The sequence below is a fragment of the Athene noctua genome, chromosome 19 (assembly GCF_965140245.1).
Source record: "Athene noctua chromosome 19, bAthNoc1.hap1.1, whole genome shotgun sequence".
NCBI classification, from domain to species: domain Eukaryota; kingdom Metazoa; phylum Chordata; class Aves; order Strigiformes; family Strigidae; genus Athene; species Athene noctua.
The window spans coordinates 6,045,981-6,099,502 of NC_134055.1; the positions used below are offsets into that span (position 1 = coordinate 6,045,981).

The window sequence follows — 53,522 nt, forward strand, 5'->3', positions numbered from 1 at the left end:
ATCACCCGAGCAGGCAGCACAGGCATGACACAGCCCACCCCGTGTGGCTCTGCGAGGTGGCGACGTGGGCAGGCACTGCCCGAGCCCGCTAGCCCCCCCAGAGAGCCTGGGGCTGGGCTGCGGGGGCAACCAGCCACATCTTCCTGCGCCCCTGCTGCGGCAGAACCGGCTACAATCCAGAGGGCAAAAAAAACCCCAGGCCTTGAGAACCACTCGCTGGTGTGCCCCGACTCCAGGGCTGCTCCAGCACCACAGCGTCCTCCGTCCCTCGCAGCGCCGACACCGTGCTGCCCCGCTGCTCCCCAGACCCCAGCGCTGCCCAAGCAGGGCAGCAAATTAAGAAGTTTTATCCAATTTCTCTCTCTTACCAACTACATTGCACCGGGCGCCCAAGGAAAGCCATGCTTAAGAGAAGTCCTGCGAGCGCAGCCCCAGGCATGATGCCACTGGGCTGCCCCAGCAGCAGTCACACAGGACACCTGTAATTATAACAGTAAAGATTTCCACATGCTTCTAGAAAATATCAGAGCCAAAAACATAGCAACAAGTTTTTCTTGTTCACAAAGGCACCTTGTACAGAGGAAGATACAAAAGTCTCCCAATACACGCATGCTGAACCAGTACACATTTTGTTTCCAAAATGAACAGCAGCCCTGGCACTGCCAGGGACAGGAGGTTATTCTAGACCCAGACCAGCTGGAAGGTTGGCTCAGTAGCTTTCACCAGTGATACCAAAACCCACGAACCTTTGGGGTATAACCGCTGCAGGAGCTGTGTGCTCTGCAGAAGTTTCCTGTGGCTGAGCTGAGGGATCCCCATTTTCAGCTATTCAAGCCTCTGAGTGCCTCACATCCACACAGCAGTGTCACCCTCCTGTCCACAAACCCCTCATCGTCACACCCACGTACTCATGCATACAACGAAGCTGCTAAAAAATAAAAGGGGAGATAACAAAGAACCATTTAGCCTGGCCCTGCGTTAATGCTGCGGAGCAGCACAGTGAGCTCACGAGGACTCTTTGGACCCTCTGGAGGGCATGGAAATATAGTGATGTTTCACCAAGATGGCAGGCTGCACGTGGCTCGCTGGAGCCCCATTTATTTCAGAGACTGTTATCAAAATGCCCCAGCCCCTGGGGGCTCGGCCTGTCCCTGTCCAGGGCAGAAACTGTCCAAGAATTCCAGGTAGGCCTTCTTCTGTGGTGCAGCCGCAGGGACGAAGTGCCCACCGGGGTGGGTGAGGACAACAGGCTCCACGAAGTGCTGGGCCAGCTCCCTGCTGAGGGGGGCTGCGATGACGGCGTCAGCATCGCCCACGACGTGCAGCGTGGGCAGGGCGATGGGCTCCCGGTAAAAGTGACGGTGGGCCGGGGCGCGGCTGGCAAAGCCGGCCACCAGGATGGCAAAGGCCACGGGGAAGCGGGGGTCGCCGCGGGCACGCAGGGCGCACACCATGGCGGCCAGTGCCGCGCCCTGGCTGAAGCCCAGCAGCCCGTCAAAGGGCCCGTGCTCCGCCAGAGCCGCCGCCACGGCCGACAGCGACTCCTCCAGCCCCGCCGGCGCCGCCGCCACCTCCCCCGCCTCAAACGTGCCGGTCCCAGAGAACCACCAGCCGCGGGGGGGGTCGTCCTCGTCCTCGTCGTCCTCGCCGCGGCCGGGCACGGGGTGCGGCGCGCTGACGGCCACCAGCTCTGCGCGGCCTCGCAGGGCCTTGCGCAGCGCGCCGGTGCGCTGGCGGAAGCGCCGCTCGCTCTGCCGGTAACCGTGCAGCCCCAGCAGCCGCAGCGGCCGCCCCTCCGACATGGCGCCGGCCGCCACCGGAACTCGGGAGCGCCACTTCCGGCTAAGCCCCCCCTTCCCGCCGAAACGCAGAGCGCTCATTGGCCGGCGCTCCTCCGCGCTGATGCCGGCGCGGCCCCTGGCGGCGGGAGGCCGCGGCGCGGGGAGGGAGACCGGGGGCGGGAGGAGGCGGCGCCGGTGGGGCGGGACGGGACCCCCGGTGCGACCGGACCCTGCAGCGCGGCTTGGCCTGGCCGGGAGCCACTCCCCGCGGGCAGCGGTGTCGTCGAGGTACGGGGTGCGTCCCCATCCATTCCGGTGCCGGCATCGGGAGGCTCCGGCGGTGCTCACCCTCGGGGGTGGGCAGCTGCTGGTGCCCCCCCGCCTGCGCCCCCGCCAGGTCCCGGAGCGTGGCGGCAGCAGGACAGGGTGCAGGCTGCGCTCACGAGGCTGTAGGGTCCGCGGTGCTCAGTCCCTCCTCACCCTCCGCCGGGGTGGGGGGCACGGGCGGCTTCCCCTGCAGCAGAGGGAGGGGGGGGTCAGGATGGGGCCCCAGCCCCTACCTGACCTGTGATGAGCCCGCAGGGATCCCCCTCCCGGTGAGCCACGGGGCCAGGCGGGCGCTCACCCCGGTGAAGGCTGGGAGGGGGGTAACACACACCCGTGTGTGTGCCCCCCCCCTCCCCAGGCCGGGCTGGCACCGGCCCTGTTACTGATCACCGGGAACGAAGCCACAGGGTGGCGCTTTTGGCACGTGGCAGTGGGCTCCGACAGCACCGGCACCCGGTGCTCCCCCATCCCTCGTCCCCTCCACCCTGCACGGCCACCACGAGCAAAGGGACAGAGCGGGGACCCGCTGCCCGGTGACACCCCGCACCCCGGTGATGCCCACCTGAGCTGGCCGGCCGCGGCGTGGGGGCTGTGTGCCGGCGTGGTTCACCGTCCACGGCCCCAGGGACTGGCTGGCGTAGAAGTCCATGGGGTAAGGCTGCTGCCACTCGACCTCCCGGAGAGCCACGGCAGCCTGTGGAGAGGACGAGGAGCTGAGACCCCAAGCGGCACCTGGCACCGGGAATCCCACTGGTTTCATGAGAGATCAGGAACCCCAGCAGCACACCCACTGTGCACAGAGGAGGGGACGTCATCCTGCTGCAGGGACGTCCCCATCCTGGTGGCTTGCAGCTCCGTGGGAGGCTCTGGCGCATCACCCCAAGCCAGGGCTGGTCCCCCCAAAATGGGAGACGGGTGCTCACCTCGTAGGGTGTCAGCAGCGGCTTGCTGAAGGCTTCTCCCCAGTCGATGGAGAGGCGGGGACAGGCTACCTGCACCCACCTGGGAGGGAGACACACAGCAGCAGGTGGGGACGAGCATTTTGTGGAGAATAAGCCGCAGTGAGGCCCCACAGCAGCCCCCCCCCATCACTGAAAGGAAGCGGAATGGGCAGGGAGCGAGGTCCCTACTGTGCTGGAACCTCCCTGCCAAGGACAGCCATGTCCCCTCTGCACCCCATGGGCCCAGGTGACAGCAGGACAGACGTGGCAGGGATGGCTTCCAGCAGGAATCAGAGGCCTGGACGAGGATGGGGCACCCTGGGGACCCCAGCACGGGGGGCTGGAGGTGGGGGGAGCAGCACTCACGCGTCCACGTCAGGGAAGAGCCGCAGCTTGCTGGGGAAGATCTCGGACAGCAGCACCCGCACGAAGGGCCGGCCCAGGGCACGGAGACGTGACTCCAGGTGCTGCAAGGGGAAAAGGCATTAGGGGGGGTTAGGGGAGCCCAGACAGGTGCTCTGGGCAAGCCCACCACGCTCTGCCCACAGCCCCTTCCTGGCCATCAGACCCACCGCGGGTCCCAGCTCTGCCCCACGGTCATGTCCCCTCGGCAGTCGCAGGCCAGGCACAGTGATGGGGACAGTGACCGTGGCTCTGGTTCGAACCCAGCTCTCCCCAGCGTGTGCCTCAGCCTAATGAAGTAATTACCGCTCAATGACAACAATCTGTTCTCGTTAGCGGCTGCCTTCCCTGGGACGATGCCTTGCCATGGGCTGGCTGTGGCCAGAGGCTGCAGGAGGATGAGAGGGGCCCACAAGGGGTCAGGGATGTCCTTGTCCTCCCGAGCCAGCACTAATTGCCCCCTGCCCAGCCAGCCCTGGCCATGCCTGTGTCCTGCCCGCTGCGGAACAGCAGCTGCTGGGACCTCACCGCCCCGCTCTGCCCGCTGGTCCCTGCACTACCCCAAATCTCACCTGTGGCTTCCCCAAAATTTCTGGGTGTGAGTGGGGCCACCGTGCTAAAGGGACCTGCCACGGGGCAGGACACTGGTCCCATGGTGTAAGTGCCAGCACACTGGCCGAGCAGGGACAGCAAACCTGATCTGAAGTTCATCTAATTAAAACAAACCTAGGGAATTAATTGCCAAGCTGCCTGTGCTGGAGGAGGTCTCCAAGGCTGGCCAGCTCTCCCCAGTGAGAGCAGGTTTAATGAGTCCTTGTCCAGCCTCCCTCATCTGCTGCTAATTGCCCTGCCTGCTCAGCTCAGGGGCACAGAGACCCCATCCAGTGGCAACCGACGGGCTACCGGCAGTGCTGGGTCCACCCTCACCCTGGCAGCGAGGCCACTGCGGTCCTTCCCCCTGCCCAGGAGCAGCACCTCGCGTCTGGGAGGGGGCTACAGGAAGGGGGTTGGTACCTGCAAGATGCCGGGGGAGCCCTGGCGACCCAACGTGCCCAAGATGAGCCCCCAGCAGCGGGCGCCGGCGGCGGTGCGGATGGCGTCCTGCCGAGCGCGGCGCATGCGCTCGTGGCTGTAGTGCTCCTGGGAGAAGACCTTGCTGTAGGGATCGTACCTGCAAAACAAGAGCCCAGCTCACACACACCCCTCCACTTGCCCCACTCCATCCCGGCCCCAAATTATGCCCATCCTTCATTAGCACTAATTGCGTCCCACCGCATCTCCCCCCATGGCCGATGCAGGGCCCAGCCGGTTCGTTAGGCTGCGGAGAGGGGACAAGGACAGGGACAAGGCGAGTGTCCCACTGCAGCCCCCCAGCACAGCCTGGGCTCCACACACAGCTTCGCGCTCAGCTCCCTCCCGTCCCGGCTCATCAATTATGAAGAAATATTTGATTTGTTGCTTTGTTTGACGAGGAGAATTTTAATCAAATCCCACTCGGTTTCGGCAGCTTCACCAGCGCCATAAACCTGACGTGCGCCTCCCGTTAGTAACAAACGACCTACTAAGAAATTCAGATTTCGCCAAATGGGCCCAGCCTTTCACTCTTGATATTTCATCTGCTTTCAGCGGCCTCATCATCGCGCTTTATGGCCTCTGCCTGCAGCAGCCGGGCTTTAATGGCTGCACCTCCACGAGCTTTCACAGGTACTTGTCAAAATGTTTATATTCAGCCAGAGTAAATGGCTGGCGTTCATCTCCCCTGCGCACCTCTTCACCCACCCCGCAGCCTCTCTCCTGCCTGTACCCGCTAGCTGCCTGCCTGGCCCTGGGGTGTGGGGTGCTCCTGGGGTGCTGGGGGAGCTGGGGTGCTCCCCACCATGGGGCTGTTTCAGACCAGAGCAGGTGCCCACGGGCTGCCCATACCTGTAGGCAGGTATCCCCGGGTTGGCAATCATGATGGACTCCAGGTGGAAGCGCCCGTCGCCCAAATACCTGCCGAGAGAGGAGGGAGAGCTTCGGCATGTGGGAAACAGTGGCACCCATCCACGTGCCCACCGGTTTCCCAAGCCACACTGTGTGGAGATGCCAGGAATCCAAGCTCCCGTGCTGGGACCCCGGGGCAGTGGGCACGGCCAGGGCTCCCCGGCTCCCTGCAGCACCCCTGGCACGCCAGGGTGGGAGAGGTGGCCATGCTCAGGGTGAGGAGGGATGCCCACGCTGGCATGGGGTGGCTGGGAGCTCGCTCCATCTCAATGGCTGGTTCTAGACGTTGCTGCTTCCATTTCTAATCGGATTTCAAGTCAGCAATTACATTTCAAAGCCTTTCATTCAGCTGCCCTAATGGAGTGAGGGCTTGGAAAATGAATTCAGACGTAAAACTTGACTAGATTTTGCCCTTAATTGGAGAATGACATTTTGGGAGATCAAAGCTAATTTGTCTGCAAAAGTTAGCCCCAGAGACGGGGGAAAGAAGAAAATAATAACGCAGGGAGGACGCAGGTAGGCCGGCTGCGTGCACCTGCGCGGGTGGCTGGGGGGTACCGCACCATGGCAAGGCCCCGCGCTCGCCTACGTGGTGCCAGCCCGGCTGCCCCTGCCTGCTCCCGACATGCCTGGGGAGAGATGGAAAGCAGGACCATTCCCCCAGCACTGGTGTGGCTCAGGGTGAAGCTGGAAAAGCTGGAGCCCCCCCCAACCCCTTGCTGGGAAATTGCGGGCCCGGCTCCCCACACAGCCACCTCAGAAAGGCGCTGGCACTGTTGGCTCCCAGCAGGGTGGGCGAGAGAAGGGGCTCGCTGGGGCCTGAACCCACACCTGGGCTCCCCAGCTCCCCCCAAGGGTGGGGTCCTTGTATTTATTTATTCTGCTGCGCACTGTATTCACAGTACATTAAGCATTTCCATTACCTAAAATAATTAGGTGATAGGAAGCGAAGTGCTCCCTCTAATTTGCTGTCCTTAAATAAAATTAATGTTGCTGTGATGTTGGGCCCCGGCCATTTGTCTTTTCCAATTATCCACCCGCCCTTCCATCTATTATCTATTCTGATATACGACTCAATTATTTCCTCTGTGCTACGAGCACACGCCATTCCAAACAGCGCAGGGAACAGGAGGGGACAGCCCACGGACGTCCCACTGCCGCCCCTCAGAACCACCCCACGGCCAGGCAGGGTGTACAGGCAGGGCAGGCAGGAGGGTCCTGGAGGACCCTGAGTACTTACACGATGGCGTCTGTGTCCTGGGCAAGCCGGGGCGACGTGCAGCCCAGGATCTCCCCTGGGGACAGTGGTTTGCACTGGGGCACACACACCTTGTACTGGGAGCGCAGCTCCTGTGACGCTGCCTGTGGGAGACGTGGGGTCAGCAGGGACAGACTGTGGCACAGAGCGTGGCCAAGGCTGGAGGTCCCCGGCACTGCGGGGCACCTTTGGGGACTGGCAGTCCCAGCTCCATGGGGCATCAGCAACAATGGTTGTGCTGTTTTGCCCCAGCACAGCGGGAGCGGAGGGGCGCCGGACTGCTCGGGGTGGCACCGTCACGGAGGGCAACAGCCCCCCGCACAGCCGAGATGCTCAGCGAGGCTCAGCCAATGTATCAATTAAAAGACAAGGGAAAACACTGAACGCTTCGATAGCCCCGTGTTTAGATAGACATGGCTCAAGAGGCTCATCCATCTCCTCCCGTACTGCCCAGCCGGCCGTTCAGGGGCAGACAGACAGACCCGCCGGAGCTTCCCCTGCCGCTGCCAGCACTGCATCAAAATGCCAAGTGCTCCACCGCCTGCCCTGACATTTACAGAGCAGCTCCCGGGGGAGCCAGGGAGGGGTGCCGCCATGAAACATTGATCAGAGTTATTATAAAGTACTTGATCAACATTATGGCAGCAGCATAATATTGCAGCGACTCATCAGAGGGGAACCATCACCACCAGCACCCCGGGGCAGCTGCTCCAGCCCCGGAGCCAGGGCCAAGGTCGGGGGGGACACAAGCCCCATCCTGCATCCTGCATTGCTGGGGGACCCCATCTCACCTGCACTGTGGAGACGAACTGGATGGTGCTGACAAGGGCCAGGGAGGTGCCCGCTGTGAAGTTGAAGCGAATGGTCTCGAGGAAATGGGACGTGTCGATCTTTATGTCCACAAACACATAGAGCATCTTCAGCCCCTGCGTGGCGTCAATGGGAACTGGTGAGAGGAAAAGAGAGGGTGTCAGTGTGAGGGCCCGGTGAGCCCGCAGCTGCTGCTGCCCACAGTCAGGGGATAAAGCATGTTGGTGGGGCTCCCTGCCTCCCAACCACCTCGGGGTGGGCAGGCCAGGGTGGGCTGTGGCACCCCTCTGCTCGTGCTGGCACCCCAGGCAAGGGGTGCAGATGGGAGCCACAGAGAGCACCCGCTCATTTCTCTCTGGATAATGGCAGCCTGGGGAATCAATGAACACAAATCTAATTACCCCCGGTGCTAAGAAGCCTGTGTCACCACAATTAAGTGAATAATTAAAGTACACAGAGTCCACATCGATCCACAGCTCTGCGTTCACTTCCCATTTTGGTGCTCTTCACCTGATCACAATTAAGTGCAAATTACTCCCTCCCGTAGGGCACAGGGGGCCAGGAGGGAGAGGGCAAGTTCATGCGCCCTGCTGTCGGCCACACTAGTGATGGGAGCACCGTGGGCAGCCCTGAAAGGAGCCCAGCACCCTCTCAGAACCCTGTGGGCACCCCAGGGTGCCGTGACTCATCCTGCCCGGTGCAGGCAAGGTCCATGTGGCCACGAGCAGCGGATGGCGCTGGGCTGGTGACAGGCAGCCTAGCCAGCGCCTGTGGTCCCTGCAGAGAGCAGCTCCAGATGTGATTCCTGTCCCTCGGAGCAGCCTGACTCCTACACTGGATACGGCCCCTTCCTCCCCTTCCCGCTGCTCATTCATGACCAGCAGGCCACAAACCAGAGGTTTTATATTCTCTGTTCCAGTGGTGCCCATAACCCTCCTTCTGTAACAAAGCACCTAGCACAGATATTTATCACTGCGAATGCTCACGCCGACGTGGCTTTCAGGACAGAGTTCTCAACTGGGGAGTCAGTATTTCATCCGGAGCCTGACGCAATTCTTAAACCCATTTATACGGCCCCATAAACATCCAGGAGGGCTGCCAGGTGCCGGGAGCGTGGCAGCGGCAGGGATCTACATGCCTGCTACAGCAATTCTGCGGATCCACCTTAAAACCCAGAGCGTCTTATTGTTATTTTTGGGCTGATTCCATCCTGGGTGGACTTCAAAGTTAGCAGCATCTGGGACAGCAGCGCAGTTTCCATGGCAACTGGATCCAGAGTACGGTCCGCCTGGGGAGCACACAGCCTCCTCCTCCCTTCCCCGCCCAGCCTGCGCTGCACCTGCAAAGCTGCCTTCCCCGGCCCCGTGCCGGCCCTGGGGTGAGTGGAACCCCCAGGCCATCGCTCCTCTCTGCCGTGCTCCCGAATTAATCCCCCAAAGCCCACAGCTGCAGGGTAGAGGGGGCGAGAGCAGTGGCTCCTGGGTGAGCGGGGTCCTGCCAAGCCACGGCCTTACAGTTCTGCTCTTGGGCACAGGGCTGCGATCTGGGCATTGCAGCAGCTCATGGGATGAGCAGGACAAGCACGCCCTGCTGCCCCCAAAATCCTGCCCGTGGGCAGCCACCCAGCCAGCCTGGCTCCATCCAAAGCCAGCAACCGAGGCTGGAGAACAGAAATCCCTTCGGGAAGGGATTAGCCCTTGCCACTAAGTCTCCGAGCTGGCATCAAGCGGCGCAGGGAGCCGCTCAGCACGGCACGGTGGCAGCAGCACAGCTCCGCAGTGCCACGCACGGCTGCCTCGGCAGCGCCCCGGGGCCGAGTGTCACCTACTCAGGCAGCTGTGTCCGTAGTGCACCAAGAAGTCAGCGCCCAGGGCCCGGGCCGTGTAGTCGTCCACGCAGCACGCGCCGTAGGTCACGTCGCCCATCACCACCGCCTCCGCGTCCGTGAACCTGCAGGGAGGCACAACAGTCAGGGTCACGGCTGTCTGCTGTCACCGCAGCTCACGTCCTGTCCCCCAGCTCCGTGGCACGCCGCTACGGGGGGACCCCGCGCTGCCATTGAGCCCCTCGCCACGCGCCGAAGAGGACAAGCACTGGCTACTCTCCGAGATGTCAACATGATTAAGCTGGAGAGCGGTAATCCGCCTCTTCAATTGGGTAAAGCTGTTTGCAATTCAGCGGATTATCCGCTCATCAAACAATACGCTGCCAGCTTCCTAATGCTCCAGTGGGGAAAGGAGCAGAGGGAGATCCAGCGCAGCGTGGTGCCGCCGCTCTCACCAGCTGGCCCTGGAGACTAGAGCCACTGGGATGGGCAGAACAGACACCCTGGTGTCCCCAGCTGTGCCAGCCAGGCTGACCGATCCACCGTCCCCCCACACCCGGGGAACCGTGCGAGCTCATGCACCCCAGTCCATACCCGGCTGCATCACCCACCCGTGTCAGTTTGGCCAAGCTGGGTGTGCTCCAGGAGCACTGGTGCTTAGGGAGCACTTGGTGAGGAAAAGTACTGAGCAAATGCTGGTGCTGTCCCCCATCCCTGCTCTGGAATCCCAGCACTCCACCCTGAGCCCACCCGGCACCCGCCAGCCAGCGGAGGGGCACACACCGGCACCAGGTGGCAAAGTCAGGGCTCTGGCATGATTTAAAGGCACCACCTTTCTGGGTATTTTATTGCACCATTTTGGGGGATTATTAGCTTGGCTGCCTTCCCGGGGAGCTGCCGTGGTAGTTTACGGATGAAAGCAGGTATCGCGATGACAAAGCCCCGCGCCTGGAGGGGTGGCTTAAACCAGATGCTAATTCCTTATTTACGCCTCGCACCAGCGGGGCTGTAGCTCAGTGCCAGTGGGGCCCCCCAGTCACTGGTGTGGGGCTGGGGCAAAGGGGTCAGGGGAGGTGGGCGCCCCAGCACAGCATCACCCCCCCACTGGTGCTGGCTGGGGACCAGGGTCCCGCGCGCTCCCCCCTGAGCGCCAGGCAGGGAGCGTTACGTCGGCGGCAAGAATAGAAATGGTGGGCAGAGCTGGGCAGATGGCAGAAGGTGGAGAAATGGCGGAGCGTGCTGAATATTAACAGCTCCGGCCCATCCGTCAGCGCCCAGGGAGGGGGACAGGGGAGCAGCACTGCCAGAGCATCCCCAGAGAGGGGGCAAAGCCATCCTCACCTCCCGCATTCAGCCCAGGCATCTCCCGCTCCCCGCAGCGTCCCAGGGGCTGGGGATATAGTTGGGGACTGTCAGAAGATGGATCAGATCCTGCCAGCACCCAGATCCTGAGCTCCCTCGCTGCCAGTGTAGCCCGGATGGGAGGATGGCTCCTCTGCTGCCTGCCTGGCCGCACTGTGGGGCTGGGGGCTGCTGGCGAAGGTTCGAGAAGACTCTCTCCCACCCCACTGAGCCCCCAGCCCCCTCCTCTAATGAGAGGTGATGAGATGAACATGAATCAGACTCCACACATCTCAGCAAAAGTGGAAAATTATTCAGCTCCTTAAGATTCAGGACGGGGAGGTCTGACTCAGAGCAGCAGCCAGCGCCGCTTAATTTTTTATAGATTAAAATGTATGCAAATTGGCCCAAACCCCAGAGAAAGTCCCTGGGGGTGAAGAGCAAGAAAGTGAAATAGCAACGGCAGAGGGAGGAGGGCAGAGGCTGGCAGAGGCACCCATGGCCCTTGCCCAGTGTGCAGGGCTGCAGCTGGTAGTATGTGGTCCCCCACTTGCGGGCGGGGGAGAGGGGGCTGAGCCCTGCCCCGGCCATGAGGAATCGTCCTGCTCAGCCACGGCCAAGCAAGGAGCAAAGAGGCCACAGGATGATGCTTGTGAGGAGGGAGCCCAATGGTGCTGCTGTTGGGGCCAGCAAGGCTGGAAGGGTGCTGGCACCCCAGCAGTGCCAGCAGGAGAGGCACAGAGGCACCAGGACAGCGCGCACCGGGGTCACCCGCGCTGGCTGGGCTGGACGGTTGAGCGGAGCAGCAATCATCTCCCGAGACAAATCAAAGCCAAGTACAGGGGCCTCCCCTTGATGTTTTAATCAGTTTGGTGTCGCTGGAGCCTTTCATCAAACTACAGAGGAAGGAAACGTCAATTAGCAGCCACCTGCCTCCGATGAAGGCCAGGGAGCTGCTCACCAACTGGACCGGACCGGGATGCAGGCGAGGGGCAGCCACAGGAGTGTCCTTGAGGGTGTTTCGTGTCCCTGCAACTCATCGCAGCTGCGGACGGGTCCCAGTGGCGTGCCAGCAGGGAAGATGCAGTGACGGGGCTGTCCTCACCCAGCGCTGAGCCGTTCACTACAGCTGGGAGCTCATGAATATTGAACACGTGGGGAGGTTATTCATCTTTTACGTCCCGCAAACCCCAGCTCATTCTGAAAAACCGTCCGGCCTTAGCATTTTTCTCATCTCCCCCTAATTCATTATATCCTCCTTTAAACAGATGGCTCCCAAAATCCCATTTATAAAGTGCCACGCTCAGCACTGGCAGGATGCGCGCCCTGGCAGGCCATGTCCTGGCCCCCATCCCAACTGCTGGGACCCCTGGACACTCCCAGCCCCCTTCTTCCCTGGCAAGTGCGGGGCCAGCAACCTGGGGATGAGTTTGGGGGCTGAAAACGTTGGGACAGACAGGCATGCATAGGGCCAGCATGTTCGCAAGCACGGGGCAGCTGCTCCCTGCCACCCAAGTGCAGGCGCTGCGCTGGAGCAGCCCTGATTTATTCTGGCCCCTCGACAAATAAATGAGAGCATTTGCTTCTGGCAGGAGCACGGGGTCCCCTGACACCACAGCAATGTGTGAATGATACCATGCTGGTCCTCACCCCGTAAAGCAGAGCCGCTCTCGCCAGCGGAGAGGAGTCGGCAGCCCCAGCACATCCATCGCCCCTGGCTCCAGCAGCCCTGGGCAGGGAGGGGACTGCAGGGACTGAGCTGAAAGCGGCCGGGCCTGGCACTGGGAGGCTGCCAGGGGATGGAGCTGGCAGATGTCGGGGTGCCCATGTGTCCCGCTGGGGATGGGGACCTGAAGCGGGCTGCTCCTTGCTTCACAGCCACCTGCCTCGCCTGTGTGTGACTCTTTACAGCACAGTCACACTGTGGTGTGGTGTCACCTTCCTGCCGGGAAATGCCAGGGGATAAGCAAGAGGTTTATGCCTCGCAAATACCCCATGGCCTCTCCCCTGGGGGAAAGGCAGAGCCCCATGATCACCCCACAAACCCTACACCCACTGTCTGCCCTGTGAAACCCAAGCCCAGTCCATCCCAGGGATGGGTGCAAGTGGGTGCCTCTGTTCTGGGGAGTAGGGGCTGAGTGCAGCCCCGGCTGAGAACAATGCGCTTAATTAGCGGAGAAACCCGTTACCAAGCCCCATTACCAGACTCCCAACTTCATTAGCACAGGAAGGCTGCACGTAATTAAAATAATGAGTTTGCAATTTTACTGCAAACGGTGCTGGAAGAGCCCCGCTGCAGCTGGGCAATCACCGCCGGCGGGCAGCGCGGGGCCCCGCAGAGCATCTGCAAGTGAGTCAGGACGGGGAGAGGTTCATGTCCCCACAGTCCCCAGGAGCAACCATCTCCAGCTGGGTCCCTTCTCCTGAGGGGACCTTCCCCTCTGTCCTCACTGGAGGTGCCAGGGCCAACTCTGCCATCCCAAGGGGCACGTCCTGGGGGTACCCCAGCTTTGCTGGCCCTGTAGGTGCAAAAAAACCAAAGCAAGGCAAACCAAAGGCCCAGCACATGGTGGTGACAAAGCCACCACGGCTGTCCTGTGCCCAGGTGGTGCCTGTCCCCTCTTCCTCACAGCCAGGCCATGGCACTGCCCACCAGTGCCAGCTCCCTGGCTCTGTGGGGACAGGAGGAGGTGGCACAGGGCATGTGGTGGTGGTGACCGCACCTGCGCTGGCACATCCCAGCCCTGGGAGGTGACAGCCCTATAGACCCCAAACACTCCCCCTTGCCTGGTCTCCCCCCACGCCATCACCGCCCAGGCTGAGGTTTTAAACATCTCCAGTGAAGTGAGAACTTCATTTTCCCTAATGATGCTGTTGTGCGGTTAATGACGGTGATTAAATTCCCCTGCACAGCGTGCTGCACCGCGCTGCCAGCACCTCCAGGTTGAGCTTAAAGGACAAGGGGAGAAGGGAAGGCAGCGCTGGCCGGCAGAGCTATGGCACTGTGCTGCTGAGGCCGGATCCTGACCTGTGTTAGAGCCCCAGGATGGCTCTTTGGGACCTCCCCGTGATGCTGCTGGCTTCGCCATGGTGCCACATCACTCAGTGCCACATGGCAGACCTGCCTGGCCAGGGGACCTGGTGCCCCAGTCCAGCCCTAGGAGGGGACAGCCTGCATTGCACTGGGGACCTGCTCCTATCAAGGGCTTTTTGTCCTTGCTACCACAGCTGCTGGCCATAGTGGGGCATTTCAAGCCATGCCAGAGCTGCTGGGCTGGGTGCACGATGTTTAACTATTTGCTGCTCAATGAGAGATGATTCCAGACCCTCCCTGTCACTCTGAAATGTCCCCATATGCTGCTGGGTACACCACAGCACGGTCACTGCTGTGCTCTGCGCACCCCTGCGCTGCCTGGTGTGGATGCTCAGGCCGTGGCAGGGCAGCCTGCACAGGCATTAGGACACCCCCAGGCCCCCCCTCGCCATCGCCCGTCCCCGCCACCGTGCCACGGCTGATTAGCAGGAGCCGCTTGCCCCGGCGCGGCGCGGGGAGACGGAGGGATTAGCAGCTGCGAAGCCTGACAGCTGACTTTATTAACAAGGAATCAAAAGCCCAGCTGAGAGCCCAGCTGATCCGTCTGCTCCAGCCCCAGTGCATGGAGAGGACGGGTCCGCTCATGGCTGCAAACCGCCCCCCCAAGCCAGTGGTGCAGGGGGCACTACTGTCACCTCTCCAGCATGACGGCGGGTGGGCTGGGGGGTTGCTCCCCTCCCCGAGCTGCGGTCCGAGCTCCCCCCACGCGCCTCTCCACGCTGCCGCCCCCCAGCACGAGTTACCCTCCGCCGAATTACATCAGCCGTGACAAACGGAGCCAATTTGGAAGGTGCCGCGAGAGCGTCGTGATGCGGTTTTGGCAGCCCCGCCAGCTCAGCAGACCCCGGCCCCGCCGCCCCCCCTCGCTGCCGGCCACTCACTCCAGCGCAGGTTCGATAATGACAAACCTATTAACGCTAATTAACTGGGCCTCACGCCGGTCAATGCTGTAAGTAGGTTCTCGATTTCAAAGGCTCCAGGCTAAGTACCCCACCAGCCTTTCCGGAGGCAGCAGCTGTGACATTTCAGCTACATCTTCATCCCCGCAGCCCCTCAGGGCTTGGCGAGCACCAGTGCAACGCTGGGAAGCCCAGACAGGGCACTGGGGGGGGGTCCCCAACTGGCAGCCCCGTCTCCTCCTTGCCTTCACTGGGGCTCCCTGGGGACGTGCTCACTCCCACACTGCACTGGGGGACACGGTGACACCGCCATCCCCCTGCACGGGGACAGATGGACCCACAGACAGCACCACGTCCTCGCTGAGCTGCCCGTGCTGCGGCGGAGCGAGGCCACGTCCCCGCTCTCAGCCCTTCCCAGCGCTACCAGGCCACAGCACAAATATTTTATTAAAAGGCGGCTCCAGAAGAAGGGATAAATATTCCATCTGAGCGGTGGCAGACACAGCTCCGGTGGAGCCGGAACACATAGGGAGGGGCACCATCACTGCAGGGGCACCAGCCCTGGGCACTGCTCTGTGACCATTACCAGAGCATGCAGGGGACGGGGAGCTCACTGGCAACCCCAAACCTCAACTCCCACCACCAAGGAGGGGGCAGGAGGCTGTGAGGATGGGCTAGGGAGAGGGGCTGCTCACTGAGCAAGGCTCCCTGTGGGCGCAGGTATTCCCAGCACACTCAGCCCTTCCGTCCCCTCTGTCATCAGTGGGAAGGGGACATGCCATCCCGGGGCTGACAATACCCCAAGCCCCCATTCCCAGCCTGGCTGCAGCAGTTACCGCCGGAGCACATGGCTGCAGCGATTCCCGTCACGTCGGAGGCTCGTCCGGCCCCAGCGCTGGGTGAGGAGGGCCAGCAGGAGCAGCGGCCGAGCCACAATTCCACATTAATGCCAGCGATGAATATTAATAACAGGAAGAGGCAGGCACTAACGAGGCCACCTGCCGATTCACACCTCACCTACCTACCGCAACGTAACTGTGTCCCAAGAGCATCCCCCAGGGAGCGGGGACAGGGCTGGGCTCACTCCTGCCCACAGCCACAATCCTCCAGCCGGCAGTGCTGGTACACGGCCGCATTCCCAGACGGAATCATGGAGGTGTCTCTGGGTGCTGCATGGTGGCAGTGAGGGAAGGATATGGCCTCAAAGCCATCCCCCATCCAACCGCCAACCCACGGGTGCTGCCACATCCCTGCTCTTGGCCAGACACCTCTCCCCATGCAGCACCCATCTCCCACCACCCATCTCCCACACCACCACCCCCCCTGCCCTGGCACCCAGCACCCCTCCTGGCAGGGAGGGTGAGTCCAGCGGGGCTGCCAGCACCCCGGCACCCACCAGGATCCACCAGCACCCAGGCATTCACCAGGAAGTGGGGCTTAAGGTTTCATTCAGATAAAAGAGCCCCTTAATCCGCTGCCTTTGAAGTCGGAGACATGAAAGCGGCTGGGTGCCAAAGCCAGAGAGGAGGCAGCTCCACTTAAAGGGACAAACCCACGCAGAGCCGCCCGCACTCACACCCGTCCCCTCTGCCCCTCGCACCCGTCCCCTGCCTGCGCCCACCCTCCCACTGCTCCCTCGCCTAGCCTGCACGTGGGGCTGCCGTGGTCCCGCGGGGGAAACGACGGCGAAGCGGGGACAAAGCCCGCAGGCACGGCTGCCTCCCCACCCGGCACGGCAGCAGCTTCTCAGCTAGCAGCAGCGGGGAGGCGAGCCTGCTCGCCCTGGGAAGGCAGCTTACTAATGAGTGCCGTGACCCCAATGGCAGACGAGGCACGCGGTGCTATTAGCACTAATTCACTGTGCGAAAACAGAGAGGGGCTGGGGAGGGGGCAGACGCAGCAGGGAGAGAGCCAGCGGGCGGGGAGGGAGGGAAGAAGGCACGCTCGGCAGTAAGAAGATTATGGCCAATTCTGCAAGGTGCCTGCATCCGCTGCCGCTGCAAAGCTCAGCTCCTCTCCGGCGCCTCCGACCTCACATCCCAAGCGGCACAGAAAATCAGGAGAGGAGCCACAGGGATGGGGCTGCTGGCAGGAGCTGCTTGCAGTCACCCCGTCTGGGCCATCACCGTGGCCTCAGCCCTCCCCAGCTGGAGAAGGGCTGCCCCCGAGCACTTCGGTGGTGCTCTTGGGGCAGCACAGCTGCAGGGACAGGACGGGGCCATGGGGGAGTAGGGCACGAGCCCTGTGCGGCCACCAGCCCTCCCCTCACTGGCCGCGCTGCGGTGGCGAGCACGCAGGCACCGTGCTGGCGTCAGCCGGTTATTAACGTGGCTGCTCCCCAGCTCCATCACCCCAGCGAGGGCCCCGACACGCTGAGCTTCTCAGCAGCTCCCGCCAGAGTGGCGAGGGGAGGAGAAGCTGAGTGGAGAGGGCCAAGCTGGCACGGTGCTGGTGGTCCCTGTCCCCAGGGCTGTCAGCGGGTCCCTGTGAGCAGCTGCAGGGCAGCGGCGGCGCCTGCAGCCGGCCAGGCTGTGGCCAAGGTGTCCCTGTGAGGGCAGCCACGCTGGGGCACCCCACACCTCCCTTGGCAGTAGCCCCGGGCCTCATCCTGCGCAGGCAGCGCTGCCTGGCAGCCGCTCCATGCCCAACAGCCCCCACCCTCTTGTCAGGCCCTGCAGCCGAGCAGGGAAGCACAGAAAAGCCATCGTCTTACCGCTCAACGATGTCCGCGATGGTGCAGGCAAACATGAGGAGCCCTTCCGGCATCTGCAGGGCCACTGGGAAGAGAAACAGCCCCGGGGTTAGGAGGGGCTGGAGGGGCCAACCCAAAACAGGAACCTGGGCATCAATGGCCGAGGTCAACGTGTCCAGCTCGAGCGGCAGCCGCAGGAAGGACCCTTCCCAAATTGGCCAAAACTCCCGGTGGCTCTGGCAGCCGGCGTGCATGTGGTCCTGCCTCGGGCCATATCCGTTCTCCCTACTCGCACCTGGCCACTGTGCCCACACCTCATCCCTTTTTGAACCCACTGACACTGCTGGTCTCCGCTGCTTCCCGCAGTAATGAGTTCCAGATTTTAATTATGTGCTGCACAGGAAAAGGTACTTTCTTCTGTTTATTTTAAACCTGCTCCTAATAATGTAAACGCGTGCCCCTGGTTCTCCCACTACAAGAAAGAGTGAATAATCATCCCCTATTCAGCCTCTCCACACCATTCACAATTCCGTATCCCTCTATCATATCCCCCTTCGTTCACCTCTTTTCCTGCTAAAGGATCTAAATCTATTTAATCTCTCCTTGTACAGTAGCTGTTCCAAACCTTTGATCGTCCTCGCTGCCCTTCTCTGCACCTCCCCTCTCTGCTTCTCTCCCCGTTTCAGGAGGGTGGCCAGCAACGCCGCAGCATTGTGCCTACCAGGAATTTATTCATCAACGAATGATGTTTCCTGGTGTGCTCCCTCCTCACAGCTTGAAACAATCTCTTTGTCTCTGCAGCCCAGCTGGGGCTCCCAGTGCCTGGGGTCCAGCCAGGAGCCTCCCGTGGATCCCCACAAGCTGCTCCAGGGAGGTGGGGAGGAGCAGGGACCATGTTAGGGGAGACGAATGGAGGAGGCTCCATTAATCCCACTGTCCTTTCACTTCCTGATCCCACCAAGACATCCCAGCTTCAGTGACATTTATCCAAACATCCTCCCCAGACCCCACTCCAACAGAAATCCCCGTGCAGCCAAGTCTAGCCCACTAGCCAGCATGAGGTTGTGTAAAGACCTGGCCCAAACTGCACTAATCTCACCCTGATCCCAAGGCAGGGCCAAAGGAAAGCTGCATGTGATCTGCCAGCCCCTGCCCGACCTGGCAGGGCTGGGCAGGTCAGGGTCCCAGCACCCCCCAGCCCGTTTGGGACTGTCCTCAACCCCAGACTGCCACCAACAAGCAGACCTGCAAACAGCTTTGCCTCTCCCAGCGAGGTGTTGGCAGGAGGCAGCTGGGTCACTCACTGCCAGCACAGCACTATGGGGACAGGGGATGACATCCCAGCCCCCCCAAACCCCACAGCAGGCAGAGTGCAGGCAGGGCTGGCTGCAGCCCGGCAGGAGGCTGCGTTCCCCCAGCAACGAGCCCCTGGCTGGGCTCGGCACGCGTAGATTTTTAAATCCCAGCACGGCTGGCTGGCTGATGGGCTCGGCTCCCAGCTCTGAAACCTAAATCCCAGCCGCATATTTACATTTAATTAGGAGGTGCTAAGCAGCAAAACACAGCAACGAAAGCCAGAGCGGCACGGCTGGGCGGCCTCGCCACGTCCTGATGGGCAGCCCTGCCTCACGCACCGCGGCCAGGTCGCATCGGACAGCCCCACAGCCTCCGGCCCCTCGGCGTCACGGCCAGGGCCAGCTCAGGCAGCACCTCCCAGAACATCCCCCGTGACGCCTGCCAGCTCCTGCCAGCTCGGAGGCAGCAGGCAGAGACATTTCCAGGTGGACAGAACATTCAAATCTGGCTCTGCCCGGAGCCCCTGGTGCCACACAACCCCATGAGTGGCCCCTGACTGCGTGTGAAGTGAGGAGAGGGATGTTGGTGACACCCGGAGATGGAGGGGGAGGCTCCATGTCCTGAAGCCCATCACAGACCGAGAGCCAGTTCAGCCACAGCGGGATGCACGTGCGGAGGGGAGGACAGCCCTGGCACCACCCCACAGCACCACAGCGCCTGCTCCGGGGCCACCACGGCCACTCCCCACCCCACCAGGGCTACAGTAACCTCCCGAGGACCCTTACAAAGGTTCAGATCTGATCTGGTCCAGCTTCCAGCCTCTCCAGTTCCCTGGATCTGGGTGTTGTGGGGCTCCCCCTGCCCAGCCCCGGCAGCGTGGCAGGAAGGCACAGGTCGAGAGGAGAGCAGCAGAGACCTGGCCAGCATCCCAGACACATCTCACAGGCTGACAGGTCCGTGCAGCTCAACCTCTCCTGTCCGATGCGATTATAATCCAGAGATACAGATCTATTAACCCACCTCGAGGGAAAGAGAGCTCGCCAAGACAGAGCCGAAACAGGCCAGGCAGCTCAGCACCATCCCTGCCCCAGCCTCACCAGCCCTGCACCCCGGCTCAAGAGGGTCCCCTCGCCACCGGGGAGCTCAGCAGCACCGACCCACCACACGCTGCAGCCCCAAAACCCCTCATCCCCTGGGCCAGCGCTCACCCTTCTTGGCTTGAGCCTGCCGAATCCGCCAGATGGTCTTGGGGATTTCAAAGTTGTAGTTTCGGGGCAGGGCCTCCGCCGCCTCCCGCAGCTCCGTGTTACCGAGGATCTCCTCGGGGATCTGCTGCGCTGCTCGCCGTGCAGGGCCTCGGGCTACAGGACAAACGGGGCGGCCTAAAGAAGCGACCGAGAGGGCAACGCACCCCGTACCCCACAGATCACCAGCATCCTCGCTGCCCTCACACCACCCCTGAGGACAAGCAGGCAGAAGGGGGTGGGTTTCCACCCTTCACACCGGGGGGAGGTTGCTGGCACTTCTAGGGGGAAAATACTTTTTTTTTGTTGTTTTTTTAACCCCAGAAAGCACCCCTGTAACTACGTGAAATGCTCTAAGTGGCGTTGGCATCCCCCAAGCCGTGGGGACACCAAGCATAAGCCCACCCCGGCTCATCCACAAGCACCCCGAAGGCACCCTCGAGAGTCCCTCCTGTCCCATCAAGGGGATCCCGTTATCCCAGCGGGGAAAAGGCAACAGCAGCGGGTGAGCCAGGCCCGTCCCCGGCAGCCTCATCCTGAAGCCGGCCCCCGCCAGCAACCGCCCCCCTACAGCTCGGCGAAGCCGGAGAGCAGCGGGGGAGTGACAGCAGGGGGATTATTCACTATTTCCAGCCCAACACCGGCACTCATGAGCCACCAAACCCTCCCCGCACGGCCCACGGTCGAACCGTCAAAGGGCCAGCTGGGCCGGGCCGGTGACGGGGGAGGCCGGGCCGGTGGCGGAGCCACCGGCCCGGCCTCCCCCGCCACCGGTCCGGCCTCCCCCGCTGAGGCAACCGAAATAGCGCCCGGTACCGGCACCGGCAACCCAGCGTTGACCCAGCCTCAGCCCACCTGCGGCGGGCACCGGGGCCGCGCTCCCGCCCCTCACGGAGGCCGCCATGGCTCTGGAGCACGTGAAGGCGGGAAGGCAGCACTAAGCGAGCCCCGCGCTAGGCCAGAGCAGTCGCCGGCCGAAAGATCGAGTGTGGGAGCGCGCCGGCGGGCCCCGACGGGACGGGCGGTGCAGCGGGGACCGGTGTATCCCGGCCCGGTCCCGACGGGTCCCTGGGTGCGCAGCGGGGCTTTGCTAAAATCTGCAGTGTCAGAACTGCTGCCCTTCACATCGGGACTGTGGGACCGCCTCATCCTCACACCCCACACCCCCCATCCCGGTCCTGCCGGTCCCAACGTTAACAAAAGGACGGGACGGGGGCGCCGGGGCCGTTGTCATGGTGGCGGATCCGTGTGTCGTGTCCCCCCGCCCCGCCCTGCCGCGGGGCAGAAGTCAAGTCCCTGTAAGGAATGGGGTAGGAAGAACCCGGGAGTAACGGAGACCCCCGGGATCGGCGGGGAACCGGGGAGACAGAGAGGACCCCCCGGGGACAGCAGAGACCCCGGTGGCGCAGTGGGGACAGCAGCGCTCCCGATGGGATAACGGGACCCCCGGTGGGGCAGAGGGGTGTAGGCGAAAGTGAGCGTCGAGGGGCAGGAGGGACCCCCCCGGGGCAGCAGGGCACCGGTGGGATGTCGGGACCGCGGCGGGTAGCGCGGGGACAGCAGGGACCGGGGGGGCAGAGGGGACAGCAGAGCTCCCGGTGGGGCATCCGTGACCCCGGTGGGATAGCAGGGACCCGGTAGAGCGGGACGATAAGGGCCGGAGGGCACCGTAGGGGGGGCAGGGACTCCGGAGGGGCTATAGGGACCGTGCCGGGGCGGAGGGGACAGCTGGGACCCTGACCGTGTGACGGGACCCCGATCGGGTGGCGGGACCACGGCGGGACACCGAGGGGCGGAGGGGGCGATAAAAAGCGGAGGAGACGGTGGGGATGGCAGGTCCCCGGGGAGCGGCAGGGACGATTCTGGGCAGCGGGGACAGCCGTGACAGCGGCAGGCGCGGGGGGGGGGGCGGGCGGCAGAGCCCCGGTGGGATACCAGGGCACCGGGGCGGGTGGGGGGGCCATACGACGGCAGAGGGGACGGCGATGGGGCGGGGGTGACAGCCGGTCTTGGGGGCACGGCGGAGCCCCGGGGGGGGGCGGCGCTGGGCCATGCCCCCCGGTGGGGCGGAGAGGGCCGGGGTGGGGGGCGGCGCGGGGAACGGGAGCAGCGGCACTTTCACGAACTGTCCACGGGAGGCGGGAGAGGCGGCGGCGGCGGCGGCAGCGGCGGAGGAAAGGAGGGGGGAGCCCGGCCGGGCTCGCCCAGCCCTGCCCAGCCCTGCCCGCCCCGTCGCTGCCCCGCCCCGCCCTGCCCAGCCCTGCCCGCCGCTGCAGGCAGCGCGGCACCGGCACCGGGCGCCCCTTTATAGGCTCGGTCCGAGGGGGTGGGGGGCGGCGGCGGCCCCAGCCCCGAGGGGGCGGCTCCCCCCTAAAAGCCGGCGGCGGGACGCGCGGCGGGCAGAGGCGCGGCCGGCGCTCCCCGGTGCTCCGGGGCCGGCGCTCCCCGGTGCCGCTGCGGCTCGGCCCGCCATGCCCCCGCGGGGGCCGCTCGCCCGGGCCCCGGCTCCGCGTTCCCGGTGCAGCAGCAGCCACCGCTGCCGCCGCCGCTACCGCTCGCCGCCGCCGCGCCCGCGGCTCTGAGCGCCGCCGCCGCCGCCGGGAGACCGCGCCCGCCCCGGCTCCAAGATGCTCCGCCAAGGTGAGAGCCGCACCGGGAGGGCACCGGGTACCGCGGGCACTGGGGACAGCGGGGCCGGCCCCGAAGTTTGTCTCCCCGCCGAAGTTGGGGCCGCGCCGCCGGGCGCCCCCCGCCGCCGCCGTGTTACCGGCGCCGCCGCCTCCACCGAGGCTCGGGCACCCCCCGGGGTCTCCGGGGAGCGGCACCGGCGGCGCACGGCTGGAGCGCAGCGCGGCGGGGAGAGGGCGGAGGGGGGGGCACCGGGAGGAGCGGGGAGAGGCACGGCAGGCGCCGGGTCCCGCAGGAGCGGGGACGCGGAGGGTCCCGCGGGTCCCGGGGTACGGCGGGTCCCGGGGGCAGGGGGGCTGCGGCGGGCGTGGCGGGGGGGTGTCGGTGCTCGTTCCCCGGGGCGAGAGAAGGCGAAGCGGGGATTACCGGGGGACGCGGGGGGTTCGGCGGGGAAGTTGGGGCGAGCCGTCCCGTTCCGCCCCCCCCCCCCCCCCCCCCCCCCCCCCGAGGAGAATCGCTCCGCTGTGACATCACGCTATTTCCATAGCAACAGCCTGGGACATCATAGGGGAGCTTTTTGACATCACAGCGAGGAGAGCAGCCGGCCCCCCCGGGGGTCCGGGGCGGGGCGGGGGGGGGCCACGACCCCCGGCCCCGCCTGCGCCCAGGCCAGTCCCACAGCGATGCTGGGGCCAGCGGTGCCATGCGGGGGGACCCCGGCCGGACCCCCCCGCTCCCGTCCCATGCCCCGGGGAGGGGGTGGCCACGCAGCCCCGGGCCCAACCCTCTCCACCACCACCGCATGCCCCTCTCCGGCGAGGCTCCGGTAGCGGGAATAGGTGCCAACGCCGCGTTCGCAGCCCCCCCCGCAGCCCCCCGTGTCGGGGTGCGGACCCCCGGGAAGGGCAGAACCCCCGCTGTCACCCCGGGGATGCTTTTTCCCACCGGGGGGGAATGTCACCTTGTGGCTGCGGGGCCTCGCGCTCGGATGTTCCTCTCTCTTCGGCTCTCGCCTCGGCTTTGTTCGGCGTATTAACCCAGTCGGGCTGCGGTCTTGAGCATAAACCCCGAGCCCTCGGAGCAGCCCCGGTTCTCAGTCCCGGTTCCCAGCCCCGGTGCTGGTGGCTGAAGGAAAAGCATCATCCAGGCTGGGAAACTGGGTGCCCGAGGTGGAGTCAGGCGACGAGGCTGCCGGCAGGGTTGCATCCCACCAGGGGTAGCCTGTTTAAGGTCAAGATGTACAGCTTTCATTTCTGGAGCTAGAAAAACAAAATGCAAATTGAAGAGCCTGTGGGCTAATGCAAAACCTATTCTTAAAGTTTTTGTCTTGTTAAGCAAGGAAATAGAGTGCCAAATAGGCTTTGTTAAGTGGCAGTCTAATTAATAATTTAAAATCTTGTAGCTGTCTTTCATTAGAATTTATCTGTACATCAACCACAAAATCAGTCAAACACACTCATTTATAAGTTAATGCCATTCCTGAATAATTCAACAGGCAGTTAGAGGAGGCCTCCATCCCGCCGAGAGACTCTCCCCCCTCCCTGTCTCACTGTGGCCCGGTGTCCCTGGGTGGGGGGTCCCGGTCCCCAGCATTTGCCCCAAGAAGGGTGTGGAGGGGCACCCCACATGGGGGGTGAGGGGGAGACCTGCCGGAGGGGTGCAGGGCTGGGGCCAAACCCCTCGGTGGGGCCCGGGGGCCGCTGGCTTTGTTGGGGGCTGTGGCAGCACAAGGCTGCGCTGGTGGGAGGCGGCGCAGGCTGATGGTGGCACCGCCACCGCCTTCCCCGTCCCGCTGCTGGGGACCGGGGTTGGGCTCGGGGCTGGGGGACATGGCAGGGCTAGAGGTGGTGGGAGCTGAGCTGTGGGTGAAGCAGCTCCATGTGCCCGCTCACGGGGTGGGGGACGGCTTCGCACGCGGTGCCACGTGGGGCAAAGGCGTTTGCGGCAGGACAGGCAGCGGCCGCATGGCCGGGGCAGCATCACGATGCCTGGGGGCATTTTGGGCCTCCTACACCCTGTGAGCTCCAGCCACAGAGGCACCGGGCAGCCCCGGTGGGATTTAGGGTGGATTTTGGGTGCTGGGACGTCATCAGTGGTGTGGAAGTGGGTGACAGCATGAGGTGCAGCTCCAGCCTGGGTGAGGGTGTCGGCAGGGCTGGCGCAGCGCTCTGCACTTTGCCGGAGGTGGCCGCAGGCAGGAGTGCAACGCTGGCGACGCAGGAGAAGGAGATTTCCAGGTCAAGGATGACACCAAGGTCACGGGCAGCCTCGTCCCTGTCCCAGCCATCGCTCAGCCCATCGACGGGGCGTCCAGGCCCCGTCTGTCCCTGCAGCGGAGCAGCCGACGGGCAGGGTGCGGGCACAGGCTGGGCTGCGGTTCCTGCGCCGGGTAGCTGAGAGCCCAGAAACCTTTCTGCTTATAAAAGTTTAATTTCCTAAAGAGCTGAGAGGAAGCCACAAGCTCTCTGTGCCTGGTGAAGTAAGGGGGGGAGGTGGCTGGGGGTGGGGGTGTGTGTCAGGATGTGGCCCAGGCTGTCCCTGCGGCGGTGCTGTGGGGGGACGAGGAGGGCTCAGGCAGGCAAGAGCTGCCTGGGGCTGGAGCTGGAGCTGGGATGCGAAGGAGCCGTCACCACTCTGTGACCTGTGCTGCTGGAGCCTGGCAGGGCCAGAGCCATGGCCACACTCTGCTAAATGTTATTCCCAGTTTTTATCTAAAGTGTCACACCCGGTGCCCCATGGTCCCATCCAGGTGCTCGAGGCTCTGGGTGACACTCCAGGTGGCCTCAAAGCACTGCCCTAAAAACATCGGTGAACCTGCTGGGGAAATGTAAAAATATGCATTTTCCGGTGTGATTTCACACCCACCTTTCCCCAAGGCACCCGTCGGTGCTGGAGCCAGCGGCACAGGATCCAGAGCCGCAGGCAGTGGGTCCCCGTGCTGTGCAGGATGAGGCCTCGAGTGGGATGTTGTTGCCTCGAGGCTGGGCAGGGACTCTGGAAACAGCCAGAGCGCTGATGGGTTTTGGCAGCCAAAACCCTCTTTGGAAGCAAAAAGCAGGCAGGGAGGCGTGGGAGCCTGGAGGGACATGGTGGTGGTTGGGTAGGGCCAGGGCCACCCACACTTTGGGGTGTTCCCAGCTCCTGACCAGCCCCGAAGCAGTGTGTTTGCAACCCCCCCCGCCCCCCCCTCCTCCCCTGTTGCAGAGGAGTGACCCAGGACACGGCTGCTTCAGCCCCACATCCCTGGGGACAGCCACCCATCCCACCCTGCCCCACAGCGGGGCATCCCTGGGTGACGTCGCTCCCTATCCCCACCCCGGGGAGCTGCTCCAGCTGCCCCCGAAGAGCTGAAAACTCCGGCTTTGTTTGCAAAGTGGGATCCCAGGGCTTAGCTGCGTTCGGTATAAACTCTGGTTATTAACAGCAGATTATGTCTTTAAAAAGCACTTTGGTGGAGCGGCAGGCAGCAGCAGGCAGGCGAGGCACCAACACCCAGGCAATGGTGACTGTTGGTTGGGTTTCTAGGAGGCTGGGACAGATGAGGTGCTGCCCTGACTGGGCACCCACCAAAGGAGGCTGGTATTTGGTTTAAGAGCAGAAGCAACAAGTGGGGGGCCGGGAGGATGCAGGGAGACCCGTGGGGCTGGGAGCAAGCAGGACGCTGGTGGGAGTCAGTGAGGAGGACTGGGGGGTCTGTGTGCTGGCGTGGGCAGGGGGTGCAGGGCACGGCCCCCGGGGCACCACTGGGATGCAGCAACATCCTCGTCCTCTCCGGTGAGGGTGCTCCTTCACTGCTATTTTGGGGGATGCTGCCCAAGCCCAAGGGGTGACGAGCTGGTTTGGCCTCAGGTCCCTCTGCCAACAGCACAGCTGGTGCCATCCCCGCTCCAATGTGGGTGCCACGTCCCATCTCCCAAACTGAGGAAGCACCGATCCCCCGTACCATCTCTATGGAACGGCATCGCCATGGAAACCCACAGCCCTGTGCCTGCCGCCCGACAATCAGGGGGGACACTTTTAGGAATATTATTTTTACTGATGACAAATGATGGAGGCTCGGCGCTGATGGAGGAGATGCCTGCGCCCAGCACTGGGCATCGCCTGCGCTCCCCAGCAGCTGGGCTTTCTCCTGCCCGTTTTGCCGAGGGCAGGGCACGTGCCGATCGGACAGCCGTGGCTCTGCCTGCGTGTTAAGTGCGGGCAGCAGCAAGCGCCAGATGCAGGACGGGGAGATGCAGGGGGCAATCTTCTTTGCGCAGATTAGGATTGGGGGGTTATTAAGTAGAAAATGCTCCATTTGGTGCAGAAAGCTCCTTTTCCTCTTTAACAGCACATGTGCCCGCCGGCTGCTTGCTTCCCGGCGGTGCTGGCACAGCGGCTCGGAGTGGGCACGGCAGCCTGGAGTCAGCCCGGCTTTGGTGAGCAGCTTTTTTGTGATGCCCAGGCTGGTAGTGCCGTGACCGCCCGGTGACTCCCAGCACCGAAAGCTGGTTGCGCTCAGGGCCCCATCTCTCTGCCCAGCTCGTGGCCGCTGGGATGGGACAGCAGCAGGTTTTGGCCCCGGAGCAGTGATGGCACAGTAGGCTGGGGGTCCGTGGTGGTCCATCCCATCCCAACAGTGCCTGGCCATGGGGAGAGTATAGTGCCGGAGACGGAGGGCAACGGAGAAGCTCCACGTGCACCCCAAGTCCCAGCACCACCATCACACGGGGAGGCTGCGGCCGTTGTTTACTGGGGAGCAGCAGCAGGAGGGAATTTGGCTGCTGCGCTGGCAGGGCTCCTTATGGAGGCAGCCCTGCAAGCGGAGGGGAGGTGCCAGCGGCTCCGCCAGCCCTGTGTGCCGCACTTGGGAACCGTTTTTTTTTTTTTTCCCAGCTGTGTTTGTACCGGCGTTTCCACTGGTTTGCTTGGGGAAACCCCAGCCCCTTGGCCACGGGACCCCCACGGTGCCATCAAGAGGTGCAAAGCCCATCTTCGGGCATGGAGAACATCCCAGTGGCTTTCTGGCCATGCAATGAGCCCATGGTGGCCCGGATGAGCCCTTGTCCATAAGACCTTTGCCCGGCTGGGCGTCAATGAGCATCTGGGTATTGGGATGCACTTGAACAGATCAGAGCCCCTCTGGTCCCCCAGTGTGAAGGCAGAGGGGGACAAAGGCTGCTGGCTGCATCCGCTGCCTGCTGCTGCCAGCTCCTGCTCCCCCCAGGCTGCCCTGCCTCCTCGCTGCCTGCAAATTCAGCAGCCCATGGGGTGCTGGACACGGCTGCCCTGTGGGTAGCACACCAGAGCTGGGAGAGGGGCTGGGATGATCCCCCCTCGGCAGGGATGTGCCAGGGTGTTTGTGCTAACAAGCCCGGCATATTATAATTTCAATGGAATTTAAAAAACAAAATAGTCCTCAGACAAACGGCTCCGCAGTGCCTCTGCCAGGGCCTAAGATCTGCTGCTATCTATTTTTTAATAATTGAGGGTAATAAATATGTATTTCTTTCTCCTTTCTCTCCGTACTCCGCAGCTTGTCAGCTCCCTGCGTCTCTCCTCTGATCAGACCCCATCTTTGCCGTGCGGAAAGAAAAAAAAGGAAAAAAAATAAAAAAGGAAAAAAAAAAAGCGAGGGGGGAAAAAAAAAAAAAAGATCCTTTAAGCAAAAAGGATTAAAGCCTTGAAAGTAGGTCTGCCCAAGCCGCTCAGCTCTCCCTGCTCCTCACCAGCCGCAGCCAGGGCCAAGGAGGGCTGTGCTGGGGCAAGAGGAGCATCCCCAGAGGGCTGAATCCATCCCTGAGGGGTGTTTGTGGGTGCAGAGCCCGGCTGGGCAGTAGCAAACCCCCCGGGAACCGGGCTGCGGCTGGGCAGAGTCACCGGGCAACTTGGTAAACCGCTGTTCTGAGCCAGTTCTGCTTCGGCGGCGGATATTCCCCAGGGCTTTACTCCCTCTGGTTTTCGGATGGGGACGTTGGCCCGAAAATGAGGGGGGGGTTGATGGCAGGGCTGAGCGTGGTCGCATGCTGCGGGACCCCCCTCCCCGGCCACGGGATGCTGGGGCGGAGGAGGCGCTGGTGTGAAGGAGGTGGCTATTTATAGCTTCCCTCGGCTTTTGTTCCTTTTCCAGTAGAGCTCCTCTCGAAATAGAAACAGCGACGGCTGCGCGGCCGCTCCCAGGGCCCAGCCTGGATGCGGGGGGCACCTCCTGGCCCGGGGCGAGGGGATACCCCCTGCCACGAGGTGCCGTCGCGTTGGGCATCCCCCCGTCCTGCATCCCTTGAGATGGGGCTGGTGTGGGATGGGGAGGAGGACCCGCCCTGCTGCAGCCCCCCTCTGTGCTGGCCATGCTGGTCCTGACCCTGGGGGGGGGATGAATGGCTCTGGGGGGAGCAGCACTGGGGGAGGGGACAGCAACGGGTCCCCCTGGGGACAGCAGGTTCAGCCCTTGGGAGCACCCTGGCAGGGTCCGTCTCCGTTTTTCAGCTCAGCCGTTGCTTCTGCTCTTCCCTGCTGACATCCGACCGCACGCGCCCCCCCCCCCCATCTCTGATCAATATAGCTGGGAAAAACAAAACAAAACAAAGTAAATATTTAATACGATCCAGGGAGCCACAGCGAGCGCTCCCCCCGTCTGTCTCCTCCGCCAGCCGCTCGCAGCAGCTCCCCAGTCCTAATGAGCCTGAGTGCAGCAGGGATCGATGGCGAAGGCAACCTCCGCAGAGGGGTCAGCTCTGCCACGTCCCCCCCTGTGCTGTGCCGGAGCCGAGGCTTGGCCCCCCGCGCCCCCCAGAGCTGCCTGCCCTCCTCCTCCTCCTCCTGCTCCTGCTCTGTTTTTCCTCTTCTGCGTCTCCTTTGTCCTCTCGAGCTCCCAGGAGGGATGAGGGCTTTGCTGCTCCAGCACAGCTGTCCCTTGTCCTGCTGCCACACAGGACACGAGCTGTGTCAGGCGTCAGCTCAGGGCTGGGGTCTTCCACAGGGGTGCAGGACAGGGTGCGTGTAGGGCTGGCTCCAACGCAGAAAGCTGGTGTCTGTCCCCGCACTCAGGGAGTAGCTCCCTCATGGATGGAGGTGCAGAGCGCAGGGGGGCCCCAGGCACCCCCAGACCTGCCACATCCTCCTCAGCAGCCTCTCACCCCCTCACTCCAGTCCCCACTGGGGACCTGCATCCCCTGGTGTCCCCCCGAGACCCCAAGTGCTGACCTGTTTGGGAAGTGCCAGGGCTGGGCAGCTGGCAGGCTGCCCCCAGCAACACCAGCGTGGGACTTGCCTCATCACTCTCTGGCTCCACGTGTTTTCCAAGTTTGGATGGTCCCTGGTACTCCAACACCGACGCTGACAGAGGGGCCCACGTTAACAGGAGCTGCCAAATCGCCTCCTGTCCTGACAGAGCCGACCTCCGCCAGACAAAGTCCCTGTGGGTTTAGGAGAGGGGCTGAGCAGTGCCTCCAGCCAGGCCTTCCATCGGATGGACCCATACATCACCACGCGGCCTCATCCTGCCCTGGGCTGTGGCTGGTTCCCAGCGGGATGCAGAGGTGGCACACTGGAGGCAAAACTCAAGCAGAGCACCCGGCTGTGCTTCTCTGCCACCATAGCGCTTTGCAAATTGTTTTTCCGTGGAAAAGTCAATTGATCTTGGTGGCGCCTGGGATGAACCAGGGACCAAATGCTGTCCCTGGGGTGGGACAAGATGAATGGCTGCCCTGGCTGATGCCCCTCATCCAACCCTGCCAGACCTCCAGCCCCGCAAAGCCCCGGTCAGGCTGTGCCTGGGGATGGCGACTGGATTTACAGCTGGAAAACAGCCTGGTGTGCCCCGAGCATGGAGCAGGAAGGTCCATCTCATGTCTCCAAGGTGATACTGAGCATCTTCCCGCAGCTCAGTGGTCTCCAGGCAGGCTGGGGGGTGCAGAGATGCCAGGGCGAGACTCCCCACGGGAAGTACGGCAGGAGCAACGCAAGCCGGGACAGCGGCACAGGTCCTGCGTCACGGACGCAGGCTTGTGGCAAGGTGCCGAGGAAGTTTTGCAGCAGCATTAGAAAATGTTGACATGTTTTTTTGAAACAATTTCAGATCTGATATCTGCGCCAGATTGAGTTTGTAACCAGCTTTATTGTTTAAGCCTGCTGGGATTTCATCAAAGGCGTCTGCTGTTTACCCAGAACCATTTCATTGGAGAAAACAGCAAACAGACCTGCATTTCTATCTGATTTCACTTTTTCCTTTTCCTCCTGAATTTAAGTGCTTGTGAAAAGCATGGCTGATAAGGCAGAGCAATGTGGATAAATCCCGAGGACCGGCTCGGTGGAGGCTCCACCAGCTGCTCTGGGTTTATTAATAGACCGCAGGCAGTTGTGGGACCGGCTGCCAGGCTGCCCTAGCTGGGTTTGGGATCTCCATTCCAGCAGGTTGAGCTGGGTCCTGGCTCCTTGAGATGCTGAAGGCTGGGGAGAGGATCCATGTGGAGCTTTTTTACTGCTTTCAGGGCAACTTGAGGTTTAAGCTATGAAGGAGCCAACGCCTGTCCTTCCTCAGGGAGTGGCAGTGACCTGGGTGAGCCATGTGCTCCACGACAAGCCCTGCCAAAGCCAATGCAGCCACGGGAAGCAGAGAAAGATGAAGGGGAAACCAAACTAGAAAGGAGCCTGGTGTAAACTGCGTTAATTCTCCTCGCACCTTGGTCCCTGGGGACTGTGGCGGCTGCCTGCCCGGCTCTGCCTTCTGCCCATCGCTGACCTTGGAAACATGCTGGAGGGAGGGGTTGAAGGCTCGAGATGGGGCCCAAGAGGGTTTTTACCTTTTACAAGGTGCAGCCCCCTCTGCCGCTGCCTGCTCTGCCCCAGGCATCCTTCCTGCGGGTGCTCCTCACAGTCACCCATCATCAGCACTGTTTTCACCAGGGTTCGGCATATTCTCCATTTGGGAATAGCCTTGGTGGCCGTCCCCACCTTCCCCAGCCTTTGGGATGGGGACGTGGCAGGCTGGGGTCGGTGGAGTGCACCCAGCCACCTTTCCCCGTGCCCCTTCGGCATCTCCCGGCCACCTCGAGGGCTGGTGCTCCCTGGGCGGGTTGTGCCGGTGGCACCTTGCCGGCACTGCGAGGGCTTGTCTCTTCCATCGATCACACCTGCACGGTGACAATGTAATTTTTATCTCTGGTTGTTTATTTCTCAGACAGAACTACTTGTAAATTCCGAGAAGAATATATATCCCTGCGCGTGACAGATCCAGCACACGGCGATTAATCTGCCCTCTTAAGACCTGAATGCAAAAGTGTCCCAATGTCACTCCTGGACAGGGTGTCGAGCCTTGGGGAAGCACTTTGGGGACGTGCAGGGATCCGGTGGAAAAGTGTGTCCTTTTCCAGGCGAGGCTCCCCTACTACTTATTGCACTCGCTCGCAGCTCCGGTGGTCCCTGTCTGATGCTCTCAGCCGCTCTGGCTTTCCAGGCTGAGTCTCCAGCTCCTCTTTTTGGGAGGTTTATGCAAATAGGGTGGTTTGTTTGTTTTTTTTTTTTTCTTATTTAATTCCTGGCCGCTGCTGCTAGCAGTGCCCCAGATAGCAGAAGTGCTGAAGACAGGCGTTTGCGTCAGGTCCTGCGGCACCCGCATCCCGGCCGGCCGCCCGCCCGAGGGGAGGAGGGATGCAGTGAGGGGATGTCCCAGGGACAAGGGGGCAGAGAGCAGGTGGCAGAGGCCAAGGACAGAGAGGTGAAGGTCCTTTAATGTCTGGTACCTCCGCACTGCACCTGCGAGGGTGGACGCCAGTGCCAGCGGGTGTCTGTCCTCAGTCCGAGCATGGACCTGTCCCCAGCAAGGGTCAGGGTAGGGACTGGGGTGTCAATCTGGGCTCTGCAGCAGCCCACAGCCCCGTCAGCAACACCCCCCGTGCCATAAAGCTGCTTATTTACAACCTCCTACTCGGGAGCATCTGGGAAGCGAAGCGCGTCATTTCCAGGGAGAGCAAAATGCTGCATATTTCAGTGTCTTTTGAATTTTTTAGGTTTCCCTGAACTGTGCTAATGGGTTGGCGGTGGTGGGGGGGAGGCGAGGGCCCAGCCCAACTCCCGGCCTGCCTTGCTGCTCCGCTGCGCGGCCATGACTGCATTGCTGCTCTTAAAATATTCAGTGCTGTTGGCCACAATTTCACAGCGGGTCAAAGCGCGCAGAGCCAGCAAGAAGGAGGGAAAGTGTGACAACGAGATTAACCCTGGCCCGGCAGGCCCCCTCCGCGCTCGGCAGGCTGAGCACGATGTGCTGCAGCCACCTCGTCCCGGGGGACAAGCAATGAGGCCGGGGGGGGTGCCGCGACACCCACAATGCCTTCGGTCACCCCATCTTGCTGCGTCTGTGGCATCACTTCCCAAATGCTGCAAAGGGGCAGCGGGACCATCTTGGGTCCCGCCAGGAGGGTTGAGCATTCCCTGGGCTCCAGCATCTCCCCTAGGCAGGGGATGCTCCTCTCCTTGCTCCAAGATGCTGCAAAGCTGGAGCTGTGCTGGATGCTTGGCATTGCCCTGGTCATGCTGCTGGGTGAAGGGTTGAGGATACTCCCCTTGGGGACATTGCTGAGAGTTAGCACTTCTGCACCCCAAGACGTCATGTTTCCCAGGCCTTGCACAACCATCAGTTAGAGCTGGCGATGGAGCAGCAGATTTATGATGCAGAAGAGCAGCCTCTTGAACCTGGAGGGGATTGTGAATGGGGATTTAATAATCCTGCTGTCGGCCTGGAGTTTGCTCTGCAGTTGCTGGCTTGTCTGCCAGGTTTTTCCAAGAAAACTTCTGTGGCTGGGGGAAAAAATATGAACCAAAGCAAGTGGTCTGTTCTACCCGTGCAAGGTGGGGTGGTGGGAGGTGTCTGTGTACTGGCATGGAGCTCAGGGTGGATGGGGGATGCTGCAACGGGCAGAAGGCTCCGTGCCAGGCTCAGCCCTGGGAGCCACATGCTGTCTGGAGACCTCCAGCAACTGCTCTTTGCATGTGCCACACTCCTGAAGCTGGCCTGGAGCTTGGCCGAGGCCTGGTCTTGCATCCCCTCCACTTTCCTTGGTTTCTTAGTTGTGTGCTGTAACTTTGGAGCTCACCGACAGCAGCACAGAGGAGCTGCAAAGCCCTTCTCCTCGCGTGCAGGCGTGGCACCATCTGCAGGAGGTGCTGCAGCTGATGGATGCTCTCCCAGGGTTTTAAGGACCCTGTGGCTGAGCTATTGGCGTGTCCTCAGGGGTCAGGGTCAGCCCCCAGCACCCCACAGCCCTCTGAGAACAAGAAGTAGCTGCTGGGTTGGGGGCTCTAGCAAGGAGTTGCCAGCACGGGGACCATGCCACTGTCCCAGGCAGCCGCATCCAGCCCAAAGGCAACCAGCCCTGCAGTGGCACGGCCTCGTCCCCTAACACACCTGCTCGGCCTTGAAATCTCTTCCCCAGGCGTGCATGGGCACATTGGTGTCTCTGCTGTGGTCAGGGACTGGACCGGTGATGCCCCCCTGGAGCCAGCCCCGGGGGTGCCCTCCCGCACCCTGTGCTGGCGACGAGCCGGGTTCTTCTCCCTAATTCTGCTTGATCCCTGTTAATGTACCAGCAGATGTTCTCATTATCCATTTAAACATATAATCCTCTCCCGAATCCTGCTAAGCTCCTGGCCTCCCCGATACCTCGTGGCAGTGCGTTCCACAGGTTAATTATGCATTTTTAATTAATCACTGAGCGGAGGGTGACCCATGAATAAGGGATGCGAAGCTCCAGCAGCTGGGAATAGCCAGAAAACCGTCCCCAGGCGGAGCCGCGCTGGTGTCACGCTCTCCCTGAATAACAAACCTGGCTCTAAAAATTCCTGGTTTGTGGATCTGACATGACTGAAGGATGGGACGGAGCTGAATAGGACCCCCCTGCACCCCACATGCCCCACCACACGGGAGGAACTGTGTCCCCGCCGGAGCTGTCTGGGTCCCACCTGGGAGTGATGGAGCAAGCACAGGGGGGAGGAGGAGCGAGGCAGAGAGGGGAAAAAAAAATCACATGTTGTTTTTAAAAAGCATTTTTGAGTGAATGCTGAATAGGGTTTGGGAAAATTGCCTTAAAGGCCTGTTCTCTGCAGGGACGGAGCTTTTCATGAAACACGAGTATTTTGAAACTTAATTGCACATTTGCACGGGCTAGTGTTTTTATTTCTCTCAGGTCTCCGAGGTGGTCTTTGAAGATTGCTGTCTCTCTGTAATGGTTTTCTTTATCTCAAATAAATTCCGCACACCTGTGAGGTGGAGCTGCTTGAAAGAAATTACGTCGAAATTGGCTCTTGATTTAATAAATCTGCAAATGGAGCTGGGATGCAGAGAGACGAGGTGGCTGGTGGGGCCGGCTGCACCTCCTCCCCACCTCTCCTCCCCTGCTCCCTCCATCAGCTCGCTTTCAGCCCTTCCACAGGCCAGGGCGAGCACGGGGCTGAGCGATGCGGGTCCAGATGCCACCTTTCCTCCCTGGTAGCCACTGCCAGCACGTCCGAGGGGGCTCCAGCCAAACACCTCGTGGTGCTGACCCCTCTAACACCCACCCAGCCACCTCCTCTGGCACAAACCCACCCGTGCTTCCAAAACCAGCCTCAAAAGCTGCCGTCGAGCGAGTGTTGAGAGCCCTGCCATGTGCCGTGAGCGTGCTGGGCTGTGCTGGTTGGAGATGATGCTACAAGCTGAATGCCAACTATCCCAAGGACACTTCTTTGAGGACCATCCAATGTAATTTTCTTTCCTGGCCTCAGGTTTGGGGTTTGGAGCTGTGGTTTGCTCCGGCAGCTCCTCCTGCAGCTGCCCACCACGTGCTGCCACCATTTCTCTTGCTCTGATAATCCATGCCATGGCTCCCCAGCTCATCGGGGAACATTTAGCCAGCTCTCCATTTTGGAAGAAGAGCAAAGCACTGGAGAAACGCCTGCGGCACAGTTCAGCAGAGCTGGCTGTGCCGCTGCAGCAGGCAGAAACAAATCCCCGGGCGGCTGGGGCAGCGTGTGCTGGGCAGCCCCGGCTGTCAGGTGGAGAGGAATGGGCGGCCGTAGGAGTACACAGACAGGTTAATGGCAACCACGGATGCTGCACAATTGGATTTTGCCTCCTCATTTCTTAAAGAATCAGCATCTCTCCCTTGCTCAGAAATCCAGCGGTCCCACTCCTCTCCCTGGGAGCCTCAATAGCAGTGGGGTGGGTGACCTGTCACCTGTGGAAAGCACCCAAAAAGCCATTTAAAACCCTCCCTCCCCTTGCTGGGCTTCTCAGACACGAGGTTACCCACAGAGGCCACGCTGCCTCCTGCACAAACCCCAGCTGCTTGCACTTGCTCAGCTTCAGGTGAACAAGATGCCGGGCGATTTTATTGCATTGCTGGATTTTGTTCCACTCTGTTATTCACCACGATTGAATTTGCTGCTGCAAAGGCAGCAGACGGTCCAGCCAGAGCTCCCACACCACCCTCGCTGCTCCAGTGGGACCACGACCTTGTCTCTGTATCTCACTTAGCCCTCAGCTGGGTAATTCGGTGCCGGTGTGGGAGCCGGGCATTTGTCTTCCTCCCGCCGAGCATCCCAGTGCAGTCTGACTCCCTTGCCTGAGCTAAATCCTCGCTCTGCTCCACTTTTAATCATTGACCTTGTCAATGCTTTCAGGGAAAGCATTTGCTTTCCCAGCTCCCTCCTCTCTCTTTCTCACCTGATTGTGTCCCTCTGTCCTCATCTCCCTGAGTAGCTGTCGAAGTTTCGATGCTATGCGCATCACCATGGTACCTGAACCCCTGGGCAGAGCAGGAATGCACGTCCCCATTGTGCAAACCCTCCCCAAGTTTTAGTCACGCTCACTGGTTCGTGGTGTCAGTTGGGAAAACGGCGCTTCATCTTTTGCCTTCCCTGCTTCTCGGACTTATGTAAAAAAACACCTCAGGCTCTCCTGAAATGGTGGTTTCTTGGCCTGTTTTCTCTTTGTACTGGAAGCTGTGTGGTGGCAGGGCCAGGAGCATCCCACCTTTCCGTGCGAGTGGTCTTTGATTAGTGCAAAGCCATGCGGTGGCACCGATGTCCTGCTCCCCCCCACCAGCACCGTGGCTGGAGCAGACACGGGACTGCAGCCTCATTGCACCCAGAGCCCTTAACCGAGACACGGGGTCATTCCTGGTGTTTTAGGAAACACAGCTGGGAGCAATGTGAGCACCCAGGGGGGCAGAGCCAGCCGGGAAGGCTGCTGAAGCCTCGCTCTCTCCGTATCGACAGCGACGACTCTTCTCCCCCTCCGCCTGCGCCATCGCCTCTGCCCCGTGATTGAATTAGGGGGCTGTAACCCGCCTCCCTCCCGGCCCTGGTCCCGCCACATCAGGCTCAGATGCTGAACTTGAGAGCCATAATTTAATAAGTCTCAGGCAGGCAGCTCGCTCGGATAGCCGTCGGGATCTCTTGCCTCCTCCCTGCCCAGCGATGCGCTGATTTATACTCCCAGGCAACAGCTGGGAATTTGCCCGGGATTTTTGCTCTGCCAGGATGCATTGCTCCTTTCCCAAAGTGGGAAGCTCGTGGGGTGAACCAGGAGCAGAAATAGGACCGTACAGGCTGCAGTCAGTGTGGTGTTTGCCTGCGCGACCCTTCGTTAGGCTGGTCCTTCGTTTGGGGGAGGGAGCAGCGACGGGGAGCAGAGGAACCCAGGGTCCTTATGGCAGCAGCCGCTCTTGGGCTTCCTGGGCACAACGAGTTAAAAGTTGCAATTAGTAAAGTGCTGACGATGGGAAGGTGGGGTGGGAAGCGAGGAGCAGCGTTAAATGAAACCTGAAAGGTTATTCCAATAAGTGGCAGCACAGTTTCCAGCTGCACTTGTTTTCCTGGGAGCTGGGGGATGAGGGACGGGATCCAAGGAAGGGTGAGAGATGCTGGGTGGGATGAGGGATGTTGCTTGAGGATGTTCAGGTTCTGCTCTGTGCCCCCGCCAGGAGAGCAACAGCATGGGAAAATTTGTCAGGGGTTTCTTTGTAAGTGCCCCCCAGAGAAAGCCCGTTGGAGACCGGTAGAAGCTTGGCTCTTACTGGAGTGAAAAATACAGCAGGGGAATCAAAGTGGGAGTGGGAAAGGCCACTGCACCCCAAGGATGATCACCCACCACCAAGGTGGGAATGTGGTGGTGTGGGTGCTGCCCGTCTTGCAGCCCTGGTGGCTCCTCTGTGGGGGCCAAATCCTGCCGCAGGAGTGGAGCCCAGTGCCCCCTGCATTTGTGTGGGGAGGGTTTTGGGGAGCAGTGTGAGCCACGCTGCTTTTGGCAGGGGACTCCTGCCGCGTGGAGAGTCGGCTGTCAGCCACAGCGGGGGCTGCAGGGGAAGTGGAGCTGGGTGCCAGGCTGGAGAGGAGCTGGGCAGGGCGGACGTTCCTGGGTTTCTCTTCCAGCTGAGCAGGCAGGAGCCCGGGCAGGCAGAGGAAGCCAGCGGTGGCCTCTCCCTGCCAGACGCAGCTGTTCCAGCTCTCTGCTGGTGCGACACTACGGCGCTATTATTAGACTCCAGTAGGTCTCTGTGGGTAGCTGCAAACTCCCCGATGCCTCCAGTAGCTCGGCAGATACCAGGGCAGAGCAGGATCTGCTGGCACTGGTGGGGACCAGAGGCCCCAGTTTGCTCAGAGGGGGTGTGGGTGGCTGCGAGTGGCAGATGCCCCCAGAATGGGGGCATAGGGAGCCACGTACCACAGCCTGGGCTGGAGCTGCTGCAGCAAAAAGCAATTAGGTGTCTAAAAAGAGGTTTGGCTGACGAGGAGGTCACGGAGCGTCTGGGGTTTGGTAGTGGCTGGGAGAGACACTGCTCTGGCAGAGATGTGGGACGTAGGGCTGTGCGTGAAGCCGCCCCTAAGAACCACATCTGGATTTCACAGCATCACTCTAAAATGGAAACACGTCGCTGCCATGGCTGCTGTCCTTGGCAGGAGGCATGGGGAGAGCGTGGTGGGGCTGCGATACACCGGGACACCCCATCCTGCACTGGAGGAGGGCTGGGGCTGAGGAGACATGGTGTCTTCTGTTCCCACCCTCTCCCCCAGCCTGGTTTCCAAGCATGAGTGTTTAAATGCCTTTTATGTTGTGACTCAAATGATGAAAGGCCTGAAAATGGGACTAACAAAGATGAGTTGTACTTCAGAATAAAAACCCCATGAAAGCAGCAGATGCTGTCATAGGAATAAATTGTATCAACAGCGATCAGATGGGAAGTGAAAAGTCAGAATGGAGTTGCTCCCTCTTTCCCATTTCCAGCAAAAATTTCTGGGTCCATGAATTTAGCCAGCATCAGGTAGGATGAAAGGCTTTGTCTGACAAGGCATTTCAAAGCATCTGGGAGCCTCCGGAGAAGATGTGGCCACTTGGACAGGGAAATGGAGCCCCTCAGTTTTAATGAGCATTTCAGTTGCCTTCCTTTATCCTTCTGCCAAGATCTTCCTTTTTTTTTTTTTTTTCCCCTTAAAAACCACGATTTCTGCTGTTTGCGATTTGTTTCAACTTTGCAAAATGTACATTTAAGCAACATGATGGGAGGAGGCCGAGCGTAAAACATCCCAGTCACTCCACACAGCCCTGCCTGTTGCTCCTTGCCGTAAATACCTCCCCACTGAGGCTGACCCAGCCATTTCAGCTGCTGCTGGGTCGGCACCACCATCTTTCAGCCCCTTTCCAACCCCTGCAATGATTTACCATCTCCTCATCTCCCCTTTCCACTGCAACCGGATTGCGTGCGGGCTATAATTAATAGAAATTAGACTGTTGAGACCTTGCAGCCCCCATCCCGTAATTACTTGGCCTCGCTGCATTCGAGGCACAGAGATCGGCAGTGAGCTCTCAAGCCACCAGTGATGGCAACGCATCCCGTTAACAAGCTATTTTTATTAAGCTTTTAATGCAGGCACTTGTGTGGCGCTGGGGGATGTGCTGCATCTCCACAAAGTCCACTCCCGGGGGATGCGCGGGGGGATATTTTGGGATGAAACGCTGGCATCAGAGCCAGACAAAGCAGGATATTAGCAAAGTGCCGTGTCCTGATCACATTCATTACTTGCACGCTAATTCCCAGCTCCCCAACGCTCCAGCCACCCGCCATCCAACCGCACAAATTTCAGGGGCTTGGCAAAGCATTGGTGCTCAGCGAGGGGTGAGTCCCCTCCCCAGTCCTCAGCTCCCCTACATCCCCCCGCACTCCGAGAGCCGTGTGGGAGCGTAATGACACCCGACATCCAACCGGGCATGCGGCATCTCCCCACAGGCTCATTAAACCTCCTAACGGCCCCGTGCGAGGCGCGGCTTGGCCCCGGATGATGGGCAGAGGAGCGGCAGAGTGCAGCTATTCACACTGCTCTGCTTTTATCGCTGTGCTTTTCACAAGCCGGTAAAAAGTTCAGTGCAAAGCACAGGAGAGGTCTCTGAAAGGCAGCCGCGCTCACAACCCAGCGTGCCGGCACACGTCTCTGGTGGGGATGGGGTTTTGCTGGCGTCTGTGGTGCTCGCTTGGCTGCTGACCCGCAGGGGGGTTCACTGGGAGGGCTCATGGCATCATGCACCCACCCTAAGAGGAGACCAAGGACCTGGGGAAAGGTGGTGCTACCCATTTTGGGTGCAGGAGAGAGACCTGAGGCTGCAGGCTGAACTCCAAATGACGCCATCGCTTTTTTTTAGGGGGGGGGGGAGGGAAGAAAATGCGACAGAACTGGCGGCTTTGATGCCCGCCCATCAGTCTCCTTCCCCCCTGCTGCAGGCAGAATGATATGCTGCTGAATGGGGAAGAAGATACATGACAGGCTCCAATTTGCCCTCTTCTCCACCAAACGCAAGGACATCCAGTAAATCTGAAATGCAGAAAGACTGAAAAGGGATGAAAGGGAGCCTACACGGCACGGTACGTAATTGGCTTGTGGATCTCTGTGGCACAGGACACTGCTGGGGTCAGGACCTCAGCAGGATTACACGTTTATAGAGCTAATGCTCTCCCTATTAGCCATGCTAGCATAAAAACACTGCAGAAGGGCCCTTCACCTCCCTGTTTCAAGCCATCATTCGCTCCCTGCTCCATCCAGGTAAAGGTCCATCCAGCACATCCCTGGTTTTCTGCAGCCTCCAGTTTTCTGTGGCCTCTGGTTTTCGCATCTCCTGTGGGTATGGGCTGGGTGGTGTGGCAGCCGAGCGTGCGCTGAGAGCCCGGGCAGATGTCACTTTGCTCTTCCATCTCACACTTGCTCTGTCCTGGTTGTATTTCTGATCCTATAGAAACCCTCCGTAGGTCGTAACCAGCCGCTGGCAGGGAAATGATCTGGTGAATCTGCTTTCGCTACACATGAGCTTGTTCAGCATTTGATACTGATCTGGCTGGCACTCATCTGGGGTGGGTTTTGTCATTTCATCTGCAATTGTTTTGCTGTAGAGCACCTCGGAGGGTTTGCTAGCCGCTGTTTTACAAAGGACACTGTTCTTATTACTTCTGTGAATGAACTACTTTGCATTTCTGTGAATGGGAAAGAAAACTTGTCACCTCAGGACAAAAAGGGAGTGGAAGTATCTGATGATCCCCGGAGACAATCCACTAAGCTCAAGTCATCCTCCTGTATTTCTCTCTCCTCTGGGGCAATTGGAATTATTAGTCCCTTCTCAAGGACCTCAAGATGTCTCTGTCCTCTGCCAGTTCCTGGCCCAGCTTCACTGCAGGCTGCTGGCATGTCTCACCAGAGCCCTGTCCTGTGCCAGGGACCAGCAGAGGATGCCTGGGGCTTGCTGGAGGTCAGAACAGCAGTGCCAGGAGATGGTGAAGCTCCTGGCCATGCCTGAAATCCTGCAGTATCTATGCACACCACGCTTGGGGTGTCCCCTGGGCCACGCCATCGTCTCTCGGAGGAGTGGGAACAACCTGGTGTCCATCGACACCTCCAGCTGCAGCAGAATCCAAGGACTCGACTCATCCATGTGTAAACAGAGACGTGCCATTTCCCTGCAGCATGTCTCTGCTCCAGGAAAGTCCCAGTGGCTTTTGAGATGCTGGCCCATCATGCGCAATGGGATGAGACACAGAGGCACAATAAACCCTCTGGCAGCAGGGAAAGGAGAGTCAGGAAAAGATCATCTGTTCTCTCTGGTATCCTGTGGTGTGATGTGTGGGAATGGTTCAAAGCTGCACCAGTTTAGACCAGACATTCAGAAGCACTGAGAGGGTGGTCAAACACGGGAACAGGCTTCCTAGAGAGGTGGTCGATGCCCCAAGCCTGTCAGTATTTAAGAGGCATTTGGACAATGCCCTTAATAACGAGCTTTAACTTTTGGTCAGCCCTGAAGTGATCAGGCAGTTGGACTAGATGATCATTGTAGGTCTCTTCCAAACGAAAGATTCTATTCTATTCTATTCTATTCTATTCTATTCTATTCTATTCTATTCTTATTCTTATTCTTATTCTTATTCTTATTCTAGTCTATTCTTCTATTTTCTAATTCTATTCTATTCTATTCTATTCTATTCTATTCTATTCTATTCTATTCCAACCCCAAACAAGCAGCAGCCCAGCCTCTGATTTAGATAATCTTCTCCCAAACACCGGATTTTCGGCTCTGCAGCGAGGTACTGGGTTTGTGCCCCGTGCCTGCAGCCATAGGACCGGTAGCATCTGACTGCAGCTGTACTCCAAGGGCGTTGCTGCAGTGGAAGGTGCACTGCAAACTGGGGTTAAGCGCAGCAGATTACACGGGGAAAACATGCTCTACATTCCCTCTGTTTCTGCATATGTTAGTCCTGAAACAAGCATTTAAATTAAACAAGTTTCTACAGCTGAGTTTCCAATCCCACAGCCACTTCCACTGTTGGCCTCCTTTTTTTTTTTTTCCCCCCTTTTTCTTTAGCTCAAGCAGCGGGAGGAGGAGATGCAGACACAGAGAGGAGTGCTAATTAAACAGGGAGTTCCACATTAGGGTACAAATCCTCTGGACCAGCACAAACCCTGCCAATTTCTGTATTTATTTATTATTTTTTCAGTACAATTGTAATTTCCAGTGGTGCCTCCAGCACCAGGAGAGAGTTCAGGGGCTGCTCTTGGAGAGGATTAGCGTGCTGGAAGCATTATTACTTTCCTTCGCTGTGAATTCAGGAGTGATTCCCTGATGGCTGCACTCTATATAGAAGTGAATCGGTGCTAATTTGTTTTTGAGGATCACACATCCACCAACATGTGAAAGACAATCCTGCCTCTCGATGTATATTTCGAGTCAGTGCTACAGCAAACAACGAAAAATAAGCAAGCAAAGGGAGCCAGACCTCCTTCGCCCAGAAAACCAGAGCTGGAAAAGAGCGGACTTTGAATTTTTTTTGGCTGCTCCTGTGAGTTGGTGCTGCACCTTTCCAGGAGGGTTTTGGCTGTGCTGCCCCTGGTGATGGGCGGGGGGGGCTCAGGCATCCCTCACATGGAAAGCTTCAGGGATGCTGTGTCAGATGGGATGTCAAAGAGACTGACCGTAAAAGGCTTCTTCCCCCCCCCCCCCCCCCGCCTTTAAATTATCCTCGAGTTTAACTGCAAGAGAGGAATAAATTAAGTAATTGAATCTGTAGCAACAGAGGGGCTGGGCACCTGGCAGGAGAGCAGCCGCCCTGCCACCCATCGCTCCTCTCTCTTTATTTGTGTGATTCAGAGGGACGTGGTCCGTGGGGAGATACCAGAGCCGGCTGAAATGGAAGACAAAGCTATTGTTTCAAACAGAGTTATTGATTTTTACATTATTACACTATGAAATTTATGGTCTGGTTTCAAACTGCAATAGGAGTTAATGACCACCATCCAGAAACTTCTAGGTGACCTTGGCCTCGACTTTGGTGGAGGAAGGTGAATAGCTCCAGATACTGGGTCAGCAGATGTAAAATGAATCTGTGATGTCCTAAAGGAACTTAATTTTGGGGTGCTGCTGACCCCAGGTCTCTGCCCTGAGCTTCAGCTCACAGCAAACTCCAAGCTGGTTGACAGCAGTGATGGAAGGGGGGAATTTGGATCTTCTCAGCTCCAGGCAAAGGCCACTTCTGCTGCTAAGCAACATTTTGCCCCTCGTGAAGCACCATGATGTCCTCAGAGCGCCTGAGCACAGTTCTCCATCCTCAACCGCCTGCCCAGCTCAGCCTGGCTGACCAAGGGTTTGCTCCAGTCAGTCACCGCTGGAGAAATGTAAACTAGGGTGCTCTGGGATGGCTGAGGAGCGTCAGGAGAGGAGGCAACACAGCCCAGAGCAATAGAAACCCCGTAAGAGGGGAGAGCAATGGGCAGTGCCTGCAAAGGGCATTCCCTGTGCTAGCTGGCTCTCCCATCCTGGTCACCTGAGGAGGACTTGCTTTTCAATGCCGGGGCTACCAAGGTGGGTGACCAAGAGGAGGTTTATACCAGTCACTACGTGAGGTACTGGTGACACAGAAAGGTTTGTAGGGGCTACAGCACTCCCCAGTCTAAAGCCTTTCCCTGGCTTTTCTTTGAAAGGTACCTCCTGATGCATCTTTTGGGACCAGCTTCTTCCCAAAGCTTTCCTTAGCAATATTCTTTCCAAATTTCCTTGTATCCTTCTTCCCCTGGGAACAGTCTTTCTACTTGCCAGTGAAGGAAGGCAATTTCTAGCCACTGGAGAAGGTTTTTTCTTGTAGTACCTTCTCCCTGGAACATCCCTGACACAGCACCCCAAGCTAAAGTTGTGTGAAGCCGGTAGCCTCCAAGCTCATCTTCTGCTTCAGAGGTCATAATTGCCATTAAATCACAGCTTGCCTAACCAAATTATGCAAAACCGAAATGATCTCCAATGATTTTTATGTTGCTGAAATGTTCCAGAACTGCCGGGGTGATGACTGGGGGATTGGGAGCAGCTGTCACTCCATCAGAAACCATAACTCCAAACAGCTGGGATCTGTCAGTTATTTATGACGCCGTTCACCAAAAAAAAAAAATTATGAAGGAGGATGAGTGGTTGCCACTCTCCAGCTGAAAGGCAGCTCGTGCAGAAAGCAAAGCCCTGTGCCACGTCCCGGCACTGGGAACTGGCAGCTGATGTCACGGGGAGCAAACCCACCAAGGGTGCGCCTGCTGCCGAGCGCTGCAGGACCGCGGGGCAGCACCTAAAGGGCTTTGCAGGGTGGCTGAAAGAAAGCTGCTGCTCGTTGGGGAATTTAGTCTTTGTGATGGTCAGGATGGGCTTGTTTATTTATCCTCTGTGTGTTGCAAAAAAAAAAAAACAAAAAGAAAAAAAAAGACAAAAAAAAAAAAAAAAAAGCAGCTACTAAGCACAGGTCTGACACCACTTTGTCAACCCATCCAAGATCTGAAGTTTCACTCTTGGCTCGCGCCCAGTTGCCATCGCTGCTCTGGCCTTGCCTTTCATCATACTTCACTTGGCAGATGAAATTGTGAACATTTGAGCCTTCTTTTTCTCCCTAAACAACATTTTCTCTCTACGGCAGTGCAAACATCCCATTCTGAGTTAGTTCCCAAGTTTCAAAGTATATTTTCCCCCGAGGGTGGTAGTTGTGCCTTTGTGCCCCAGTTCACCGGGTTGGATTTAGAAAGCATCCTCTGATAGATCCAGGGTGTGAGCGGGGCAGGGAAATCTCTCGCTGGAGCTCGTTGGCAGCAAGGTGGTAGTGTTACACCAGGTGCGAATTTGGCCTCAGAAGAGGGTGAGTGATGAGTAAGCTTCTGCCTCTTTGATAATCCCGGCTGCGAGCAGAAGCCAGATGCTTTGTCCCCACTTGTAGCTTGCTCTGGTTAAGTATTATTATTTATATTATGTAGTAGCTATACATAGTGTTTTATGGCAGTAAAGATACATAAATCAGCAACCAGAAGACGAGGGCTTTGCTCTAAAGAGCTTATAAATCTAACAGCTTGAGCAGCACCGGTAATGGACACAGTAAGCAGGCAGTCAAGTTGCATGTAGACATGAGCTAAGACGGGTCTCCCAAAGCAGATGGTGGTTTAGGAGAGATTTGAAAGAGAAGCAACCTGCTCCATCCTCGAGACCAGATCCTGCTGGAGAATTAGTCAGGCTGTGACCCATATAAGCTTGTCCGGGTGGAGAGGTGAAAGTTTCCACCTGAGGCAAGCAGCTCACAGAGGGAATGGGCAAGGGGTGGCGAGGGCTTGTGGCGGGGCTGTGTTTTGGGGGGCTCTGCAGGTGCATCTTCCCTGAGGCCGAAGCATCTATTCTTGTCCAAAATGTTTTCTTCCCCTCAATCCTGAGACTCCTAATGAAAATAAGTAGCATTACATCTTCCTAAATAAACCAAGGCTCTGCCTTGCTCCAAGATAAAGCATTAAAAGCCTTAAAATGCAAGAAAACTGACGGCACAGGTACACCCAGCTCTCTGGATCAGGCAGTGCCGTGAGGACAGGCTGCCCGCAGAGTGGAGCTGGGGCCAGTCTCCCTGCCGCGGTGGCAGAGAAGTGTTCCAGCCCTTCAAACCTTCCCCCCCAGTCTTGGGTATCAAACCAGCTTTATTTTTTTATTATTTATTTCTTCCTGTGCTGGCACCGGCCCGGGAGGAACCTGGTCTGGGCTGGAGAGAGATGTGCTGTGTCTGGCCGAGCATGCTGGCTCCGGGCGTCTGCATTCTTCTGGCCGCTTTCAGCTCTTGCACAAATTGAGGCTTCACGCTAAATGCATTACACTGTATAACAATTAATCCCGTGCTACATATAGAAAGTCCTTACTCATCAATAATGCATGCGGGAGGAGTGATTTTCACTCTCAGTAATAAGGCTAAGACAATGGAAACAAGCAGGTAATGGAGAACATTTATAATGATGTTAATCTAATAATGAGTCTAATGCTGTTAAAAGTAAGACTGCAAACTGGACGCATCCAAAGATAAATTATTTCAAGCATTCATTAACTGAGGCCTAATTAATGCCCAATTAGAGAGATGCTACATGGGAAATGGTTTGGACAGTCGGACGAATTCATTCCAATCACTGAAACCTCAGTCCAAAGCAGGAGGCGGCAGAAGGACACGGCGAGCAGAAGCCGGGGTGACACAGCACATCAGTGGGAGAAAGCCAGGAGATAAACACCCCCTTGCTGGTTTTATCCGTGTCAGCAGGACTTTGTTTTTATTCACTTCACCGGCAGGTTCCTGTAGGATTTTTCCGTGCCGCTTTTGAAGCTCTCCCTCCCTGGTGAGCTCTGACACATGTGCTGGTGACCCTCCATCTGCCTCAAAACCTTTACAAGATGAAGTTGAAAGGGCTGCATCGGGAATAAGGAGTACAACAAGTTAGGCAGGGTCTAACTCTCAGTGAGCTAGGCTGGGACCTGTGGGAAGCTCCCACTGGCACTTTCCAGCCTGGGAAGCCCACGAGACCCAAGCGCTTCTGGCTGTCTCGTCCCGGTGGGGCTGGGCCATCCCGACGCTGGTGTTAGCAGCCTCGGGAGCTTCAGTGGCTCTGTGACCACAGCCTCTTTGTTCCTAGGGGCTCTCATACCTGGGTCTAAACTGTGACCAAGCCCAGGACACCCCAGGAGCAGCTTCACACAGCACTAGGCACTCGGCAGGTTTTATGGGCTTGGAGGGAAAGCATCTTCGATGAGATCACATGCCTTGAGTACATCCCCTGGAGATTTCATATATTTCCTCTTTCCAAGTCCTGCCGATTTTTTTTTTTTTTTTTTTTACTCATCTGTCCTTCTGTTTCCCCTTTTTCCTTACCCCTGAGTTGCAGCACATAGGTAGAAAGACATCCCTGTCTTTTCTTCCTACCATTGTACTCTTGGGAAGCTGAGAAGGAGCAACACCCCAGGCTATCCCCGCTGCCATCCACGACCATGAGAGCCACATCTCCCTCTTCATAGAACTCCAGCCATTAACTCACAAATGCCTGTTAATTAAAGAGATGGACTCAGTTCCCTCTGACCTTTACCTTTGGAGTTATCCCTGCAGGCAGGGAGCTGTTAAACACCATGCTCCCTTTCCACAGGAGCTTCTACCTTGGCCGTGTTCCAGGCAGACCGAGGCTGCCTTCGTCCATCGCCGTGCGTTGCTAACAGCCGCCTGTCATCACCATCCCTATAAGTGAAATCATGTATGCTCCCAGATCCCTGCCCGGCTCCACCTCCCGTCAGTAATCCCGTTAGCCTGGCAACTGTTGTGTCACGGAAGAGCGCATAAAACTGTTGTTTGGAAGCAATATGTAATCTTCCAACCTGCTGCTTATAGCTGGGAGATGGTTTATTGATTCAGACCCTTGTGATTTGGTATTTGCAATAACAGACTCTGCATGTGGGAGATCGTCACAGCGCTGGTGCCTGGCAGGATTTTACTAATAAACATAAGACCTACAGAAGGCTTCGTACTTCAGTGTCACCAAGGTACGACAGGGACCACGAAGCCATCCCACCTTGACGAAGCACATCCACGGATAAAAAACCCAGCAGAACGTATCTGCAACCGTAGATTTATCTTCACCATCGTTATCTGGCACTCAGATAATCACAATATCCTCAGGATGCTGCTGTTTCCCAGGCTGTGCTTGCACGGCAAGTTGCAGCGAGGGCTCCCATGTTGGCAGGGAGCGCTCCGTAGTCAGCACCAGGCACGATGCTCCCACCAGCACAACCCCTCTCTCATCGCAAAGGCACGACAGCAAAGCCAAAATGGTACGGCGGTGACTTGGAGAACGTTCCTTTTCCTACACAGCCGTAGGAGTTGTCGCGAATTAAACGTTCCTGACTTACAGCCCCTTTCTGGCAGCAGTGCAGGAATGAGACATTCCTCCTGGTAGCCGATGCTTAATTTCTGAAGGGCAGTGCCTGGAAGAAGTCCCCCTCTTCTCATCACAGCCAAGGCTTGGTCCAATGCTTTGGCTAGCAATGCTTTTTTTTTTTTTTTCTATTAACAGCCCAGTCAGAGATGACTGCCTCTTACTGGTGATTTATGGAGTCTGAATAACCCAGTTTATCTAAAAATGTGACAACTTTGCCTTGAAAGGATGGATCCAGATGGACAGGTCACCTGCTGTTAACTAAACGGTAATAGATCTCCATACCAGGCAAAAGGCAATGGTAACCATGGAGTTATATTTCAAACACAATTAATAAGAAAACAGTGATATTTTTTTTTGCCTCCCACTTGTATTCAGCTGTAGGCACTGAAAAGAGGGACTGTAAAAGCCCAAGGGGTCCAGGCTCATGGTCTAGCTGGTGATAACGATGTGGAGTAATTAGAGATGAACTCCACTTCCACTCTCGTTTTTCAGATTAGTACAAGCTGAGTGCAAGGCGAGGACTCGTGGGCAGGATGGCACCGGCAGCTGTGTGCTGCTCCGATGTTACTCCTTTCCCCTGTAAAGTCCGGAGGCAGAATTCATTAGACATGAGCAAATTTTGCATGTAAGAGGAAAAAGCCAAATCTAGGAGGAAAATCTGAATGAGAAATGACAAGTCTGGTGCAATGAGTCTGAAAAGCCACTCGGCACAGAAGGAATAGCCTGAAAGCAAGCCTGGTGTGAGGAGTGGGAGCGAGACGGGAACGGGGCGGTGAAACCAGCACTCTGAGAGCTGAGCAGAGGGAGGGGATGATTATTGCCTTGCTCACCGCTTCTCCTCTGCAGCGAGAAAGCCCCGGTCACAGGCACATACTGTAGCATTAGAGGATGCAATATGTGTTGCCACAGGACATCCATTTAAAAATATGTCTGAGCATCCCACTTCCAAACGGAGTTTTCAGTTCAGCCTTTTCCACCAACTGCTGACAACATATTTTCCTGTAAATCACTTGGTTTTCAGGGTGGATGGCGGTGTCTGACAACTGTAGTAAAAAGAGATGGCAGGGATGGGTCTGCACCTTTGTGGGAGCTGGGGGTGTTGTGCAGATGCACTGCACATGTGTAATTTTAGGTGATTTGCTGGGAATTTCTAAAGCTCTGTACTTTTCCCTCTCTGATAGGTAAGCGCGTGTGATTTAAGAGATGCGTTACAGGAGGGGTGGACACCTACGAGGGTTTGCATCTCCTCTGTTTGCTCTCACACCTTTGCACAGTGGCATTTCCTCTGACTGCGCTGCCTGCTTGCAGGCAAGGGGCTTTGCTGCCTGCACTGCCAGCATGAATTCTCACCAAGAAAGTTTCTCCTGCCCGTTTCGGGCTGGGAGCACAACCGCCTGCCTGTTGCGGGCAGGGCGAGGAGGCAGGGACTACTCCATACATCACGTTGAAAGTACCGTGGGTGATGAGCCTACTCATCAGAGCCGCGTGGGTAATTCATGAGCAGAGAGGAGGGCTGAGTTAATTGGGGGCGTTTTTCAGCCAGAATAGTCCCCATGGCAGTGATGGGTGGGCGGGGGGTGCCCGAGTCCTCGCTGACGCTGCTCTCCCCTCTCTCCTCACAGGGGGGTTTGCAGAGCTGCTGCTGGTGCTGCTGGGGCTGAAGGTGCCTGGCGCCCTGGGCTGCCCCACCGACTGCGTGTGCTACCCGTCCCCGATGACCGTCAGCTGCCAGGCTCACAACTTCGTCACCATCCCTGAGGGCATCCCTGAGGACAGCGAGAGGATCTTTCTCCAGAACAACCAGATCACCTTGCTGCTGCGGGGCCACTTCAGTCCCTCCATGGTCACCCTCTGGATCTACTCCAACAACATCACCTTCATTGACCCCAACACCTTTGACGGGTTCGTCAATCTAGAAGAGCTGGACCTGGGAGACAACCGCTACCTAAGGGCTTTAGCTGCAGACACTTTCCAAGGGCTGGTGAAACTCCACGCCTTGTATCTGTACAAGTGTGGGCTGAGCTCCCTCCCCAGCGGGATATTTGGTGGCCTCCACAACCTGCAATACCTTTACCTGCAAGACAACCACATCGAGTTCCTTCAGGATGATATTTTTGTTGACTTGGTTAACCTCAGCCATCTTTTTCTCCATGGAAACAAGCTCTGGAGCCTCCATCAGAACACATTCAGGGGACTAATAAACCTGGATCGGCTGCTCATCCATCAAAATCAGCTGCAGTGGATTCACAGGCGGGCTTTTCATGACCTCCGAAGATTGACCACCCTTTTCCTGTTCAATAACAGCCTCTCGGAGCTGCAGGGGGACTGCCTGGCCCACCTGGGAGCCCTGGAGTTTCTCAGGCTGAACGGGAACCCGTGGAGCTGCGATTGCAAAGCCCGTTCGCTCTGGGAATGGCTGCACAGGTTCAGAGGCTCCAGCTCCAGCGTCATCTGCGAGTCCCCTGAGCAGATGCACGGCAAGGACCTCAAGGTGCTAAGAGCAGAAGACTTTAGGAACTGTTCAGGGTCCGAGTCGCTCCATCAGATTAAAACACATACTTTCTCTACGGTGGACAGAGGAGCCTCCAAAACCCACCACCCTCACCACTCCTCCAAGGAGAAGGGGAAGGAGAGAGGGGCCGAGAACAGTTTGCACAGCAGCCAGCCTGCCGCCCCCCCCGGCTCCCGGCCGGGCTATCGCAAACCCGGCAAGAACTGCACCAGCCACAAAACCCGTAACCGAACCTCTAAACCGGTATCCTTGGGGCCGCGGAAAAACGGGCAGGAGATGCCAGACTATGTGCCTGATTATCAGCACAAATTCAGTTTCGGGGTGATGCCAACGCTCTCCCCCAAACGCAAGGGTAAGTGTACTCGGCGGACACCCATCCGCCCCCCCAGCGGGGTCCAGCAGGCAGCCGGCTGCTCGGGGCTCAGGGCTTCGCTCCTGGTTTTCATGATGGTGTTAGCGGCCGTCATACGCTGAGCCCCCGGCTGCGGACGGAGCGAATCTGTACTGCCACCAATCTACAAAGGACCAGAGTTTCTTTTCTTCTTCTTTTTTTGTACGTGGCTAGCGTTGGCCTGGCGAAGGGAAGAACGTTGTCTCGGCTTCTGACGGTCTCTCCGTGCCCGGCCGGGCTGCCAACACAGACTGTGCCGAACGCAGCGGGAGCAGATTAAAAGGCATTATCACACCTTGTCACAAACAGCCTAACCGAGCACCTACAACAAAAAAAGCCAACCTTACAAAAACCCAGATAACAGGGATGGTAGCCAATTTGTCGGTGACAACAACCGGACAATGGACTGTATCCATGCTCTTGTGAAATCCTGTTCATTTGAGAGCGCTCTGAATGACCCCTCCAATTACCGAAAGGAACATAATTGCTGTAAAAACGATCACCGATTAAGCCTACACCGTTTCTCTGAAAGTGAGTGCAAGGACACTGATACTGATGTAATAAGGACATCACTGGTTCTCCCACGTTTTAGCCCTTTTGGCTCCAAACCCAGAGGCCAAAGTTGGCTGGGAATCTCTTAGAAGACAATCTCAAACCCCTGAATATCTCAGGCATTACAGCAGAACAGGGCTTGCCTGCTGGGCTTGGAGTAGCCAACAACCAAAGGAAAGACTGATTAGAGGTGGAATTAAACGAAAAAAAACCCAACAAACCCAACACTTAAAGAAATGAGGTACCTGCAGGAGGTGCGTTTTTTTGTAACCATGTTCACACATCTGGAGAAAAAACAACCCCAACAAATGCACAGGCTCCCCCCTTCCCCTCAATTATCCATATGTATGTCTTATAATGTTTATAAACTATATGGAAACTATATCTTCAGAACTAAGGATTGTATTGTTGAATTTATAGCAGACCAGTATATGATTTTTTTCTGGAGAAAACAAACCGGCAGCAGTGCCTACAGATGCTGAAAGCCATCGGGCAGGCTCAGTACACGCGGGGGAACCACAGTGGACCAATGTTCTCAGCAATTCAGAGCGTTAAACTTTGGGAGGGGTGGGGGGGGTGGTTGTATGTGATGCAGCAAAGTCCATACCCAGAGAGCCAAAACTCACCCTTACATCCTAATCTGTAAGCGAGGGGAGAGAAAGAGATTAATTCGTCCAAATAAATAGAGCCATAGGGCTCTGTCTCCGGAGAGTGCTGCGAGGCCCCGGGGAGGAAAGGGGCTTTTTTGGGGCTGGAGGCAGAGAGGGGCTTCCCAGCTGTGTCGGTGGCGTGAGGACCTTTATAGCTGGACTAAGGTTTTCACTGGGGCAGCAAGGAGCAGTTCCCAGGCTGCAGATAGTCCTGACAGCGTCAGGAGAGGTTTTGTTTCTTAAAAGGAACAGGTTGTGTCACGGGAAGAGTCAGAGAAGGGGGAAAACCACAGCTCGTAGAGGACTGGCAAGAAGTGCAGCGCCCAGGGTTTCTGGTCTGCCATAGGAGAGAAAAATAAATGGTCCAAGACAGCTGTACGAAGGGGGTTGTGGCTAGGTGGAGGAGTAGGAGCAGATCTGCTTGTTCTCCTCGTCCTGAATTAAACCCTGCTGTGGAGGGATGCACGGGGTCGGGGGCACTGCAGAGCTGGCGGCATCACTGATGGCAGCCCACGGGCTCGGGGAGGTGCTGCCCACATTCTGCAATCGGTGTGAATTCCCTGTCAGCGTGGATATGTGAGACCAAACAGACACTGAAGTTAATGAAACAAGGGAAATAAAAGTGATCTTGGACAAGAAAAAGGCTGCTGTTCATTTCGTAGCGATATCCCAGTGGTGGCATGTTTCTAGCCCTTAGCTCACGTGTGGGGCTGGAAAGCCCAAAGGAAACAGCTCGTGTTTTCCATCAGACACCACTAGTTTCAGGAAAAATGGGCCAGCTCGGGAAATCCGTTCTCCTAACCACTTTGGGGGTGGGGAGAGGGTATTTATGCAGCAGAAAATCCCCTGGAGGCATCTGGAAATGAAAAGGGAAACTCCCAAGCAAAAAAAAAAAACAAAAAACTTCCCTGATGCACTTATTTTTAAGTTGGTTGGATGCTGGGAGTGGGCAGCTGGGGGGTACAGTGTCTTCTGTCCATCTCACATGCAAGAAGGGGCAAGGGCTTAGATGCTTCACATTTAAATATCCTTCTTGGGGAATAGCAGGAGTAACTCTGGGAGGAGAAAGGAAGAGATTACTTCATCAAGCCCTCTCCCCTTCCAGCTCCTACCCAAACTTTTCTGTCTACAGGGCTCTAAAGCTCCACTAAAGGGATGTCCAATGCAG

The 53,522-nt window shown here is 58.6% G+C and overlaps 3 protein-coding genes across 3 annotated transcripts; 1 reads left to right on the forward strand and 2 right to left on the reverse strand.

Moving 5' to 3' along the window:
- Positions 1-1,066: 1,066 nt before the first annotated feature.
- On the reverse strand, positions 1,067-1,880 carry OVCA2 (OVCA2 serine hydrolase domain containing). Its single transcript, XM_074923084.1, has one exon. The coding sequence runs from the start codon at positions 1,878-1,880 to the stop codon at positions 1,116-1,118; it is 765 nt and encodes a 254-aa protein (XP_074779185.1). The 3' UTR covers positions 1,067-1,115.
- A 279-nt stretch (positions 1,881-2,159) lies between these two features.
- DPH1 (diphthamide biosynthesis 1) lies at positions 2,160-20,814 on the reverse strand. The gene is made up of 12 exons (XM_074923083.1): positions 20,749-20,814; positions 19,858-20,010; positions 17,375-17,438; positions 9,331-9,452; positions 7,484-7,638; positions 6,675-6,796; positions 5,375-5,443; positions 4,466-4,622; positions 3,416-3,516; positions 3,032-3,110; positions 2,671-2,802; positions 2,160-2,295 (listed from the first exon to the last, which is right to left on the reverse strand). Exons 1-12 carry the CDS (start codon positions 20,795-20,797, stop codon positions 2,221-2,223), a joined length of 1,278 nt encoding a protein of 425 aa, XP_074779184.1. The 5' UTR covers positions 20,798-20,814; the 3' UTR covers positions 2,160-2,220.
- Positions 20,815-22,162: 1,348 nt separating this feature from the next.
- Positions 22,163-52,982, forward strand: RTN4RL1 (reticulon 4 receptor like 1). The gene is made up of 2 exons (XM_074922753.1): positions 22,163-22,533; positions 49,872-52,982. The coding sequence occupies exons 1-2, from the start codon at positions 22,521-22,523 to the stop codon at positions 51,233-51,235; spliced, it is 1,377 nt and encodes a 458-aa protein (XP_074778854.1). The 5' UTR covers positions 22,163-22,520; the 3' UTR covers positions 51,236-52,982.
- Positions 52,983-53,522: the final 540 nt, after the last annotated feature.

Bases quoted from the DNA above. Each gene is read 5' to 3' on its own strand.
- DPH1 (XM_074923083.1), bottom strand. From the start codon at position 20,797: ATGGCGGCCTCCGTGAGGGGCGGGAGCGCGGCCCCGGTGCCCGCCGCA. The intron at 6,797-7,483 runs GTGAGATGGGGT...CGTCTCCCACAG, and splicing joins AGTTCGTCTCCACAGTGCAG to GCAGCGTCACAGGAGCTGCG. The intron at 5,444-6,674 runs GTAAGTACTCAG...CTCTCTCGGCAG, and splicing joins CAGGACACAGACGCCATCGT to GTATTTGGGCGACGGGCGCT.
- OVCA2 (XM_074923084.1), bottom strand. From the start codon at position 1,880: ATGAGCGCTCTGCGTTTCGGCGGGAAGGGGGGGCTTAGCCGGAAGTGG.